Source organism: Urocampus carinirostris, chromosome 3 (genome assembly GCF_059441175.1).
Source record: "Urocampus carinirostris isolate Australia breed hairy pipefish chromosome 3, RoL_Ucar_1.0, whole genome shotgun sequence".
In the NCBI taxonomy this organism is placed as follows: Eukaryota; Metazoa; Chordata; class Actinopteri; order Syngnathiformes; family Syngnathidae; genus Urocampus; species Urocampus carinirostris.
The window spans coordinates 2,099,829-2,171,087 of record NC_142351.1 but is presented as its reverse complement, the minus strand read 5'-3'; the positions used below and the strand labels follow the sequence as shown (position 1 = coordinate 2,171,087).

The 71,259-nt window shown below is 43.9% G+C and overlaps 2 protein-coding genes across 3 annotated transcripts; one reads left to right on the top strand and one right to left on the bottom strand.

The window, feature by feature from the left end:
• Nucleotides 1-15,043: 15,043 nt before the first annotated feature.
• LOC148368271 (complement C1q-like protein 4) lies at nucleotides 15,044-41,310 on the top strand. Its single transcript, XM_088330264.1, has 3 exons — nucleotides 15,044-15,168; nucleotides 19,692-20,626; nucleotides 39,505-41,310. Exons 2-3 carry the CDS (start codon nucleotides 19,880-19,882, stop codon nucleotides 39,682-39,684), a joined length of 927 nt encoding a protein of 308 aa, XP_088186390.1. The 5' UTR covers nucleotides 15,044-15,168; nucleotides 19,692-19,879; the 3' UTR covers nucleotides 39,685-41,310.
• A 10,390-nt stretch (nucleotides 41,311-51,700) lies between these two features.
• Nucleotides 51,701-66,054, bottom strand: LOC148368270 (myosin light polypeptide 6). Of its 2 annotated transcripts, XM_088330269.1 has the most exons (7): nucleotides 65,915-66,054; nucleotides 65,542-65,569; nucleotides 60,453-60,596; nucleotides 60,198-60,371; nucleotides 58,731-58,808; nucleotides 56,566-56,600; nucleotides 51,701-52,005 (listed from the first exon to the last, which is right to left on the bottom strand). In XM_088330269.1, the coding sequence occupies exons 1-6, from the start codon at nucleotides 65,915-65,917 to the stop codon at nucleotides 56,572-56,574; spliced, it is 456 nt and encodes a 151-aa protein (XP_088186395.1). In that variant the 5' UTR covers nucleotides 65,918-66,054; the 3' UTR covers nucleotides 51,701-52,005; nucleotides 56,566-56,571. The 2 variants fall into 2 exon arrangements, with proteins under 2 accessions (XP_088186395.1, XP_088186394.1); XM_088330268.1 differs by lacking the exon at nucleotides 56,566-56,600 and having other exon boundaries at nucleotides 65,915-66,052.
• Between the last annotated feature and the right edge of the window lie 5,205 nt (nucleotides 66,055-71,259).

The following is a 71,259-nucleotide window of genomic DNA, read 5'->3' as shown; positions in this document are numbered from 1 at the left end:
AGGATTAACAGAAGAAACTAGACGGGAACAAAAACTGGAGACAATAATAAACAGGACCAAAATAGACGGAAACAAAACTGGAAACCGAAATTAAACAGGACAAAACAAACAGGAACAATACCAGACAGGAAAATCCAAGAGGAAAACAGGACCGAGTCAGAACCCGCGCAGGGCAGAGGTTCCTTGAGGGACTGACAACAGGGAGACGGGAATGAAAACTAGAGAGAATAATATACAGGACGAAAATAGACAGAAACAAAACTGGAAACTGAAATGAAACAGGACAAGACAAATGGGAACAATACCGGACAGGAAAATACAACAGGAAAACAGGAACCCTCGTCTTGCAGGTCAGAGGTTTGTTGACAGACTGACAAATGGTGACTGAAAGACGTGGATTTAAATAGGGACAGGGAGCCAAACAGAGTCCGAGGCAGTTGGCGCCAATGCCGGACAGGAAGGGGCAGACAGGATAGATAACGAATCAGAATAGGAAAAATTAACGGGAGAAACGAGACGGGAACGAAAACTGGAGAAAATAATATACAGGACGAATATAGACAGAAACAAAACTGGAAACTGAAATGAAACAGGACAAGACAAATGGGAACAATACCGGACAGGAAAATACAACAGGAAAACAGGAACCCTCGTCTTGCAGGGCAGAGGTTTGTTGACAGACTGACAAATGGTGACTGAAAGACGTGGATTTAAATAGGGACAGGGAGCCAAACAGAGTCCGAGGCAGTTGGCGCCAATGCCGGACAGGAAGGGGCAGACAGGATAGATAACGAATCAGAATAGGAAAAATTAACGGGAGAAACGAGACGGGAACGAAAACTGGAGAAAATAATATACAGGACGAAAATAGACAGAAACAAAACTGAAAACTGAAATGAAACAGGACAAAATAAACGGGAACAGGAAAACAGGAACCCACGTCTTGCAGGGCAGAGGTTCGTTGACGGACTGACAACCGGTGACAGAAAGGGGTGGGTTTAAATTTTGACAGGGAGCCAATCAGAGTCCGAGGCAGTTGGCGCCAAAGGAGCGGGCACAGGTGCCTGGCATCGGTAATCATGAAAAAAAGTTTCGAAGCCATCCTTAGGGGGCGCTACAACGGCTTCGTTTGACTATGAGCCTGATATTTGTATTATTATTATTATTATGTGTTAAGATTTGTCAATTTCATTGCGCTCTTACTCGTGGTATTACGGTAAGCCTTTTTTTTTTTCTAGATTTTGTTTTGCGATCGTAAATTGCCGTTTTGGATTGAACGGGGTCTCGGTCGCTCCGGGAATAAATATGCTTAAAGGCTGGACCACAATGTCCCGCTTATCTTCTCGCGCACCGGGAAATTGAAGACTGGGACATATCCTGAACACGATGTTCCCCTCCAAACCTTCTCGACACACAAAAAAAACGATTATGCGCGTACGAATCAGGAGTCAAAATTGTGAAATGATTTTCCTGACCGATTCCCCCCGAACGAAAATGCGCGCAGGTAAAAACAACACAGGTTCCGTCTGCGGGGTTTAAAGCGCGGTATTTTGAAGTCCATGTCAGCGCGAGATTGAGTAAATCGAAGCAAGCGTGCAAGAGTGGGGCACCGGTGACAAAGGAGAAGTCCGCTTTGGTCATGGTTGCCATGGCGCCCAATCGGCCACCCCTTGTGTGTGTCACGGTTGCCATAGTGCCCGATTGGCCCCGCCCGTGTGGCGCCAGCTGCGGCTCGTTTCTGTCTATATTAAGCTCAGCGCTCTCTTGCTTCATTCGTCAGCCCGTCAAACGAATTTCTGCCCCGCAAGACGTGGTTTGTGACTCGGTCCTGTTTTCCTGTTGATATTTCCAGTCCGGTATTGTTCCTGTCTATTTTCGTCCTGTTTAATTTAAGGTTCCAGTTTTGTTTCCGTCTGTTTTTGTCCTGTTGCTATTTTCTCCAGTTTTTCCAGAGGTTCCTTGACGGACTGACAAAAGGAAGAGTGAGAGCGCTGAGCTTAAATAGAAGGAAAGCCAATCTGGCACCACACGGGCAGGACCAATTGGGCGCCCTGGCAACCGCGACTAAATGGTAATGAGTTGATTTTCCGATGTTTTTTCAGGCACGGACGCAAAAACTTGAATTAAAGGGACAGCGTGTCTCGGTCTTGGAACCCTTAACGACTCCCTTATCGATTTCCGAGAGCAGAAGTTTGAATTCCCGTGAGTGATACTTATCCGCCGGACGTCGTCTTCATCCATCACGGCCGATGATCGATAAGCTCCGCCCCTTTACGTGTCACGGCGAGACGGACGCCGTGTCCGACATACAAAGTGGTCACGTTTGGCTATATCAGGGGTGTTACCAGAAAGGTGGTGGGGGCAGGGCCCACCCACGGACACCCGCTGCCCCCCCAAAGAAAAGTGGATGTAATAATGAGGGCAGTCTGGGCAGCGCATAGGCGGATATCGAAATTCAACGGGACAAACTAGACGGGAACAAAACTGGAAACCGATATTAAGCAACGGGACAGACAGGATTGATATCAAACAGGATATCAAAATGAATCAGGACAAATTAGACAGGAACAAAACTGGACATTGATATTAAACAACAGGACGGACAGGATTGATATCAAAACAGGATATCGAAATTAAACAGGACAAACTAGACGGGAACGAAACCTGAAACTGATATTAAGCAACGAAACAGACAAGATTGATATCAAAACAGGGTATCGAAATTCAATGGGACAAACTAGACAGGAACAAAACTAGAAACCGATATTAAGCAACGGGACAGACAGGATTGATATCAAACACGATATCAAAATGAATCAGGACAAATTACACAGGAACAAAACTGGACATTGATATTAAACAACAGGACGGACAGGATTGATATCAAAACAGGATATCGAAATTAAACAGGACAAACTAGACGGGAACGAAACCTGAAACTGATATTAAGCAACGAAACAGACAAGATTGATATCAAAACAGGGTATCGAAATTCAATGGGACAAACTAGACAGGAACAAAACTAGAAACCGATATTAAGCAACGGGACAGACAGGATTGATATCAAACACGATATCAAAATTAATCGGGACAAATTAGACAGGAACAAAACTGGACATTGATATTAAACAACAGGACAGACAGGATTGATATCAAAACAGGATATCGAAATTAAACGGGACAAACTAGACGGGAACAAAACTGGAAACCTATTTAACAACGGGACGTACAGGTTTGATATCAAAACAGGGCATCGAAATTAAACAGGACAAAATAGACGTGAACAAAACTGGAAACCTATATTAAACAACGGGGCAGACAAGATTGATATCAAAACAGGGTGTCAAAATTAAACAGGACAAACAAAATGGGAACGAAACTGGTAACCGAAAATTAAACAGGACAAAATAAACAGGGACAATACCGGACAGGAAATACCAACAGGAACAGGAGCGTGTCGAAACCCACGTCTTGTGGGGTAGAGGTTTGTTGACGGGCAGACCAAGGAAGCGTGACAGCGCTGAGTTTAAAATAGACAGAAAGCCAATCTGTTAATGAACCGCAGGATGGGCGGGGCCAATTGGGCACCATGGCAACCGTGACAAACTCATGCGACAGTGACACATGCTAATCATCTATCAACAGGAGCGTGGGAACCTCCGCATGGGTCCTTTGACGCTCGGGTCATTGTCATTTCCTTTCCGCCAAATCGTCAGGTTCCTTTGCTACTTAGATCCTCCAATCTTTCATTTCCGGTTTCAGTCGTTGGTTCGAGATTATGTTTTTGTCTTTCAGAGCACACTTTCCTCCTGGTCCTGCCTCCCCCGCATGGGTCCATACAACTGCAAACTTCTTACATAGTATGTCAAATACATTTCAATTTCTCCACTTGTCTAGAAAATACACATTTTTATGTTATAAATCACGGGTGTCCAAGAGGCGGCCCGCGGGCCAGATCAGGCCCGCTAAGGGATTGAATCCGACCCGCGAGACAAGGCTCAGAGAAGCACAAGAGAAAAATGAGCTGCAGGTTGAAATCTTTCAACTTGATGTTGCCAAAGCCAGGTGCCTCCAACAAAGACACTGTACTGTATTTATTTCTCTCTCTCTCTCTCTCTCTCTCTCTCTCTCTCTCTCCCTTTCTTTTCCACCCCTTTTCTCCCACTCTGTCTCTTTCTCTCTCTGTGTCTTTTAACCTCTTTTTCTCTAACTTCCTTTTTTGCTTTTCTCTCTTTTCTCTTTCTCTCTTCCTACCCTTCGCACTTTCTTTTCTCTTTTCTCTCCTTCTGTCTTTCTATTTCTCTTTGGATTTCTTTCTTCCTCTCCCTTTCTTTTCCCCTTCTCTCACGACTTTTTATCTTTTGTTTCTCACGCTCTCTCCCTCTCTCTCTTTTTCTCTTTCTCTTTCTCTTTCTTTTTTTTCTTTTTCTCTCTCTCTGTGTCTTTTTAACTTCTTTTGCTCTATCTTACTTTTTGCCTTTTTTCTCTTTTCTCTTTCTCTTTTCCTACCCTTCGCGCTTCTTTTCTCTTTTCTCTCCTTCTGTCTTTCTATTTCTCTTTGGATTTCTTTCTTCCTCTCCCTTTCTTTTCCCCTTCTCTCACGACTTTTTATCTTTTGTTTCTCACGCTCTCTCCCTCTCTCTCTTTTTCTCTTTCTCTTTCTCTTTCTTTTTTTCTTTTTCTCTCTCTCTGTGTCTTTTTAACTTCTTTTGCTCTATCTTACTTTTTGCCTTTTTTCTCTTTTCTCTTTCTCTTTTCCTACCCTTCGCGCTTCTTTTCTCTTTTCTCTCCTTCTGTCTTTCTATTACTCTTTGGATTTTTTTCTTCGTCTCCCTTTCTTTTCCCCCTCTCTCACGACTTTTTATCTTTTGTTTCTCACGCTCTCTCTCTCTCTCTCTCTCTCTCTTTTTCTTTCTTTCTCCTGTCCTCTCTCCTTTTCCCTCCCTCTTTCTCTTATTTCTTTCTCTCTCTTTTTCTTTCTCTCTAATCTACTCGTCCGGCCCCCGACAGAATGTTTGTTCCATGGTGTGGCCCCCCAGTTCAAATGCCTTTGACACCCCCGTTATAGTTCATGTATTTTGGCTTAAGAATGAAGCGAATGATTTTTAACACTAGGGGGCAGTAAATAATACACACTGTCCCTTTAAGTTTAGCTCACGCGGATTAAGGATTCATTCATTCCTAATTGACTGATTGTCTCACTGATGCTCTTTCATTTTTTTATGATGAAATCTTAATCGTCCCGTTTTGTAAACACGGAAAGTGCTATTTTTTGTTGCCGCGGTGCGTGGATTCCAAGATTCAGTGCGGGAAAGATTGCGGCGGTGGCAAAAAAATCAAAAACGATGATGTTGTTTCTCCTTTAGATTTATTAACGCGGGTCATAAATCGCCAAAATGGCCGACGATTTGTATGTTTATGGAGACAAGGGAGCTTTCCTGCCCCCCGTCGGAAGAAGAAATCCTCCCGCTCCCCCCTGAGATTTACTCCATCACATAATATGAGCGGGGACAAAAATAAAACATGGCTAAAAAAGTCAAGAAAATAAAAGAAAATATGAAAAAAAAAAAAAAAATATCAAACAGGCGGCCCGCGGGCCGGATCAGGGCCGCTAAGGGATTGAATCCGGTCCATGAGACAACGCTGAGGAAAGCACAAGAGAAAAATGAGCTGCTGGTTGAAATATGTCACTTGATGTTGCCAAAGCCAGGCGCCTTTCACAAACGCTGTACTTGCATTTCTTTCTCTCTCTCTCTTTCTCTCTTTTTTTCTCTCTTCCTCCCCTTTTCTCTAACTTTCTATCCCTCTCTCTCTTTCACGCACTCTGTCTCTCTTTTTCTTTCTTTGTTCCTCTTTGTCTCTTTTTACCTTCTTTTGCTGTCTTTTCCTTTTTTCCTTTCTTTTGTATTTTCTCTTTCTCTCTCTTGTGTCCCCCTCCTCTTCCTCCCCTTCTCTCTTTCACTCCTTCTCTCTTTCTATTTCTGTTTGGAGTTAGTGTAGTATAGTTTAGTCTAACGCTGTACTTGTATTGCTTTCTTTCTCTCTTTCTCTCTCTCTCTCTCACCCTCTCTTCCTCCCCTTTTCTCTCACTTTCTAATTCTCTCTCTCTTTCACTCACTCTGTCTCTCTTTTTCTTTCTTTGATCCTCTTTTTCTCTATCTGTGTCTTTTTACCTTCTTTTGCTGTCTCTTCTTTTTTTCCTTTTTTTTGTATTTTCTCTCTCACTCTCTATCCCTCTTATTCTCTCTTCCTACCTTTTTCTCTCACTTTCTGTCTCTCTTTTTCTTTCTTTGTTCCTCTTTGTCTTTTTCTCTAGCTGTGTCTTTTTACCTTCTTTTGCTGTCTCTTCCTTTTTTCCTTTTTTTGTATTTTCTCTCTCTTGTGTCCCCCTCCTCTTTCTCCCTTTCTCTCTTTCTCTCCTTCTCTCTTTCTATTTCTGTTTGGATTTAGTCTAGTCTAGTTTAGTCTAACGCTGTACTTGTATTTCTTTCTTTCTCTCTCTTTCCCTCTCTCTCTCTCTCTCTCTCTCTCTTTCTTTCTCCCTCTCTCTCTATCCCTCTTACTCTCTCTTCCTACCTTTTTCTCTCACTTTCTATCTCTCTCTCTCTTTCACTCACTCTGTCTCTCTATTTCTTTCTTTGTTCCTCTTTGTCTTTTTCTCTATCTGTGTCTTTTTACCTTTTTTTGTTGTCTCTTCTTTTTTTCCTTTTTTTTTGTATTTTCTCTCTCTCTCTCTCTCTCTCTTGTGTCCCCCTCCTCTTTCTCCCCTTCTGGCTTTCTCTCCTTCTCTCTTTCTATTTCTGTTTGGATTTAGTCTAGTCTAGTTTTATCTAACGCTGTACTTTTATTTATTTCTTTCTCTATCTTTCTCTCTCCCTCTTTTCTCTCTCTCTCTCTCTCTCTCTCTCTCTCTCCCTCTCTCTCTACCGCCCTCACTCTCTCTTCCTCCATTTTCCTCTCACTCTCTTGGTCTCTTTTTCTCTTTTTTTCCTTTTTGTCTTTCTCTCTATGTCTTTTTACCTTCTTTTGCTCTCTCCTCATTTTTTTCTTTACTCTCTCTCTCTCTCTCTTGCTTTACCCTTCTGTCTTTACCATTTCTCTCTTTCTCTCCTTCTATCTTCTCTCCTCTTTTTCCCTCTTTCTATTTCTCTTTGGATTTCATTCTTTCTTTTTCTTTCCCCCTTTCTCACTATTTCTGTTTTTATCTCTTGTTTCTCACGCTTTCTCTCTCTCTCTTTCTCTCTTTCTCTTTTTTTGTCCCACCCTCTCTACCTTTCTCTCCCTATCTCTCTCTTATTTCTTTCTCTGCAGAGACGTCTTCTAATATGAATCATCTCAGTAATATTTCAACAAGCTCCGAAAAGACGATCGTGAGCAGATGACTGCGTAATGGATTTTCGTCCATTTCGATCCCGACCCCGACCCCGTTCCCGTCTTTTATGGTTTTTGCCCCACTTTATGACGTCAACAACCGAAAAATTTGGTCTTTAAAATGGCTCTTTGCTATTGGTCCACGTCGTATAAAGTTCTGATAAAAAGGCCGATTGGTCCAATCGCATGCGGTGATGCTAAAGGTATAAGTAAAAACAAGATCACCGTGGAAACAAAGAAGGCAACAGCGTTGTTACCCTACCAAAGTACCATTGCATTGTCTAGCTGTCACCTGTTGTCAGTCCGTCTGAGAACCTCAGTGTAATCTAGGCAAGCTTTTTCGACCCTGACTCCCACCTGTTTTTGCCCCCGTCTGTTTCCCGGCTTCGACCCGTTTTTTTTATCCTGACCACATCTACTCTCCTCGCCTGGCTTTCAACTCGTTTCTGATCCAGACCACGTTTTTGCTCTCCTCTCCCCGCGACTGACCTGTTTTTTTCCGTTCCTGACACCGCCATCGCTCGTCACGGAAGTCTTTCCTTTCTTCCCAATGATACCGAAAGAAACGTAACGCAAGTGGGTCCTGTCGCCATTGTGGTCCTGACACACTAAGCATCCAACTGCTACTCCACTCAACCGGCTTGTCGACATGTCGATCTGGTGATTGCAAGATGCGGGAAGCAGGTCGCTCTGAAGTGGATCTTCCGTGGCGAGCGATGGCGGTGTCGGGAACGGAAAACGGGTCAGTAGCCGGGACAGGAGAGCAAAAACGCGGTCGGGGTCGGAAGCGAGTCGTCAGCCAGGAATGGAGAGTAGAAGTGGTCGGAGAAGAGGTCGTAAGCCGAAACGGGAGAACAGACGTGTTCAGGAGCAAAACAGGTCGTAGTCGGAGACAGACGTGAGCAAAAACGGGACAGGTGGGAGTCTGGGTCAAAAAAGGCTTGCCTAGTGGATCTTCAGTGGCGAGCGATGGCAGTGTCGGGAAGGGAAAAACGGGTCAGTAGCCTGGGCAGGAGAGCAAAAACGTGCTCAGGGTCGTAAGCCAGGAAAGGAGAGCAGATGTGGTCAAGGACAAAAATGGGACGAGGCCGGGGAAAAAACAGGGGAGTCAGGGTCAAAAAGGGCTTGCCTAGCGTTAACTGAGGTTCGCAGACTGACCAAAGGGGACAGATAGGAGTGGGTTTAAATAGGGTCAGGGAGCCAATCAGAGTACGAGGATTGGTTGTTAAAAAAAATGAAAAAATACCTTGCTACAGTTAGTTGAGCTCAGTTCAGAAATTTTTAAAATCAAAAACATTTTCAAAGAACAACAAAACTTTGTTTGGAGCATCGAGTCATTCATTCACAGTTAAAACTCACCTTTGGTCAGTCCGTCAACGAACCTCTGCCCCGCAAGATGTGGGTTTTGCCTCTGTTTCCTGTCCGGTATTGTGCCCGTCTATTTTTGTCCTGTTTATGATTATCTCCAGTTTTCATTCCTCTCGAGTTTGTCCTGTTTAATTTCGATATCCTGTTTCAATATCAATCCTGTCTGTCTCGTTGGTTAATTTTGGTTTCCAGTTTCGTTCCCGTCTAGTTTGTCCCATTTAATTTTGATACCCTGTTTTGATATCAACCCTGTCTGTCCCGTTGTTTAATATTGGTGTCCAATTTCTTTCCCGTCTAGTTTGTCCTTTTTAGTTTCTATATCCTGTTTTGATATTAATCATGTCCGTCCTGTTGTGTAATATCGGTGTCCAGTTTCGTTCCCGTCTATTTTGTCCTGTTTATTTTCTATATCCTGTTTTGATATTAATTCTGTCTGTCTCGTTGTTTAATATCGGTTTCCAGTTTTGTTCCTGTCTGGTTTGTCCCGTTTGATTTCGATATCCTGTTTTGATATCAATCCTGTCTGTCCCGTTGTTTAATATCGGTTTCCAGTTTCGTTCCCGTCTACTTTGTCCTGCTTAATTTCAATACCCTGTTTTGATATCAACCCTGTCCGTCCCGTTGTTTGATATCAGTTTCCATTTTCGTTCCTGTCTAGTTTGTCCCGTATAATTTCAATATCCTGTTTAGATATCAACCCTGTCTGTCCCGCTGTTTAATTTCGGTTTCCAGTTTTGTTCATGTCTAGTTTGTCCTGTTTAATTTCGATATCCTGTCTTTCCCGTCCTGTCCGGTATCGACCCCATCTGTCTGATGTCAACTCGGGTAATTGGTATCGATCTTGTCGGTCTCTGACTTCCTGTCTTTCCACGTCAGACCGCTGTCCAACGTGCAGGACTCCCCATTTCCCGTCAAATAAAAAGCTTTTGTGAGAAACGTCACGCGTTTGGGTCCTGATCCTGTTCCGGTTTTTGACAACATGGTACTGTAAAAACTCAATACTAGCATCTTTCAATCAGTCAATGTTCAAGTGACTGTTTTTTTTTCACCGAGTAATTCTATTTTGACTTGTATGTACTTCAACTTGAGTCACTCTGTTTTGAAGTAAGAGTACTTTTACTCGAGTAAAAGGATTTTGGCTACTCTACCCGCCTCTGATTACAGTGTAGGACACAATGTGGCTTGTCGGATGGTGTTGCCATTGTTCCACCGGATCACAAAATGCCGAAGGAAGGTTTCGTGCCGTCGGCCGTTTGTACTAAATGGTAGGAAACGGTAGGAAACGGTCGGCGGGGCCCCAATACCCCGGCCAAATTCCTCATAATGAGGCGGACCGACAAAAGCTCACGCGGACGTTCAAACGTTGGCAACAGTAGCTTACTTGCAAAGGACCGGCGGCCATCTTTTACACTCGCCTCCGCACACAAAATGAAAAGCCTCTTTTTGGGGTTTTACGATTGCGTCGCACACTTTGCTAAGGTGGGGGGATTGCCCCTCCTGCCCACCCAAAAAGTTCTTTTCCCCGGTAAAAAAAAAGGGAAACGATTGAAAGTCAACTGCGCAGCTTAAAGCAGGTAACGGGAAGCTTTTTGACCCAAAAAGCCATAAAAGCAAAAATTTACATCCATTATCTGCACGGCTTATCGTCAGTAGGGTCACGGGAAAGCTGGAGCCCATCTCAGCTATCTTCAGGCAGTGGGCAGGGAACTGGTTGCCAGCCAGTAACAGATGAACCTGACATGCATGTTTTTGGAATATAGGAGGAAACCGGAGTGCCCGGAGGAAACCCACGCAAGCACGGGGAGAACATGCAAACTCCAGACAGGAAGGTTCGATCACATGACATCAGAACTGTGCTGCACACGCTCTGCCATGCTGCCCCAAGAAGACAAAATTCAACAGAACGGCTAAAGCCAATTTTTCAGCATATCCATCCATCCATCCATTATCTGCACCGCTTATCCTCAGTAGGGTCCCGGGGGTGCTGGAGCCCATCCTAGCTATCTCCGGGCAGTGGACAGGGGACACCCTCAACTGTTTGCCAGCCAGTCGCGGATGAACCTGACATGCATGTTTTTGGAATATGGGAGGAAACCGGAGTGCCCGGAGGAAACCCACGCAATCACGGGGAGAACATGCAAACTCCACACAGGAAGGTTCGATCTCATGACATCAGAACGGTGCTGCTAACCACTGCGCGGCTGTGCTGCCCCAAAAATTTACATTTGTAGACAAAATTCAACAAAATCGCTAATGCCAATTTTTCAGCATATCCATTCATCCATTATCTGCACCGCTTATCCTCAGTAGGGTCACGGGGGGGCTGGAGCCAATTTTCAGCGTATATATATTATGAAATGATAATAATACCAGATCCTGTGTCCCATAGCAATAAAAATATACCACTTAAAACGAGTCTCTTTCTCGCAGCTCCTCAAGAGTGTTAAGGCTTATTTCGTCCGTCATTTTTGTCAAAAGAAATGGTTTTGTCAGGACCAGAACAGGAAACAGAACCCACTCGCGTAACGTTACTCAGGGTTTTATTGGGAAGAAGGGAAAAGAGTGCACACACGATCCGGAGATCGCTGGTCGGGGGAGCAGGTTGCCCAGATGGGGAAGTGGGATTTCCCTGGCAAGCGATGGCGTTGTCAGGAACGGGGAAAAAAACGGGTCCGTAGATAGAAGAGCAAAAACGTGATCGGGAACGGAAAAGAGTCGAAAGCCAGGAGAGGAGAGCAGACGTGGTCGAGATCAAAAACGGGTCGTTATTCGGGACGGGAGAGCAGACGTGGTCGAGATCAAACGGATCGTAGCGGGAGACAAACTGGAGCAAAAACACGGGAAAGCGAAAAAGGGCCCGCCGTGTAAAAACAGAGATTCGCAGACGGGCCGACCAAAGGGGACTCACGGGAGTTTGAACACTGACAGGGAGCCAATTTGTCAACAAACTGCAACTGGCGCCACACAGGCGGGGCCAATAGGGCGCCATGTCAACCGTGATAGGTTTCAAAACAAGGTGCAAGCAAAGATTTTGTGTAAAAATGTCACAAAATACTGCAAACGAGATACCAACATATTTAATATCAGGGTAGTCAAGTAGAGTGTGTAGCTCCACCCATTCCTACCCAAATCAATATGATTTGAGGTGCTTTACTAAAACTTCTGGGTGTGTAAAGCTTGTTCTGTGTCTTTTCATCATAAAATGTCTCGACAGTGAACCTAAATTGTTGAATGTTCTTCCGAATTAAGGAGTATTTTGAAGAAAGAAGGCTGACATATTGGCCTGGATTAAAAAGAGAAGAGCAAAAGGAAGGAAAAGGGAGAGACACTTTGAAGGAGGGGTAAGGGGAGGGCAGGGTCCGGGCAGTATGAGCATGAAGGAGACAGAGAGAGACAAAGGGAGACTGGGAGAGAGATCTATAAAGGAGAGAGAGAAAGAGAGAGAGAGCAAAAGAGAAAGAAAGAGGGAGAAAAGGAGAGAAAGAGCAAAGATTAACATTAAGAAAGACAGATTGAACAAAAAATGATTTGAAGGAGAGAATAGAGAGAGAGAGAGAGAGAGAGAAGGAAGGGGGGGAGAAAGGGAGAGATGTAAGGAGAGATGAAGGGAGACTGGGAGTGAGTTGTACAGGAGAGAGAGAAAAAGAAAGAAAGAGGGAGAAAAGGAGAGAAAGAGAAAAGACATACATTAAGACAAACAGGTTAAAAAAAAGATCTGAAGGAGAGGAGGGAGAGAGAGGGAGAGAGAGGGAGAGAGAGAGAGAGAGAGATAGGTAGAGAGAGAGAGAGAGAGAGAGAGAGAGAGAGAGAGAGAGAGAGAGAGAGAGAGAGAGGGGGAAGGGGTGAGAAAAATAGAGCTGTAAAGAGAGACAAAGGGAGACTGGGAGAGAGAACTATAGAGGATAGAGAAAGCAAAAGAGAAAGGAAGGAGTAGAAAAAGAGAGAAAGAGCAAAGATATAAATTAAGAAAGACAGATTTAACAAAAAATGATCTGAAGGCGAGAAGAGAGAGAGAGAGAGAGAGAGAGGGGGGGGAGAAAAAAGAGATGTAAAGAAAGACAAAGGGAGACTGGGAGTGAGATCTATAAAGGCGAGAGAGAGAGAGAGAGAGAAGAGAGAGAGAGAGAGAGAGAGAGAGAGAGAGAGAGAGAGGGAGCAAAAGAGAAAGAAAGAGGGAGAAAAAGAGAGAAAGAGCAAAGATAAACATTAAGACAGGTTGAACAAAAATGATTTGAAGGAGAGAAGAGAGAGAGAGAGAGAGAGAGAGAGAGAGAGAGAGAGAGAGAGAGAGAGAGAGAGAGAGAGAGAGAAGAGAGAGAGAGAGAGAGAGAGAGAGAGAGAGAGAGGAGCAAAAGAGAAAGAAAGAGGGAGAAAAAGAGAGAAAGAGTAAAGATAAACATTAAGACAGGTTGAACAAAAATGATTTGAAGGAGAGAAGAGAGAGAGAGAGAGAAGGAAAGGGGGAGAAAAAAGAGATGTAAAGAGAGACAAAGGGAGACCAGGGGTGAGATCTATAAAGGAGAAAGAGAGAGCAAAAGAGAAAGAAAGAGGGAGAAAGGGAGAGAAAGAGCAAAGACATACAATAAGAAAGACAGATTGAAAAAAAATGATCTGAAGGAGAGAAGAGAGAGAGAGAGAGAGAGAGCAAGAGAAGGAAGGGGTGAGAAAAATAGAGATGTAAAGAGAGACAAAGGGAGGCTGGGAGAGAGAGCTATAAAGGAGAGAGAGAGAAAGCAAAAGAGAAAGGAAGGGGTAGAAAAAGAGAGAAAGAGCAAAAATATAAATTAAGAAAGACAGATTGAACAAAAAAAGATCTGAAGGCGAGAAGGGAGAGAGAGAGAGAGACAGAGAGAGAGAGAGACAGAGAGAGTGTGAGAGAGAGAGAAAGAGAGAAGGAAGGGGAGAGAAAAAGAGAGATGTAAAGAGAGACCAAGGGAGACTGGGAGTGAGAGCCATAAAGGAGAGGGAGAGAGCAAGAGCAAAAGAAAGATAGACATTGAGAAAGACAGATTGAACTAAAAATGATATAAAGAAGAGAAGTGAGAGAGAGAGAAAGAGAGAGAGAGAGAGAGAGAGAGAGAGAGAGGAAGAGAGAGGAAGAGAGAGAGAGAGAAATGTAAAGAGAGACGAAGGGAGACTGGGAGAGTGAGCTATAAAGGAGAGAGAGAATCAGAATGAAAAACATTAAGAAAGACAAATATAAAAGAAAAGAGAGAGAGAAAGAGAGGGGAGATATACGGAGGAAAGGGGGAAGAGAAAGGGAGATGAATAGAGACAACAGGAGGGAGGGAGAGAGAAAAAGAGAGAGAGAGGAAGAAATAAAGAGAATACATAAATAGCAAAAGAAATATAGACATAAAGAAAGATAAATACAAATGGAAGAAAGAGAAAGAGAAAGAGAGAGAGAGAGAGGCAAGAGGCAGGAAGAGAGGGGAGATCAAGAGGGAGGGTCAGATGGGGGAGGGAAAGAGATAGAGAGAAAGAAAAGTAGCAAAAGGAAATAGCTATTAAAAAGGAGGGAGAGAGACACAAAAATGCATATCAAAAGATAGAGAGAGGGGAAAGAAAGAGAGAAGGTACAAGAGAAACATGGAGACATGGAAAGAAAGAGAAATTGGGAGAGAGAAAGTAGGGGTATGGAGCTAAAGAAACAAGGAAATACAAAAATTCTGCGAAGAAGGAGATAAAGGGAAAAGAGAGAGTCAAAAAGAGAGAGAGAGAGAGTGAGCTAAAGAAAGAAAAGGAGAAATAGAGAGAGAGTAAGGGAGTAAAAAGAGAGAAAGTACAAGAGAAAGATATAAATAGGTAAGGAGAAAGATAGAGGGATAGAGAAACATGGAGACATGGAAAGAAAGAGAAATTGGGAGAGAGAAAGTGGGGTTATGGAGCCAAAGAGAGAGAGAGAGAGAGAGAGAGAGAGAGAGAGAGAGAGAGAAGTAGCTAAAGAAGCTATTATGAAGGAGGGAGAGAGACAGAAATATACATATCAAAAGATAGAGAGAGATAGGGGGCAGGGTGATACAAGAGAGAGAGAGGGAGGAAGAAAGAGAGAAAGTGTGAAGAGGAAAGGAGAAAGATAGAAGGATAGAGAAACATGGAGACATGGAAAGAAAGAGAAATTGGGACAGAGAAAGTGGGGGTATGGAGCTAAAGATGAGAGAGAGAGAGAGAGAGAGAGAGAGAGAGAGAGAGAGAGCGAGGGATCTAAAGAGAGAAAGGGAGTCTAGGAGAGAGAGTGAGCGAGGGGGCGAGCGAGCTGTAACAGGTGTGTCTCCCTCCAGATTTTTCCATTTCTTGAGTGGAGATTTGCGGACGCCACTTTACCATTTTGGAGCCGTTGAAAAAAAACACAAAATATATCTCTCTAGATCATTGGAGGGACGAAACCCTAATTGGCGTTTTGGGACACTCTCTCTCTGGATTTTCTGGGTGAGTAACTTTTCACTTCTCCTCCGATCGGTCTTTTTTTCAGGGTCCGTCCCAATCCAAGCACTCTTTAAACCCATTTTTCCATTACCTTTAAACGAAGAAATCCAGTGGCGATCAAACAAAGGGGAGCCTGAACCTTCGTTTCCAAACCCCTAACACTATCCCCTAAGTCGATTGAAAACCCTACCTCGCAGCCCAAACCCTAGCTCCTGTCCCTAACTTCCGACCTAGCTCTGAACCCTACGCTTTGGAAGCTTACACTGAGTTTAAAACCCTAATATGGATCTCAAACCCTAGTTCCTAACCCTAAACCTACAGTATACCCTATCTGTAACCCTATCCCCTACCCTCTCAGGACCCTAAAATTCCGTTTAATACTCTAATACAGCGCCTAAATCTTAGTACCACTACCCCTAGTCCCAATCCTATTCTAGTAACAATAAACCCCCTTTTTAAAGCAAAACCCTGGCCCCTTACCCTAAACCTTCTTTTCGAACCCCTAACTCTATCCCCTAGTCAACTAAAAACCCTACCTCACAAACCAATCCCTAGCTCCTATCCCTAACACTGTTTCAGACCGCCGACTTAGCTCTGAACCCTACGCTTTGGAACCTTACACTCAGTTTAGAGTCCTAATGTGGATCTCAACCCCTAGTTCCTAACCCTAAACCTGTAACCCTATCCCCTACCCTGTCAGGACCCTGAAATTCCTTTAAATACTCTAATACAGAGCCTAAATCTTAGTACCCCTACCCCCAATACTATTCTAGACCATAAAGAAGTTTAAAACCCCTATTTAAAGCAAAACCCTGGCCCCCTACCCTAAACCTTCTTTTCGAACCCCTAACTCTATCCCCTAGTCAATTGAAAACCCTAGCTCGCAGCCCAAACCCTAGCTCCTGTCCCTAACTGCCGACCTAGCTCTGAACCCTACGCTTTGGAAGCTTACACTGAGTTCAAAACCCTAATATGGATCTCAAACCCTAGTTCCTACCCCTAAACCTACAGTTGACCCTAAAACAGACCCTAAACCATTGTACCTAGCCCCAATCCTATTCTCGTACCATAAAGAAGTTATTTTTATGGTACTATTTAAAGCAAAACCATAGCCCCTTACCCTAACCCTTCGTTTCAAACCCCTAATCTATCCCCTAGTCGATTGAAAACCCTGCTTCGCAGCCCAAACTCTAGCTCCTATCCCTAACACTGTTTCAGACCACCAACCTAGCTCTGAACCCTACGCGTTGGAACCTTACACTCAGTTTAGAACCCTCACATGGATCTCAGTTCACCCAATCAATAACCCTATCCCCTACCCTCTCAGGACCCTAAAATTTAGTTTAATACCCTAATACATAGCCTAAATCTTAGTACCCCTACTCTAGCCCCAATCCTATTCTAGTACCCCTATTTTAAGCAAAACCCTGGCCCCTTACCTTAACCCTTCATATAACCCTAGCCCTAACCCTGTTTTTAACCGTCACACTAGCTCTAAAACTAGTTTGGGACTTATTCTTTGAAAACCCACCTTCAGTTTTGAACGCTGATAAGGAACTCAAACCCTGGTTCATAGCACTAAACGTACTCCAAAGTCTAGCCCCGACCCTAGCTCCAAACCTACATTAGAACGCTAATACGGATCTCAAACCCTATTTCCTAACCCTAAACCTACAGTTCACCCTATCTGTAACCCTTACCCTCTCAGGGCCCTAAAATTCAGTTTAATACTTTAATACAGGGCCTAAATCTTAGTACCCCTACCCCCAATCCTATTCTAGAACCATACATAAGTTTAAAACCCCTATTTAAAGCAAAACCCTGGCCCCTTACCCTAACCCTTCATCTAACCCTAGCCCCAGTCCTATTTCAGACCCCTAAATTCAGTTTAATACCCTAAAAAGGAGCCTAAATCTTAGTACCCCTACCCCCAATCCTATTCTAGGACCATAAAGAAGTTTAAAACCCCTATCTAAAGCAAAACCCTGGCCCCTTACCCTAACCCTTCATCTAACCCTAGCCCCAGTCCTATTTCAGACCCCTAAATCTGAATCTGAATCCAAACCATAGTACCCCTACCCCTAGCCCCAATCCTATTCCGGAAGTTTAAAACCCTTAAAGCCCAAACCCTGGCTCCTAGCCCAGCGCCTCACCTCAGAAACATGGCAACCATTTCAAGCATTTACAAGCGCTTGACCCAAACTTCAAGCACTTTTCAAACCTGGAAAACACAAATGGTGCCCCCAGAGGACAGTTGAGGGGCCGGCTTACCTGATCTGAAAATAGCTTAGCGGTGCTGGGTCATTGTGATTTTCTAGTCGAATGAGTCTATGTTACTGTATTTTGAATCATTAACTTGGTCATGACATAGTAACAACATAGTAATAACCGTATATAAAAGTGGATGGCCTTTTGTGCTTATGAGAGACGAAAACCAGCTTTTATTTTGAAATAGGTTCGAGACTTTTATGGAGGAAAAAAAAGTTCAAATAATGAAATTTCTTTTCATTGATATGACTATTATTTTGTTTTTAATTGAATGAAAATAGTTCATTTTGAGGAAAAGAACTTTTTATAAAAATGAACTTGTCAGGACCAGAACAGGAAACAGAACCCACTCGCGTAACGCTACTCACAGTTTTATTGGGAAGAAGGGAAAGGTGTCGAGAGCGGGAAAAAAACAGGTCGGTAGCCGGGACGAAGGAGCAAAAATCGTGGTTGGGATCAGAAAATGGATCGTTATTCGGGACGGGAGAACAGACTTTGTCGAGATCATACAGATCGTAGCGGGAGGAAAACAGGAGCAAAAACACAGGATAGGTGAAAAAGGGCTTGCCGTGTGAAAACAGAGATTCGCGGACGGACCGACAAAAGGGGACTGACAGGACAGAGTTTGAATACTGACAGGGATCCAATCTGTCAACAAGCTGCAGCTGGCGCCACCCAGGTGGGGCCAATTGGGCACCCTGGCAACCATGACAGAACTTTATACATTTTTTCTCATTACTCATCTCATTAGCTGCACCGCTTATCCTCAATAGGGGGTACTGGAGCCCATGCCAGCAATCATCAGGCAGTGGGCAGGGGACACCCTGAACTGGTTGCCAGCCAATCGCAGGGCAACATTTTTTCTTATTTTTGGAAAATACATTTGTTCAAAAGATACAATAAAAATGCACCGGGCAGCACGGCGGAACAGTGGTTAGCGCGTGTGCGGCACAGTTCCGAGGTCATGTGATCGAACCCCCTGTGTGAAGTTTGCATGTTCTCCCCGTGCTTGCGTGAGTTTCCTCCAGGGACTCCGGTTTCCTCCCAGATTCCAAAAACACGCATGTCAGGTTTATCTGCGACTGGCAACCGGTTCGGGGTGTCCCCTGCCCCAAGATAGCTGGGATGGGCTCCAGCACCCCCGCGACCCTACTGAGGATAAGCGGTGCAGCTGATGAGATGAGAGATGAGACATTTGTTCAAAAGATACAGTAAAAAATGCACCAGGCAGCACGGCGGCGCAGCGGTTAGCGCGTGTGCGGCACGGTTCTGAGGTCATGTGATCGAACCCCCTGTGTGGAGTTTGCATGTTCTCCCCGTGCTTGCGTGAGTTTCCTCCAGGGACTCCGGTTTCCTCCCAGATTCCAAAAACACGCATGTCGGGTTTATCTGCGACTGGCAACCGCTTCGGGGTGTCCCGTGCCCCAAGATAGCTGGGATGGGCTCCATCACCCCCGGGACCCTACTGAGTATAAGCCGTGCAGCTGATGAGATGAGAGATGAGACATTTGTTCAAAAGATACAATATAAAATGCAATGGGCAGCACGGCGGCATAGTGGTTAGCGCGTGTGCGGCAGAGTTATGAGGTCATGTGATCGAACCCCCTGTGTGGAGTTTGCATGTTCTCCCTGTGCTTGCGTGAGTTTCCTCCAGGGACTCCGGTTTCCTCCCAGATACCAAAAACATGCATGTCAGGTTTATCTGCGACTGACGGGCGACCAGTTCGGGGTGTCCCCTGCCCACTGCCCGAAGATAGCTGGGATGGGCTCCAGCTTTCCCGTGACCCTACTGAGGATAATAGATGTCAATTTTGGCTTTTATGGCTTTTTGGGTCAAAAAGCTTCCCCTTCCTTGCTTTAAGCCGCGCAGTTGACTTTCGATCGTTTCATTTTTTTTTACCGGGGAAAATAACTTTTTGGGGGGGGGGGCAGGAGGGGCAATCCCCCCACCTTAGCAAAGTGTGCGACGCAATCGTAAAACCCCAAAAAGAGGCTTTTCATTTTCGGTGCGGGGGCGAGTGTAAAAGATGGCCGCCGGTCCTTTGCAAGTAAGCTACTGTTGGGCCAATGTTTGAACGTCTGAACGGTTCGGGTGTCCCCTGCCCCAAGATAGCTGGGATGGGCTCCAGCACCCCCGGGACCCTACTGAGGATAAGCAGTGCGGATAATGGATGTTGACTGTGTGAAAATGAAAACTGTTCTCAAATAGAATGAGATTCTATGTAAAAATGGTGTATTGTCCCATTTTCTCCTTTCAGCCATCGCAAAGAGAAGGGAGGAGTGCACCGAAGCTTCGTGGATGAGGATAAAGAAGATGTGGAGAAGGAGATGATGGTTTTGTGACAATCAAGAGAAATCAAAGCCCCGCCCCTCCAAGGGAATTCCACTCCAGTTCGTCTTTGATGCAAGAACTCCATCGACGTTCTTTGGACTATTTTTTTGGTTTATGATCCCAAAATATCTTCGTAATCGCAGATATTTCTTAGTTTTTCTTCTGGAACTCTTTATCTCCTGGTGGTCTTGGACTTTCCTCATTTTTCGGTCCAGTTTACATCTCGGTTCCCTTAGAATTTCGACCCTGGCGGGCCCGGTCAAAGGTGGGGAGGACTTCCGGACGGTCGGCCGCAGGAAGAGGGTGGCGGGCGCGGCTGTGGGCGTGGCCATGGTTTTGCTCCTCCTGGTGGCCATTCCCTTATTGGTCCACACCACCAAAGGAGGAAGCGTCGGGGGCCAATACCAGATGCTGGAAAGCTGCCGGATGGTCTGCGATCCCTTCGCCACCTCCCGACCCGGCCGGGAACCGGTCACCCCGGAACCCCGGGACTACTCCGGGAAGAAGATCCGGTCGGGGGTCCGAGGACCTCCGGGGATCCCGGGTCCCCCGGGAGCGCGAGGGCCTCCCGGGGAGCCGGGTAAACCCGGACCGCAGGGACTACCGGGTCCCGGTCCGGGGGGCTACACGCCCTCCCTGTACGGTCCGAAAATCGCCTTTTACGCGGGTCTCCGGAAGCAGCACGAAGGGAGCCAGGTGCTGAAGTTCGACGACGTGGTGACCAACCTGGGCAACTACTACGAGCCCGGGACCGGGAAGTTCACCTGCCCGCTACCCGGCGTCTACTTTTTCAGCTACCACGTTCTCATGAGGGGGGGCGACGGAACCAGTATGTGGGCCGACCTCAAAAAGAACGGACTGGTGAGTTCCACGGGCGCTCGGTTCCTCGGTCCACCGCCGCTCCGTCTATGATGATGACCGGCTTTCGGGTTGCTCGAGTATTTGGTTCGATACATCTCATCTCATGAGCCGTACCGCTTATCCTCATTAGGGTCGCGGGGGGGGCTGGAGCCCATCCCAGCCATCTCCAGGCAGTGGGCAGGGGACACCCTGAACCGGTTGCCAGCCAATCGCAGGGCACACAGGGACAGACAACTCATTCGCTCATTCACACCTAGGGACAATTTGGACCGGCCAATTCACCTGAAATGCATAAGCGAATCAAATAATTGGAGGTCAGATGGTAGGACCTGAAGAAGACCCAGTAGATCACACTCAAAAAGTCTTACTTCACTGCGTTTGGGTCCACTGCAGTTCACCAGAGATCCTTAAGTCAAAAAGGCAAACCAAAACCACGTAAAACCAGCCTTCATCGGTCAGTTTGGGTCGTTTGGTTGGCAGAAGCCAGCTTGCCCCTGGCTTTCCAACATGGCGACTGTACAAAAAAAAAAGGAAAGTTGACTGTGGGGGTCCGCCGCTTCTAGGATAAGTGAAAATCGGAGTATTTTTTTTCAAGTCCAAACGGCAAAGCGCTGCTTTTTCACAAGATCTTGCGAGTCAAATGAAAAGGCTACAAAGGCGAGCTACAAAGGCTACAACATGGCGACTGTACAAAAAAAAAGGAAAGTTGACTGCGGGGGTCCGCCGCATCTAGGATAAGTGAAAATATGTCAACTTGACAAAGACACTGTACTTGTATTTCTTTTTTTCTCTCTCTGTCTTCTATTTGTATTCATCTTTCTTTATGTCCATTTTTCTTTTGCTATTTATGTGTTCCTCTCTTTATTTCTCTCTCTCTCTCTCTCTCTCTCTCTCTCTCTCTCTCTTCCATTGGTATTCATCTTTCTTTATGTCCATTTTTCTTTTGCTATTTATGTGTTCCTCTCTTTATTTCTCTCTCTCTCTCTCTCTCTCTCTCTCTCTCTCTTCCATTGGTATTCATCTTTCTTTATGTCCATTTTTCTTTTGCTATTTATGTGTTCCCCTCTTTATTTCTCTCTCTCTCTCCCTCTCTCTCTCTCTTCCATTTGTATTAATCTTTATTTATGTCCATTTTTCTTTTGCTATTTATGTGTTCCCCTCTTTATTTCTCTCCCTCTCGCTAGTCCATCCATCCATCCATTAGCTCAGGGGTGTCCAAGTCATTTGAACTCGTGGGCCACACCATAGAACAAACATTCTGTCGGGGGCCGGACTAGTAGATTCGAGAGAAAAAAAAAGAGAGATAAAGAAAAAGAGAAAGAGGGAGGGAGCGTGAGAAACAAAAGACATAAAGAGAAGTCGTGAGAGAGGGGAAAAGAAAGGGAGAGGAGTAAAGAAATCCAAAGAGAAATAGAAAGACAGAAGGAGAGAAAAGAGAAAAGAAAGCACGGGGAAGAGAGAAAGAGAAAAGAGAGAAAAGGAAAAGAGGAAGTTCGAGCAAAAGAAGTTAAAAAGACACAGAGATAGAAAGAGACAAAAAGCAACAAAGGAAGAGAAAAAGAGAGACACAGAGAGTGAAAGAGACAGAGACTGAGAGTGGGAGAAAAGGGCCTGAAAAGAAAGAGAGAGAGAGAGAGAGAGAGAGAGAGAGAAATAAATACATGTTCAGTATCTTTGTTCAACCTGCAGCTTGTTTTTCTCTTGCGCTTCTTTGAGTGTTGTCTCGCGGGCCGGATTCAATCCCTTAGCGGGCCTGCATCGCTTATCTTCAGTAGGGTCGCAGGGGTGCCGGAGCCCATCCCAGCCATCTTTGGGCAGTGGGCAGGGGACACCCTCACCCGGTTGACAGCCAATCACAGGGCCAATCACAGGGACAGACAAATCGCTCGCTCATCCACACCTCGGGAGATTTCGGTTAAGCAACCTGACACGCATGTTTTTGGAATGTGGGAGGAAACCCCCGCAAGCACGGGGGAGAACATGCAAACTCCGCACAGGAAGTCCGGTAGCTGGATTTGAACCCACGACCTCAGAACTGTGCCGCACACGCGGTAACCACTGCTCCACCGTGCTGAAGCCAGTTTGGTGTAAAATTCTTCCTTCTTGGCTTTTGTCACTGTCGGATCGCCGAAACGCTGTAAAAAAGAAAAGAAAATGGCAGCAGTGTGTTTGAGAGATGAAGACTCCCTCTGAGAAGAAGCTAAAGGTGAGACGGCGTTCCTGCGAGCGTTCAGTGACGAGCTTGAAGTCTCCACATTCCGAGCGCGCCGGACTCGACGGGTGGCCGCAAAAACGCGAGACGTGAAACGAAAGAGCGCTATTTTCTTCCCGGATCGAACGTCTCGTTAGCGAAGATGGCGCGCGGGAGCTAGCCGGATGAGTCCGTCGGGAACGAGTGCAAAAGAGCGGCGTCGGGAACGCGGGGAACGTCCATCACTCCTTCGACACTTCCTGCGACAGAAATGCTAAATAGACGCTTCCGACTTCCCCGGAGGCTAATTCCAGAGGAGGAAAGGGAATGCCGGACGACATCTTGTTAGAACCGGGCTGTCGAGCGTGCGGCCGGCGGGCCGGATCAGGTCCGGGGAGGGATTCGGGCCGGCTCGCGCGATGTTACGCCGGGAAAAGCGCAGGAGAAAAATGAGTTGCACTTTGAGATATGTCAAAGCCACTCTCAAAGTAACTGGAGATGAATTTCTCTCTATCTATCTATCTATCTATCTCTTTATGTCTTTTATCTCTCTTCTCACTGTATGTCTCCCTATCATCCCTTTTGAATTTTTTTTTCAACTCTCTCTCTCTCTCTCTCTCTCTCTCTCTCTCTCTCTCTCTCTCTCTCTCTCTCTCTCTCTTCTCTCTTTCTCTCTCTCTCTTTCTCTCTCTATCTCTTTGTCGCTCTATTCATCTATCTCTTTATCTCTTTATCTCTATCTATCTCTTTATCCCTCTATTCATCTATCTCTTTATCTCTTTATCTGTATTTATCTCTTTATCTCTCTATTCATCTATCTCTTTATTCTATCGATCTCTTTATTGCTCTAATAATCCATCTCTTTATCTTTCTCTTTCTCTCTCTCTTTCTCTCTCTATCTCTTTGTCTCTCTATTCATCTATCTCTTTATCTCTCTATTCATCTATTTATTTATCAATTTATCTATCTCTTTATCTCTCTATTCATCTATCTCTTTAACTCTTTATCTCTCTCTCTCTCCCTATTTCTTTATCTCTTTATCTCTATCTATCTCTTTATCTCTCTATTCATCTATCTCTTTATCTTTTTATTTCTCTATTCATCTATCTCTTTATCTCTATCTATCTATCTCTCGCTCTCGCTTTCACTCTCTCGCTGTCTCCCTCTTGCTCTCTCTCTCTCTCGCTCTCTCGCACTTGCTCTCACTCTCTCGCTCTCTCCCTCTTGCTCTCTCTCTCTCGCGCTCTCTCGTGCTTGCTCTCGCTCTCGCTCTTGCTCTTGCTCTCGCTCTCTCTCGCTCTCTCTTGCTCTCTCTCGCTCTCTTGCTCTCTCGCTCTCTCTCGCTCTTTTCCACCCCTGTTCTCCCTTTCTGTCTCTTTCACTCTCTGTGTCTCTCATTTTCTCTTCCTTTGTTGCTCTTTGTCTCTCTTCTCTTTCTCTCTTCTTACCCTTTGCGCTTTCTTTTCTCTTTTCTCTCCTTCTGTCTTTCTATTTCTCTTTGGGTTTCTTTCTTCCTCTCCCTTTCTTTCCCCCTCTCTCACGACTTCTCTATTTATCTCTTTTGTTTCTCACGCTCTCTCCCTCTCTCTCTTTTTCTATCTTTGTCCCGCCCTCTCTCCTTTTCCCTCCTTTATTTCTTTATCTTCTCAAGGTTTCTTCATTTCCCTCATGTTGAGGTTTTGAGTTTTTCCTTGCCCTCATGTTGGTTCCAGATCAGGGGATGCTGTCATAATAGTCTGAAATAATAGTTTGTGCAATAACCTTTGAGACTCTTTGCAATCGGGGCCCGATCGGGCCCCGTGACTGATGGACACGACCTTGGCGCGTCAGCTCGACGAATTTTCAAGGTCGGACGCGGGAAGACAGACAACTCCATTTTTCACCCTCGGATAAATCATCGTTTCTCTCTCCTGATATCGTGCGACCTCCATCTTGAATGAACACAACCTGAAAGGTAGACGAGTCACGATATGCTGGAATACCAACTTGGTTCTAAGAAGAAAAAGAAGAAAAAGAAGAAAAAGAAGAAGAAAAAGAAGAAAAAGAAGAAAAAGAAAAAGAAAAAGAAGAAAAAGAAGAAATCTATCTTTATCTCTTTGATTTTTTTTATCAACTTTCTCTCTCTCTCTCTCTCTCTCTCTCTCTCTCTCTCTCTCTCTCTCTCTTTATCTCTCTATTCATCTCTCTCTCTCTCTCTCTCTCTCTCACTCTCTTTATCTCTCTCTATCTCTTTCTCTCTCTCTCTCTCTCTCTCTCTCTCTCTCTCGCTGTCTCTCTTTATCTCTCTATTCATCCATCTCTTTCTCTCTCTCTCTCTCTCGCTCTCTTTATCTCTCTCTATCTCTTTCTTTCTCTCTCTCTCTCTCTCTCTCTCTCTCTCTTTATCTCTCTCTCTCCTTCTCTATCTATCTATCTATCTATCTATCTATCTCTTTATGTCTTTTGTCTCTCTTCTCACTGTATGTCTCCCTATCATCCTCTTTGATGTTTTTTTATCTTCTTTCTCTCTCTCTCTCTCTCTCTCTCTCTCTCTCTCTCTCTCTCTCTCTCTCTCTCTCTCTCTCTCTCTCTCTCTCTCTCTCTCTCTCTCTCTTATCTCTCTCTCTCCTTCTCTATCTATCTATCTATCTATCTATCTCTTTATGTCTTTTGTCTCTCTTCTCACTGTATGTCTCCCTATCATCCTCTTTGATGTTTTTTTATCTTCTTTCTCTCTCTCTCTCTCTCTCTCTCTCTCTCTCCCTCTTTATCTCTCTATTCATCTATCTCTTTATGTCTTTTATCTCTTCTTTCTGTATGTCTCCATATATCCTCTTTGATTTTTTTCCAACTCTCTCTCTCTCTCTCTCTCTCTCTCTCTCTCTTTCTCTCTCTCTCTCTCTCTCCCCCTCTCTCTCTCTTTATCTCTCTATTCATCTATCTCTTTATGTCTTTTATCTCTTCTTTCTGTATGTCTCCATATATCCTCTTTGATTTTTTTTTTCAACTCTCTCTCTCTCTCTCTCTCTCTCTCTCTCTCTTTCTCTCTCTCTCTCTCTCTCCCCCTCTCTCTCTCTCTCTCTCTCTCTCTCTCTTTCATCCAAGACGGGTGTAGCAAATAAACATGACCTGACCAACTAAAGGGGGTCAACATGCTCTTGTTCAAAAATATATGATTCCGTACTTTTGCAGGGCTTAGAACAGATTAGCGTATTAACGCTCAAAAGGCGTCTCTACTTACAAATGTTTCGGGTTACAAAGTTACTCAGGGATCCAGTTCAATTCATAAGTAGGGGCACAAATCCAAAATCAAAGCGGCGTCGATCTTCTCCTCGTCCACTCCGAGTCGCACAATTTGGTCGGATATCGGTAAAGGAACCGTGCGGCGAATCCTGCGACCGATTGTGGCCACTTGAAGCAATTTCACCATGACGACGGCTACAATCCCCTGCAGACACAAACCGGCTTTATCGTTTTTCTCTTCAAGGGCGGAAAGACTTTCTTTGTCATCCCTGGGATCATTTCCATTTCCGTGAATGCCAGCTATAAATCCAAAAACTTGTAGGGGGCAGACCTTCTGTCACAAGCCAGGAACGGAGACAGGACCCAATAGGTCGATGGCCGGGACGGAGGAGCAAAACAGAAACGGATCCAGAAAAGAGATCGGCAACAGGTATCAGGCAGGAAACCGGGCAAAAACAGGTCGATGGCCGAAACGGAGGAGCAAAAACCAAAACGGTTCCGGAAAAAAGGTCGGCAACAGGTATCAGGCAGGAAACAGGGCAAGGAAAGGTCTATGGCTGGGACGGAGGAGCAAAACAGAAACTAGTCCAGAAAAGAGGTCGGCTACAGGTATCAGGCTGGAAACAGGGCAAAAACTGGTCAATGGCTGGGACGAAGGAGCAAAACAGAAACAGATACAGAAACAGGTCGGCAACAGGTATCAGGCAGGAAACAGGGCAAAAACAGGTTGATGGATGGGGTGGAGGAGCAGAAGCAGAAACGTGTCCAGAAAAAGGTCGGCAAAAGGTATCAGGCAGAAAACGGGGCAAAAACAGGTCGATGGCTGGGACGGAGGAGCAAAAACCAAAACGGGTCCGGAAAAAAGGTCGGCAACAGGTATTAGGCAGGAAATGGGGCAAAACGCGTCGATGGCCGGGACGGAGGAGCAAAAGCAGAAACGGGTCCAGAAACGGGTCCAGAAACGGGTCCAGAAACAGGTCGGCATCAGGTATCAGGCAGGAAACAGGGCAAAACAGGTCGATGGCTGGGACGGAGGAGCAAAACAGAAACAGGTCCAGAAACAGGTCGGCAACATGTATCAGGCAGTAAAACAGGGCGCGATAATGTCGGAGAGTACAAAAGCTTGCCTAGCTGAGAACATAGGTTCGCAGACGGTCTGACGGCTTCCTTTTGGAAGACAGGAGTATAAAAAGAGTCCAACAGCCAATCGGGTCTCGTTGCTGTTGGCGCCAACGGGACAGTCGCAGGTGCCCCAAACTAGCAATCATGACACCTTCCCCGCCTCAAAGTTGAAACGGCGGTCAGAATCTCGGTGGCCCTACTGACAATTAGAAACCTTCAGTGTAGATCTATGGTGAGCAGACCTTTCTGTACCACGGAACGGTTCCTTGTCAGCCAAGAACAGCATTAAACAATATTTATCCATCCATTCATTGTTGTGGATTAATGATGTCAGAGCTTATCGACATAATGAGGACACATTTGTTTAGACAGGAAATTCCAGGCTTGTTTCTCCCGAGTTTCAAATGTCTGGAACAGCCTGCAAGCTGACAGGAATTTGGCTGGGTCAGGCGGACTCCAACCATTTTCATGGAAATCGGTGTAATTTCGGAGAATCGCTGACCAAACACAGTATAAATGCCACTGTCACCCGGACAACTCTGGGAACAGGACTGAATGTTTGGATGAAATAAACAACCTGTCCCCTCTCATTTCAACTCTCTCTGCTCTGTTGTCTATGTTTTGGGGCAGGGCCGATAGACGTCCTGCTCCGAAACGACTTAGCCCATGTGATAAACCAAGTGGTGCGCAACCCTATCAGAGGGCATATTGGACCCTCCCAAGACCTGTTGAGGGAACTTTGAGTGGTAGGGTCACGTCACAAGATCATTCTCCAGGGCACAGTCCAATGGGGCAGAAGAGAAACAACATGAAGTCATGGACCGGTACCAAGGACAGGCCAGGGTCCGTCAACAGTGAAGAAAGCTGTCCAGAGTTGCGTCCTCATTGGTGCCCCGACGAGCCAGGCCCTTAAGGGATCGGTCAACCATTACCCGTGATTGAGGTGGTGACAAAAGGTCTACTTGTGGTAATGGAGTGTAAGGTTGGGTAAGAGATAACAAATTTTAGTTATCAGGTTGCTAAACTGCAAATGTGTCAGGGCAGACTATTCAGCCTGGCATTCTTTCAATGGGGCGCCCGCCCCGAGACTGGGATGTTTCTGGTTCAAGCCTCGGCCGAGTCATACCTAAGACTTAGAACATTGGTACCCGTTGCCTCCCTGCTTGGCGCTCGGCATTAGGGGTTGGTATTGGGGGGTTCGCTCACCTAATGACTGCCAACACAGCAGTTGGGTTGGGCGAGGGGGCTGGGAACCCCTTCCTCTAAATCAATCTCCCAGAAAGAGTCAGGGCAGGGGTGTCAAACTCATTTGAAGTCGGGGGCCACACGATAGAACAAACATTCTGTCGGGGACCAAACTAGTAGATGAAAGAGAAAGAAAAAGAGAGATCAAGAAATAAGAGAAAGAGGGAGGGAAAAGGAGAGAGGGCGGGACAAAGAAAGAAACAAGGGAGACAGGGAGAGAGCGTGAGAAACAAAAGATAAAAAGTCGCGAGAGAGTGGGAAAAGAAAGGGAGAGGAAGAAAGAAATCCAAAGAGAAATAGAAAGACAGAAGGAGAGAAAAGAGAAAAGAAAGTGCCAAGGATAGGAAGAGAGAAAGAGAAAAGGTAAAAAGGAAGTTAGAGCAAAATAAGGTAAAAAGACACAGAGAGAGAAAGAGACAAAGAGCAACAAAGGAAGAGAAAAAGAGAGACACAGAGAGTGAAAGAGACAGATAGTGGGAGAAAACGGGTGGAAAAGAGAGAGAGAGAGAGAGAGAGAGTGGGAGAAAAGGGTGGAAAAGAGAGAGAGATAGTGGGAGAAAAGGGTGGAAAAGAGAGAGAGAGAGAGAGAGGGACAGAGTGGAAGAAAAAGGGTGGAAAATAGAGAGAGAGAGACAGAGACAAAGTGGGAGAAAAGGGGTGGATCAGAGAGTGGAAGAAAACGGGTGGAAAAGAGAGAGAGAGAGAGGGAGAAAAAGGGTGGAAAAGAGAGAGAGAGAGAGATAGAGAGAGTGGGAGAAAAAGGGTGGAAAAGTGGGAGAAAAGGGGTGGATAAGAAAGAGAGAGAAATAAATAAATACAAGTACAGTGTCTTTGTGAGAGGAACCTGGCTTCGGCAACATCAAGTTGACATATTTCAACCTGCAGCTCGTTTTTCTCTTGAGCTTCTCTGAGTGTTGTCTCACGGGCCGGATTCAATCCCTTAGCGGGCCTGATCTGACCCGCGGGCCGCCTGTTTGACACCTGTGCACCAGGAGGATATGGCTCCGGTATATACAATTCTTTCAACTCTCTTTCGTAAATTGACCCTAATACAAAGGTTTTCTTGGCCATCTGCGTTGCGACTTTGTAGCTCGCCTTTGTAGCCTTTTCATTTTCACTTATCCTAGAAGCGGCGGGCCCCCACAGTCAACTTTCCTTTTTTTGTACAGTCGCCATGTTGGAAAGCCAGGGGCAAGCTGGCTTCTGCCAACCAAACCTCACGGTGACACAAACTGACCGATGAAGGCTGGTTTCACGTGGTTTTGGTTTGCCTTTTTGACTTAAAGACCTCTCGTGATTTGCAGTGGACCCAAACGCAGGGAAGCTTTTGAGTGATAAACGAAATTTCGATTTCTTGTGTTTTAATTACATCTGAGGAAATTGACAAATAAAATTGACTTCAACTTTGAGGAAAAACAATAGTTTTTAATCACAAAATCAAGTCAAATTTATTCGTAAAGCCCTTCATCATAAATCGTCTCAAAGGGCTGCAAAGACCATTTTATGAAAAATTCATCCGTGTTTTCAGCTTTGATGCTACTTTATTCACTATTTTCATTTACTTATTTTGTAAATATTGGCCTATGTATTTTCACAAAAAATCCCACAAAAATGACAAGAAACAAATAGTCAAAAACAACAATACAACCGTCAGAATCTTTAGTAGACGAGCCACAAAAGGGACAGGCGTTTTTATCACTTTACATTCCCTGAGAAATTTTAGAACAGGGCACACTAACTTTCTGAGAGAGGAGGGTCTGTTGGCATCATTTCACCTCCGAATAAAATCTCCTTCCGTGCCACTTGAGCTGAGTCAGGGAATACTTCTTTCATCTCCGGCCAACAATTTTTTTTTTTCTTTCCAATTGGCCTCCTTCCGATTTTTTTCATGGGAAATAAATACAGTTGATGCTCGGGCACTCTTGATCCTTTTCAAGATTTTCTTTTGTAAATCATTGGTTGTTGGGATCAGCAATTTCAGTTCAATATATCAAATAGCAGACAAACACAGTGACGTCTGAAAAGTGAAATGAAGTTCAAAGGATTTACAGAAAGTATGCAATCATTACTGAAACAAAAGTAGGCAGGTGCATACATTTGGGCACCCTTGTTGTTTTATGGATTTGAATGCCTTTAGCACTCGTTATTGGAACACAAAATTTGTTTGATAAGCTCAGTTGCAAGTTATTCTCCTCTTTGTAACATGGGAGCCTCGGAACAACTGTCAAATGACCCGATAACAAAGATTGTTCAACGTCATGGTTTAGGGGAAGAATACAAAAAGCTAGCTGAGAGATTTCACCTGTGAGTTTCCACTGTGAAGAACATAGTAGGGAAATGGAAAAGCACAGGCACAGTTCTAGTTAAGGCCAAGAAAAATCTCAGATTTTTTTTGTTTTTTTTGGGGGGGTTTGAATAATTTTATTGACACTTTTAACAGCAAATAAACAATGTGAGGTTTGAACAATTTTTCTCGACACTTTTAACAGCAATTAAACACATTCACAATTTCACCATATCATATTCTAACAAGGTTTCTGGAGGTAAAGTGAAAGTTTTCTTATACCTAGCCACTCCTCTGCACATCTGTTCTCCTCTGCATCGTACTACAGTGTTATTGTTATTGTATAGTGACTTGTTTACCTGACTGCCCATTTTGCACATCTGGTGAGCTGCTCCTCTTGCACTCTTTGCACTACTGTATAATACTATCCATAGCTATCATTATTTAGTATATTATTAGTACTTCAATACTCCAACTCAATACAACATTTTATTTATATCTGTACATTCAAGGTGCGGGTCGGATGTATCGACATTTCGTTCTGTATACACGTGTACTAGAATGACAATAAAGTAGATCTGAATCCGAATCTGAAAGTACAACGTTCTGGAATGGCAATCTCTGTCACGCGACCGGACCAGATCGGAGGCAGGAGGCAGGAAGGGTGAACTCATTTGCGTTAACGATCAGTTACTTTTATTAAGGAAATAAAAGTCGTCCAACACTCAGGGACAAAAACAAAAACAGGCTTACAGGCAAACAGGAACTCAGACTAGGAATACTCACAAAACAGGCTTTTACTCAGAACGGGCAAGTACAGGTTTCCTCAAGTCAAACAGAACAGAATAATGCAAATTAATGCAATGAACCCGCAACCGGCAATCCCCAAAACCCGCCCTTAAGAAGCACACACGCAAATTAGGAAATCTGCTACAGCCACTGCCATGGGGGCGGGGCCAGCCTGTCGCCACAGCGACCATGCTGGACATGACAATCTCAGTCCCCAGACCTGAATATTATTGAAAATCTGTGGTGTGATTTAAAGAGGGCTGTCCATGCCCGGAGACCATCAAACCTGACTGAAATAAAGATGTTTTGTAAAGAAGAATGGTCCAAAATACCTTCAACCAGAATCCAGACCCTCATTGGAAGCTATAGAGGCGGTTATTTCTGCCAAAGGAGGATCTACTTAATATTGATGTCATTTTTCTGTTGGGGTGCCCAGATTTATGCAGTATGTGATACAGGAAGCAGTAGTTGGATTCAGTTTAGACTTTGAAAGAAATCCATTCTGACAAGCCGGCCTTTTTAAGAGGATGACAGTTGACGATAATTTCCATTATATCTCGAATCATCCAGACTCTTTGGTCATTGTCGGCCATTACTAGGTATGTTTCCATGCAGCAGTTATCCAATTGGAAGGGTACTATTCCCAGTATCCAGATGATGGAAATGCGCAATAAAATCAAATTAAAGTTTTAGTCCGATTGTCAGTGTTCTAATTTTCCAACTGGTATCCCACTCATTCCAGTGCTTGTTTTGCGTATCCGGGAAAATGTCGGGACAAGATTAAGGTTAAGTTAGGTTAAGTTAAGGTTGTAATCACGAATAATATTATCAACGAGTAGAGCTTTAGGAGCAAGCGATCTAATATTCAAAAAAGACTAAATTTTAGCTTTGCTAAATCTTTGAACTGAGCTGACGTTTTTGTAGAAATCGTCACAAGATGTCGCCGTTCGGGCGTGTTGAGTCTCAGGAGTCGGTTGACAGGCCAGATCCAAGAAGAAATATTGGTGGAATTAGGCTCAATTCCATTATCTTCGTGTCCTTCTCTGCCAATGTAGCTCCCTTAGCTTAGCACCGTTGCCTGAGCGACAGCCCCGCTTTTGTTTACGATCCCTACGACGTCTCCGTTGGCTACCCACGGAGATTCCGCATCTCTTTGTAACTCTTGCAGGATATCAAAGGTGGTAGAAAAAGTGCCCAAAAAGTCCAAATTTAGACGCAGACCCAATTGTATACGTTCCTCCCGACTATAGGTATTATTGGCCACGCATGTGTCCAGAAAAAAAAGCAAAAAAGACAAGAGGACGGGAATAAATAGTAAATTAGCTGAGGAGCTGTGAGCCTCTGCGTCCATGCGCGCCACCATCCTCATCAAAAATCTAAAATAAAGTTCTCAGATTGGAGGATTAAGTGATAATAGGAGGAATTCCATTAGGACACGGAATAAGATCCTCCAGTATGGAACAGGACACATATGAGACTCATGATCATTTTGGGGTTTTAAATCTTTATACATGACTCCGATTTGAGCTAACCTGCATTGGCTCCCTGTTCGCTTAAGATGTGATTTGAAGGTTCTGTTAGTAGAATTGACTTGCTCCCTCATATCTTTCAGATTGAATTTCCCCCTATGATCCGGTCCGGAGCCTTTGCTCTGAAAACGCTGGTCTACTTGTGATCCCAAGAGCCAAGAAGAAATCCAAAAGGTTGAGAGTGTTCTGCATTTGCGTCCTGGTCCTATTGATTGGCTTTTGAGATTCAATCTACAACTTCAGTGGAAATGTTTAAATCTAAGCTTTAAACACACCTCTATTCTATAGCATATGGATAACCTTTTTTTGAGTTTTTCCTTGCCCACATGTCGGTTTTAGATCAGGGGATGGTGTCATCATAGTCTGTGGTTTGCAATAATCTGTGTTCTGTGTAGCCCTTTGACACTGTCCCTTCTCAAGGTTTCTTCATTTTGAGGTTTTTGAGTTTTTCCTTGCCCTCATGTTGGTTTTAGATAGGGGATGGTGTTATAATTGTCTATGGTCTGTGCAGCCCTTTGAGACTCTTTGTGATTAAGGGCCAAACAACTAAACAAGACTTGACTTGATTTGAGGTTTTTGAGTATTCCCTCGCCCTCATGTAGGTTTTAGATCAGGAGATGGTGTCATAATTGTCTGTGGTTTGCAATAGTCTTTGATCTGTGCAGCCCTTTGAGCCATTTTGTGATTAAGGGTGTCGCAAATAAACATCTCAAGGTTTTTGAGTTTTTCCTTGCCCTCATGTCGGTTTTAGATCAGGGGATGGTGTCATTATTGTCCGTGGTCTATGCAGCCCTTTGAGACACTTTGTGATTAAGGGTGTCACAAATAAACAGGACTTGACTTGACTTGCCCTCATGTAGGTTTTAGATCAGGGGATGGTGTACTAATAGTCTGTGGTTTGCGATAATCGGTTTTTGAGTTTTTTCTTGCCCTCATGTTGGTTTTAGATCAGGGGATGGTGTACTAATAGTCTGTGGTCTGCAGTAATCTATGGTCTGTGCAAACCTTTTAGACACCTTGTGATTAAGGGCGTCACAAATAAACAGGGCTTGACTTGAGGTTTTGAGTTTTCCCTTGCCCTCATGTCAGTTTTAGATGAGGGGATGGTGTCACAATAGTCTGTAGTTTGCAATAGTCTTTGATCTGTGCAGCCCTTTGAGACTCTTTGTGATTAAGGGCCAAACAAATAAACAGGGCTTGACTTGAGGTTTTGAGTTTTCCCTTGCCCTCATGTCGGTTTTAGAACAGGGGATGGTGTCATGATAGTCTGTAGTTTGCAATAGTCTTTGATCCGTGCAGCCCTTTGAGACTCTTTGTGATTAAGGGGCAAACAAATAAACAGGACTTGACTTGAGAGTCTGCGGGTCTGCAGGTGTTGGCAGGTTAGGAAAAATGGATCTGTGGCGGTGTCGTCCCTCGCCACTCCTTTATTTCATGTCAAAAGTGAAATCCGGAAACAAGGTCTATTTACGTCTCCGGCTTGCCAGGGGCCACGTCTACAGGCTTATCGGTTTATCTCCAGGCATGCGAAGGATGGATCGGGATTGCTCCAGAAATCCGATATTCCTTTCCGATCGGTTTATCGGCTGCACGTAAACATCGTCGCTGGCTCGAGATTCAATAGAATCGCGCTGGCTTTACTCGATGCGGTGTTTCCAATGAATGAAGACGAGAGAAATTGTTTTAGGAAGTCAGTCGTGCGATAGGCGCATCTGGCAATCGGGTGGGATTCCCCAAAATCCGACGGCTATTACCGACCCTAAATCCCCTCTCGCCAGGTTTTGCCACGATAACAAATGGTTGCGGCTTGACAGGGATTCCGAGGCCGGGGGGCCGGGGGGGATTTGTGATTGAAGAGAAGAGCCGGGCGCTTTGCCTCGGGCTGGTAATATCACACCGTGTGCCCTGGAAATTTCGATGTCTGGACTTTGTGGGCAGACAATGACAGCCATACATATAGAATCGTGTTAAGATCGGCCGAGTGCAAAGCAGCAGAGCCTCACAGGGAGTCATCAACACTGCCAAGGATATCATGAGCTACTCTCTGCATAAAAGTCGAATTAGAATGACAAAAAAACTCAATTCAACAATTAGAGATGAACCAAATGAAAGATTAACCCGAAACTCTGTTGCCATCCCTATCAGAGTGAATAAGCCCCTCACTGGTCGCTTTCCTCACATGGTTTAGCTGTGCCTTGCCATAAATCATACATTTATTCATTTATATTACTATTTACATTTTTTATTATATTTTAACCGTTGTATGTGTTTTTATATTAAGTGTTTTGTGTCGTGATAAAGGACATTGTCTTCTTGTCCGCTGAATGTTTTTACGAAGCAATCGATTGCATGAAATTGTCCAAAACCAGAACAAGAAACAGGAAGCAGAACCCAATCGCGTAACGTTACTCACAGTTCATTGGGGAGAAGAGGAATGAGCGCACACTCGATCCGGGGATCGTTGGTCGCGGAAGTAGATTGATCGGAACGAGGAAGTGGTCAAAATCAATCAGATCGGGGCGAGAACAAAACAGGAACAAAACACAGGCCAAAACAGGGATTCACAGGGCTTGGCAAAACAAGCGCAGAAACGCAGGCAAAAACAGGGATTCACAGGGCTTGGCAAAACACAATAGAGTTTAAGTAGTCAGGAAGCAATCTGTCAACGCATTTCAGATGATGTCCGTGGGGAGGGCAATTGGGCGCCATGGCAACCGTGACAGAAACTTGTTCTAAATTTTATTTGATTTCAACCTCGCAACGAATCATCAACACAGCCAGGAAATAACGGGCTGTTCCCTGCCCAATCTGGAGGTCATTGCCACAAAAAAAAACACATGCAACCGGCATCACGTATAGTCCTGGCTGCACAGCAGAAGAGTGGAAAACCTTGCACAGCCCAAGAAATCATCGGCTGCTTTCTGCCCGGTCTGAAGAAAAATGCCGTGATTCATCAACACGTCACAGAAAATCAAGGGCATCTCTCTGTCTGACCGTCAAATTACAGAGACAAAAGAAAACTCAATTCCAGGATAATAAATTGACTCATCAAATCAGATATTAACCCAAAAAACAAACCGAACAAAGAGTCATCAACACAGCCCTGAAGATCTTAAGCTGCCAGCTCTGCCAAGAATGGAGGACATTGCCGCAAACAAGTCAGAAAATCACGGTCTGCTCTCTACCCAACAGCCGAATGAAAATGACGCAAAACTCAATTCCAAGATTATAAATGAACCAAATTATAGATCATCCCAAAAGCATCAACATCAACATCAACAAGGCCTGGAAAATCATGGGCAGCCCTCTGCCTATTCCGGAAGACGTGACAATAATTCACCAACGCAGCTCAAGAAATCATGGGCCACTCTATGCCTGACAGCCACGATAGAATGACACAAAATTGAAACTCAATTCCCACCCAATTTTAGTCAATGCTAGGATTTCATAGTTCAAAATCGAGAAACAGTAGAAGAAGAAAAAATATATATATATTCTCGTTTAGATGTAATTTTGTCACTTGTGATCTTCATAACGTTTTTTTTTTAATTAAAAATTGATCTGATGTATTATTAGGCTCCAGAAATAGCTGTACACTTTGCAGACCAAATCAGAATGACCTTTATTATCATTGTATCGCTACAACAGGATTACGGTTGCACTCCAGTTGGCAAAAATCTACAAGATAAAATCTAATAATAAGAAAACTGGAACGTCTTCCCCTCTAAAATAAAGTATTCACATCTGAAATAAAAACTGTACACAACCAGGATATTGCCAGTGTTTGAAATAAGGTCTGCCCGGACGCCCGGGGCGTGCAATTTTTACGTCGGGCGTACAACTTATACAAGGTCTCCGCCCGGGTGGCCGACAACTTTTTCAAGAAAGAAAAACAAAAACAAAAAAAAGATTTTTTTTCAAATCTAACGTTTGCTTTATAGTGGTTAGAAATCAAGCCAAACCTCAGCCCCAGAGGAAATATTCAAAAGAAGCTCACAAAATGGATGACGCTCCAAAACGTAAACATACATTAAAAGCATCGCCGAAAGAGGAGTTCACGTGGCTTGTAGCAGACGCACCAAAAACACAAGAAAAATGGAGAAGTGGTGAGGAATCAGGCCAAAACCTCAGCCCCAGAAGAAAGATTCAAAAGAAGCTCTCAAAATAGATGACGCTCCAAAACGTAAACATACATTAAAAGCATTGCCGAAAGAGGAGTTCTTGTGGCTTGTAGCAGACGCACCGAAAACACAAGAAAATTTGAGAAGTGGTGAGGAATCAAGCCAAAACCTCAGCCCCAGAAGAAATATTCAAAAGAAGCTTACAAAATTAATGACGCTACTAAACGTAAACGTGCAGTTAAAGCATCGCGGAAAGAGGAGTTTGCTGTCTGTCCCTGTGTGCCCTGCGACTGGCTGGCAAGCAGTTGAGGGTGTCCCCTGCCCACTGCCCGGACATAGCTAGGATGGGCTCCAGCACCCCCGCGACCCTACTGAGGATAAGCGGTACAGATAATGGATGGATGGATAACATTGCTCACGGCTAATTAGCCGAAGAGGGGGGAGACAAAAAGTTGCTAGCGAAAGCAATACACCCCCTTCCTTGAAGACAGCCTGAGTTAAGGACGAAGCAAGATTCAAGCTCATTAAAGCCGTTAGCAAGCACGTCAAGATCCAGCGCTCGATAAAGGCCGGCGCGCTAGCACACTCAAATGGAAACGCGTCCCGCTCGGGTTAGCGAGCGCTCGATACGGACCGACGGACGTTCCAGGTTCGAGCACCCGATAGTATTTATGAAACTCGGAACACGAAAGGCTTAAAAAGGATGGAAAACGTTAGATACGTTTTTCTACTAGAGTAAACAAAAATATAGGGTGTGTCAGAACCAGAAGAGATACAGGACCCAATCGCGTGACGTTCTCACACAAGCCCTTTATTTTACGGCAAATGGGGAGTCATGCACATTAGGAAGTCGGTCTGGGGAGGAAGGACAGGACGCCAGAGACCGACGAGATCGATAAGGAATCGGGGTAACGAAAATAAACAGGAGAGACTAGACGGGAGACAAAACTGGAAAAACTTTCCAACAGGACAAGAATAGACGGAAAACTAAACACGAACCCAAAATTAAACTGTACAAAAATAAACAGGATCAATACCGGACTGCAGATATCACAGGAACACAGGACAGAACCCACGTCTTGTGGGGGAGAAGTTCGTTGACGGACTGACAAAGGATAAATGAGAGCAATGAGCTTAAATAGCAGGGAAGCCAATCTGTCAACGAGCCGCAGCTGGCACAACATGGGCGGGGCCGATTGGGCACCACGGCAACCGTGACACACACGGGCGCGGACAAGTGGGCGCCATGGCAACCGTGACAGGGTGTGTGTGTCTACTGCCTTGAAATGGTTCAGTCCATTTGATCCCTAGCATGGCTTTTTAGTTTGGTCGTATTACTGTAGCAATGGGACTCTTGCTGCATTTATTTTTTAATGTTTTTTTTAATGTTTTTTGTACCACTAGGAGGCACTTAATATTATACACTGTCCCTTTAACAATATATAAGGGGATATTTTTGATGAGTTCCATGTTATTTTTATTAAAAGAAACAAAAGGTGTTTTTCTCTAAAAAATAAGGACCTTTTCTAAGTGAATCTAGACTTTTAAAGGGTCGTGTATTCTGCCGGTAAAAAACTTCTCAAGAAGAAGTTCTCATCACCTTAAATTCAACAAATGTTATAGTTTTTGGTGGACCCAAACGCAGGAAGCAAGAAGAGGCTAGGGGCTGAAAAACAGGCATTTAATCATAAAATCATCAAGTGGGCTAAAATCGCAGAATCGAGCAATATCGATTTTCCATCTGTGAAGTAGGCTTAAACGTATTTGCTCAAGGTGTGTATTTCTAATCGGTTTGATGTCGTCTCTTCGTCTTTCAGTCAAAACAACCGGAGTCAAAAACCAAACCTCGTAAATCGGGACGGTACTGGAAACGATGACGGTGATCTCGAAAATAAGTGTGAAAAATGACTCGACAAAACGGGCACCAAAAGGTCCCTATTCAGGGTCAGACTAATCAGGGACATGTGTGGGGTGATTGTACACACAAATTAGGCGCCCCCTGGTGGACAGAGGCACACCAGACCCTAACAACAAATGTTATAATTTTTGGTGGACCCAAACGCAGGAAGCAAGAAGAGGCAAAGTGCTCAAAAACAGATGGCATTTAATCACAAAATCATCTAGTGAAAAACAGTCAAAACAACCCTAGACAAAAACCAAACCTCGTAAATCAGGGCGGTACTGGAAACGGTGACGGTGATCTCGAAAATAAGTGTGGAAAATGACTCGACAAAACGGGCACCAAAAGGTCCCTATGAAGGGACAGACTAATCAGGGACATGTGTGGGGTGATTGCACACACAAATTAGGCGCCCCCTGGTGGACAGAGGCACACCAGACCCTAACAAAAAAAAATGTCTTTGTGTGTTTTGCAGGTTCGGGCCAGCGCCATCGCTCAGGACGCGGATCAAAACTACGATTACGCGTCGAACAGCGCCATCTTGCATTTGGACGTCGGGGACGAGGTCTGCGTCCAATTGGACGGCGGCAAAGTCCACGGCGGAAACACAAACAAGTACAGCACCTTCTCCGGATTTCTCGTCTACCCCGATTGACACCGGCGGCCTGCAGTTCCTCCCCTTCGCCGAGAGATGGCAGCATCGCCCCATTTTCCAATCACCTTCTCAATGACCCTGTCAAGGTGCTTCCCTTTCCCTCTACCATAATCACTCCAGGCTCCCACCTCACGTCGCAGAGTCGTTTCGAATGTTGCTCAAGTTATTCACTCGCCGACACGACAAGCTTCTCCTCCCCGATCTTCTTTTTCAGTTCCTTCCTCGTCCTACTCCAGCCATCTTCCTTTCTAGATTTCAAGCTTTTCCTCTCAGACCTTCTTCTTCCTTTCACCCTCATCCAAAGATCTTCCACTCCAGCCATCTTTTTAAAGGTCCACCCAGAATCTCCCTTTTTTAGAATTCGAGCTTCTCCTCCCGGTCCTTCTTCTTCGGTTCCCTCCTCGTCTTAAGATCTTCCGCTCCAGCCATGTTTTTAAAGATACCTCCAAATCTCCATTTCAAGGGTTTCCCCCAGACTTCCACAGCAGTTCCGGTTTAACACTCCCTTATCTCTACTCGTGTTTTGTTGTTGTTAAAAAAAAAATCCCGTGTTAGTGTTTGATCACATTTACGTGTCCTGCATTTGGGTCCGACACCCGTGATATTCCCTGGATTTGTCGTGGACCCCAACCGACTCATTTCATCGTTTACAGGTATCCTTCATATCGCGGACATGCTTGCTAGGAAACCTATGCACATATTGCCACCATTAAAGGGACAGTGTATTTTATAGCGCCCACTGGTGGTCAAAGAAACTCTGTCTGAAAACAGTATTTTAAACAAAGTATTTAAATGATAATCGGAAATAACGGGCGTCCGAGAAATGATAACGCATCCACCTGAAGGGATCTTACACGATTGGTAACCGTCTTGCTGCCAACGCTACTCTCAAAACATGTTTTTTCCCGCTTTTGTTTTGAACGATTTCTTATTGAACAAAAACATTTTAGAATATAGATTATACTTTTATTGTCATTGTCATAAAATGGGTTGAACATATTGTGACAACGAAATCGGGCGTGGCACTCCAGTTTCACAATGACAGTGAGGATAAAAGAAAACAAAGAAGATAAAGGAACACTGTAAGATAATGTTTGCTTGTTTTACGTATTATTTTGGTTATTTTCCTTTTTTTCCTCTCTGATCTTTTTCTTTCTTTTATTTTTTCTTCCCCTTTTTCATTCGTTTCTCTTTCAGTTTTTCTTATTTCTCTTTGTTTCCCCTTTTTGTATTCATTTTTCGATTTTGATCTTTTTCTTTTTGCAAAAAGTGAGGGAAAACAATATGGTCACTCTCCGCAGTTTGTAATCTTCCTCGAGCTTTTTAGCACTCGTTTTCAGTCGCACAAGGCCATGCACGTGGAGCGGTCAAACATTACACACGGTACCTTTAAGGAGTCATCTATTATTGAAATCTATTATGCGAAATGAATATAATATTCACCATTTCTGGGATAGCGGGAGAATAATAATAATAATAATCTGAGCCATTAGCTAAAGCCTTCTGAACTCTAAATATGTACATTGAAATATCACAAAAGGTATATACCGCTAGTACTACTCATATATATCGTACATGCATATGATGAAATAACCTTTATAAATAAATATACGTGGAATTGAAAAACGGCACGACCCCTTGATTCATTATTTTATCAAAGGAAACGAATCCTTGTTTTTGTTTTTATTTGTACGTTACTACTTGCACTTGAATTTATTGTGGTTTGCTGAATGATGGTGTGGGGGTCTAAAAAAGTGTGGGAGAGCTAGAAACATTGGCTAACGATAGAAAATGCACCAGGCAAAGACTTAAACCAGTAGCAACCGGGTAGATGAGCTCTTTCCATACTCTCTTATTCAATCTCGGTCAAAGACAAAAGACCAAAGACCACCCTCCCTGGAAAAGTACCAACACATTTCAACAACGACAGTAAGACAAAGAGACGACATCAAACCGATTAGAAATACACACCTTGAGCAAATACGTTTAAGCCTACTTCACAGATGGAAAATCGATATTGCTCGATTCGACGATTTTAGCCCACTTGTACGTCAAAAAGCTACAGGTGATGCCTGAATAATACTTCTTTCATGGACAGCGGATTTTCATTATGGTCCACGAGAGGGCGCCCCAAATTCATCATCAGAACGGGTGTGTCCGTTGTAATAGAAATATTACAAAGAAACTACAGATCTACAAAGACAAAAAACTATGAAAATACTACAGTCATAATATAAAGAAATACTATCGAAGTACAAGAAAAAAACTACTGCAGGGAAAACACAAGATAAATACTACCAAAATAAAACTACAGAAATGCAAGAGAACTACAACAAAATCTGGCAGCAGAAATAAAAAAATAGAAAAATGAAGTGCTTAAAGCAGGGACCTGATATTATTTAGCTCGTTTTGTGATCTTTGTGAAACCAATCAGACGCGACTGATCGTTTTCAAAGGAAATACAACACGTGGATTCCCGCATGTCTATATAAATGGCCGAACGAGTCGCCCACCCCCGGATCGATAAATCGAGGCGGGAATGAAGTGCGCCTCTGAGTTATCGTGCGAGATGAGAAAAGAGTCAAAGAAACCATACGGTTGCTCACCATAAAATAGACTTTGTGCCCCCGAGGACTCCGAAAGACCATCTTACTAAAGCCTAGCATGGATTTCCAATATGTCCGCCGCGCAAACATGAACTCTACCTCATCCGTCACTTTTAATAAGAAGAACTGCAAATCGTACTGCCTCTGAAACCGAAGCTAAAGGAATTCCGGGTCGGCGTCATTATCCAAGACTTTCGCGGCGGCCGTTTTGTTTTCGAGAAGGGAGACGGAACCGACCCGGTTCGGTTCCCACTTCAGACCAGATGGGAGAGGAGTCGGCCGCCGACGTTGCGAAAACAAAAAACGGGAACGATCGATGGCGACGGACCGCTTCTATCGATCCGACGCGCGCCAGCACGCCTGCCGAGTCGTTAGCGAGCTCGCTGACCGCGCAGGGGTCCCGGGTGACCCAGGGTACCACCCATCGGTATTGATTTCGTCCTCACTCGCAGGTTTGCATGTGTTGGAATGAGGCGGTGTTCCCGTTACGCTAACATTCTCCATAGACGAGTCGCGTTTCCCTTTCCATGAGTGATCATATGAAATAGAATAGAATAGTCCCCTGCCCACTGCCCGATGATTGCTGGGATGGGCTCCGGCACCCCCGCGACCCTACTGAGGATAAGCGGTGCAGCTAATGAGATGAGATGAGAATAGAATATACCTTTATTATCATTGTTACAAAATGGAATGAACATATTGTGACAACAAAATTGGACGTGGCACTCCAGTTTCACATTTTACCGTGAGGATAAACAACAATTCAAAAAAGATAGAAAGATAATTGACACAACATTTACACAAGAAAGTGTGGGCAAGTAGGGTGTTGACATCCAGTTTTGGGATGGTATTAGTGCAAAAATCGGCGACATCGTGCAAAATAAGCATAGGCATAATTCAAATGTATACATCAGTATGAGGTGGTGTGTTTGAAAGACTTTCAGTTTTTTGTGCAGTGTGTGTTAAGGGTGGTGATGGTTCCGGGGAAGAAACTCTCTCTGAGTCTGTTTGTTTTTGTTTTGTGTGACCTGTAGCGTCTGCCGGAAGGCAGCGGGTCAAAGAGGTGGTGGCAGGGGTAAGGAGAGTCCTCGATGATGTTTTCTGCTCTGCTGAGGTAGCGAAAGCAGGCAATGTCCTCCAGACTGGGCAGAAAGCAACCAACCATTCTCTGGGCTGTGTTGATGACCCTCTGAAGTGTTTTCCTGTCTGCTGCTGTGCACCCAGTATGTCAGAACGTTCTCCACTGTGGCTCTGTAGAAGGACACCAGCAGCTGCTGTTTCAGATGATTTTTCCTGAGCACTCTCAGGAAATTGAGTCGCTGGTGTTTGCAGACCAGGAGAGGTCATCGCAGATGTGCACATCCAGGAATTTGAAAGAGTGGACTCTCTCTACATAGTCTCCTTTTATGATGAGTGGTGTTGGGTTCCTGCCTTTCCTCTTGAAGTCCAGTATGAGTTCTTTTGTTTTATAGTTTGTTTTCTATCGTTCCTTTTGATCCCGTTACAGCTAATAACCAAAAGTACACACTCATCCATAATCATTATTTCAACTCTCAACTTCCATGAATAAAAGGACTCACTCTATTTTAAAGTATAAATGACAATATTGCTCAAAGACACCCGTAGGAATGAAGTCCAGCTGGACTGGCTATTTAAACCCGTCAAGGTATTTTAAACCTCTTCAAATTCATACAACATCATAGGCGCCGCCGCGAGCGGCAGCCTTTCCAGCAGCTCCCTGTTATTTCGCTCTTTTGGTGATTTATTGTTTTTATTGTGTGCTTCTATCTTTGACGTTTTTTGTCCTGTTTGGATGACTTTCTATCCTATGGTTATGGGTTTTAACGTACAAAAATGCGTTTATTCGAGGAATCAACTCCTTGCCCTGAAGAATTCTGGTGCTGGCGTGATGAGGGGGCCCTATCGTGGCTGCAGAGCCCGGGCTAAAGCTAAGCGGCTAGTGGTGTTATAAGCCTTCGGTACCGTTCGTAATCATGGTACCAAACAAGACCGAGGAACTGGCTGTGCTGGTGAAAAACATCAAAGCGTACAGGGAGTGCAGTTTGCTGCGTTTTACGGAAACCTGGCTCACACCTAGCATCCCGGATGCTAACGTGTAGCTACCTGGAGCTACCTGGCTTCAGCGCTGTTAGGGCAGAGACACGAAAGCCTGCGGGAAGCGGAGAGGGGGCGGACTCTCTAGCTACGTGAACACGAGGCGGTGTAACCCTGGGCACAAAGATTTCAATCTGCCGCAGGGACGTCCAACTTTCGGCCTAGCGTGTGACGTCCTCCACTCCGCTGTTGCTAAACTACAACACAGCACCCCGAGGCCATCCTGTTCATCTGTCAATAATCAACACAAGGATACTGCTGGAAGTGTTAATTTCCCTATGGGGATGAATAAAGTAGCTATCTATCTATCTAAACTCAAACTAAAGCACTCAATCTGGACTTTTAAATGGTCTTCGAAAGCGCTACATACACTTTTAAGTGTTAGAAACAAAGAAAGGAACCTGTCAATCAAATTGTGTGTTGGAACGAGGCAGTGGGAAGCACTCTTCTTGAATCCATACGCTGATTTGATTCGGGCGGAAGTGCGTCACGCTGTCAAGCGCACCGGTGAACAGAGACCTCACAATGGTTCCTACCCACCGTGACAACACAATGAAGCGGTACTGATCGTTCTCTGTGATTTCCGACCATAAAAGAGAAAACGATAGAAATGGTGTTCCATACTTTTCAAAATAAAGTGCTGACTTTCCTCAAAATAAAATCGGGATGAGGTTATCCTCTCGATCAATTGGCAGTTTGCATGTGACGTCACATTCCCGGGAAGTCCGAGCGCCGTGACGGATGTCAGTTAATTAAGTATTTGGGTTAAAACTGAAGGATTTTATACATTTGACTATAAAGGATTTTATACGATTGAATACAAATTACATTTAATGCAAAAGATATTCTCTGACTAGGCTGTGGTGCGAAATCGGGGCACCGAGCGAGAACAGGACGTACAGCTGATAAGATAATCAGCGCATCCAGACGCTGGTGACGCAGAAAGGCCCCGATGACATAGAAACGCTCTGTGTCGTTTTGAGCACCACTAACATCGGGACGCTCGTCTACGAGATGGTGAAGCCCAGGTGGCTTCCTTGGCGCGCCCATGGGAGGAGTCGGCACGCCATTATGCGGGGAAAAGATGGCCAATAGGAAATAGTTAAAGGAATTGAGAAAAAGGCTTCCCAGAGACTCCAACGTCACTAATTTGGCTGTTTTCGATGGAGTTCACTTCATTAAACACTTTAAGAAATTAAATCTGCCCCCGTGTGGAAATGTCGGCTTCCTGTTCATCTTTTCCCTCAAGAAACGAGCGTGCATCAATTGTTGGGTGAATGTAGGTTGTGTTTTGTTAATGGACTCAGATAACTAGTTCGAACAATTTGGTAAACGGCACATTTTGATAGTTAAATTCCAACAAAACTCATCGCAAAAAAACACCACAGAAGAATAGAACCACTCGTTTTTACCATGGTGATTATTTGCTGCGCAGCCGGCAAGGTTCTAAGCACGTTTCGGCATTTTGATCAAGAAAGAAGAAATCAGGTGTTTGGTTTTGCGTTTTGGGGTCGATTTTGGAAGTGTGAAGAAAACAGGAACACGGATCGAAAGGAGGCCGAGACGTTCATCTTTGCACCAAAATCAATACTGGCACGAAAATGACGCCAACGGGCAGACGGAGGTAAAACAGTGGCTCTCGATGGGACCATCTAAAACCGCCTGATTCCATTGAACAGAACATGAAAACAATAGACGGGGAAAGCGCACCTCCTAGTGACGCTTTTCGGTAACTGCTCAGGTGTTTATTGGATAATATGGATGAACGTGATGGAACTGGGGCAGCACGGTGGGGCAGTGGTTAGCGCATGTGCGGCACAGTTCAAGTCATGCGTGGGTTCAAATCCAGCTCCAGACTTCCTGTGCGGAGTTTGTATGTTCTCCCTGTGCTTGCGTGGGCACTCCGGTTTCCTCCCACATTCCAAAAACATGCATTTCAGGTGAATTGGCCGGTCCAAATTGTCCCTAGGTGTGAATGAGCGAGTGAGTTGTCTGTCCCCGTGTGCCCTGCGATTGGCTGGCAACCGGTTCAGGGTGTTCCCTGCCCACTGCCCGGAGATAGCTGGGATGGGCTCCAGCACCCCCGCAACCCTAATGAGGATAAGCGGTACGGCTAATGAGATGAGATGAGATGAGGTGATGGAACTGTGGGAATTTCAAAGACACACCTCAAAGACCCCCATATGTTAGCTAAGATGCACATTGATAAACACTTTGAGCAACTTTGGCTTACAATTGTTTTGAGATTTGATGGCGGCCTGGATAAAAACCTGGCGGCATACACGGCTAACGTCGGTGGTTTAGCTTAAGACACCTGTGTCAGGCAGGCGGCCCGCGGGCCGGGACGGGCCTGCCGAATGTTTTGATCTGGCACGCGAGACAAGAGAAGCGCAAGGGGAAAAAAACAGATGCAGTTTTAGATGTGTCCACTTGGTGTCACCCAAGCCAGGCACCACTTGCATGGCAACTGGAGTAGTATTTCTCCTATTTTTCCTTGCTCTCTCTCTCTCTCTCTCTCTCTTTCTCTCTCTCTCTCTCTCTCTCACACACATTCTTTTTCTATGTCAGTGTCTCTCTTGTTTCTCTCTGTTTCTCACATTCTTTTCTCTGTCTCTCTTGTCTCTGTCTCTCTCTCTGTTTCTCACTCTCTCTCTCTCTCTCTCTGTGTTTCTGTTTCGCTCTCTCTCTCTCACACATTCTTTTTCTCTGTCAGTGTCTCTCTTGTTTCTCTCTGTTTCTCACATTCTTTTATCTGTCTCTCTTGTCTCTGTCTCTCTCTCTGTTTCTCACTCTCTTTCTCTCTCTCTCTCTCTCTGTTTCTCATATTCTTTTTCTCTGTCTCTCTTGTCTCTCTTTCTGCCTCTCTCTCTCTCTGTTTCTCGTATTCTTTTTCTCTGTCTCTGTCTCTTTTCCTGTCTCTCTGCCTCTCTCTCTCTCTCTCTCTTTCTCACTCCCTTTTTCTCTGCCTCTCTCTCCCTCTCTCTGTTTCTCTTTTTCTCGCTCTTTTTTATTTTCTCTCTCTCTCTCTCTGTTTCTCGCTCTTTTTCTCTGTCTCTCTGCCTCTCTCTTTTCCTCTCTCTCTCCCTCTCTGTTTCTTTTTCTCCCTCTTTTTTGTTCTCTTTCTCTATCTGCCTGTCTCTCTCCCTCTCTCTCGGTTTCTCTTTTTCTTGCTCTTCTTTGTTCTCTCTCTCTCTCTCTGTTTCTCGCTCTCTTTTTCTCTGTCCCTCTCTTTTCTTCTCTCTCCCTCTCTGTATCTCTTTTTCTTGCTCTTTTTTGTTCTCTCTCTTTCTTTCTGCCTGTCTCTCACTCTGTTTCTCTATTTCTCACTCTTTTTTGTTCTCTCGCTCTCTCTCTGTTTCTCTCTTTTCCTCTCTCTCTCCCTCTCTGTTTCTTTTTCTGGCTCTCTTTTTTGTTTTCTCTCTTTCTGTCTATCTGCCTCTCTCTCTCTATGTTTCTCTTTCTCTTACTAGCCCGGCTCCTGTGAGATCTTTTTGTTCCTCTGGCACCCAGCTCAAATGACACTTGTGCCTCAAGAGGTGACTCCCCATCAGCGCAGCAGCGTGTAGAACCGGTAAGCATTTAGACCAGGGGTCTCCAACGTGGTGCCCGCGGGCCGAAGGGATATTCTTGTAGGAACGCTCCCTCCGGGGCAACTGACGTGCACAGTGCGTGCTGTAGGGGGCAGGAGATTCCACGCTCACATCCGACGAACTTTTAGGAGATAGCGAATACGCTGCCCAGAGTGCCGTCGGTGCTACATCCACTTTTCTTTTATAGAGCCTTTTAATGACATGATTTTTCTATTAATTTATTACATTGTCTATTTTTATAAAAAAGTTGTTTTTTCCCTATGTTTCCTTATTCTATTTTATCTACAGTCATTGTTATGTACATTTTGTTTTATAGATAGACAGTAGTTCTATTTTTTTGGGAGTATTTTTGTAGTATTTCTGTAATTTTGTAGTTTTTCTGTCGTCATATTTATGTGACAGTATTACAGTGTCACTGTGGTACTTTTCTGCAGTATTTCTGAAGAAATATTCCCATACTAGTATTTTAGCAGTATTTCTCAATACTACTGTAGTTATGGTTTTGTAGTATTTGCGTCGTAACATTTATGTAGCAGTATTTTTGTACCATAGTATGGCTGGTGTGTTTTTCTGTAGTATTTTTTAATAATACTTTTGTGTTTATGTAGTATTTCTGTTGTAATATGTATGCCATAGGACAGCGCGGCAGGGCAGTGGTTAGCGTGTGTGCGGCACAGTTCAGAGGTCATGAGATCGAACCTTCCTGTGTGGAGTTTGCAAGTTCTCCCTGTGCTTGCGTGGGTTTCTTCCGGTTTACTCCCACCTTCCAAAAACATGCATGTTAGGTTAATTGCCCGGTCCAAATCGTCCCTGTCTGTCCCTGTGTGCCCTGGACGGGCTGGCAAGCAGTTCAGGGTGTCCCCTACCCATTGCCCACTGGAATGGGCTCCAGCTCCCCCGTGACCCTACTGAGGATAAGTGGTGCAGATAATGGATGGATGGATGCATGTATGCCATAGTATTACTGTACTCGTATATTTTATTTTCTTATCCTAATGAAGATGAAATAATAGATCAGGTCCCTGATTATAAGCAGTAAAATGTATATCTAGTCAAGTCAAGTATCTAGTATCTAGTATTTTGATCAGTGCAGCCCTTTGAGACTCTTTGTGATTAAGGGCGTCACAAATAAACAGGACTTGACTTGAGGTTTTTGCGCTTTTCCTTGCCCTCATGTAGGTTTTAGAGCAGGGGATGCTGTAACAACAGTCTGCAAGTCTTTGATCTGTGCAGCCCTTTGAGACTCTTTGTGATTAAGGGCCAAACAAATAAACAGGACTTGACTTGGCATGTTGAGGTTTTGAGTTTTTCCTTGCCCTCATGTAGGTTTTAGATCAGGGAATGGTGTCATAACAATCTGTGGTCTGTGCAGCCCTTTGAGACTCTTTGTGATAAAGAGCGTCACAAATAAACATGACTTGACTTCTCTTGACTCATACTGAGGTTTTTGAGTTTTTCCTTGATCTCATGTCGGTTTTAAATCAGGGGATGGTGCCAGCTCGGTAGCCTAGATGGTAGGGCGCCCGCTTTGAGACTGGGAGGTCGCTGGTTCGAGCCTCGGCCGAGTCATACCTAAGACTTACAACATTGGTACTCATTGCCTCCCTGCTTGGCGCTCAGCATTAAGGGGTGGAATGGGGGGTTTGCTCACCTAATGACTAAAATGGCTGCGCCCTGTTTGGCTGCGGCTGCATCGGCTCGCTACAGTTTAACTGTACGGGTCAGGTGCATCGACATTTCGTTCTGTGTGCATTGTTACAAAGAATGACAATACAAGTAAATTATTATTATTATAATAGCCTGTGGTTTGCAATAGTCTTTGATTTGTGCAGCCCTTGAGACTCTGTGATGAAGGGCCAAACAAATAAACAGGACTTGACATGGGGTTTTTGATTTTTCCCTTGCCCTCATGTAGGTTTTAGAACAGGTGATGGTGTCATAATAGTCTGCGGTTTGCAATAGTCTTTGATCTGTGCAGCCCTTTGAGACCCTTTGTGATCGAGGGCGTCATAGATAAATAGAACTTCTCATTTTGTCGTGGTATTTTGGGACAGTGGGGAGAAAGTTGGCACCAAAAACATGTTTTTATTCGTAATACTGTACCAAGGTGGTGCCCACGAGCACCAGGACGCTCCCTAAGAGCACTTGAGTTTAATTGAATTAAACATTCTTTGATTGTCACTGATTCTTAAACAGTGTATGCAAAGAGATTAGACATGGCACTCCAGGGTAAACATGTCATAACGTTTTTGAAGAGAAAAAAACAAATCAAGGAACCGAAGGATTAAGGATCAATCAGTATGTTTTTATTAGGACTGCTACCAATTTTTAGTATTAAAAGGAAGCTGATAACAGATATTTGGAGCATACATTATTTTGCAGTAAAGCTTAAAAATCATCGTAAGATTTTTTAAATGATGTGAAAAGAAACAAAGAATATTTGTTATGAGTTCGAATCAAACTTTTACAGTAAATAAATCAGAATTTTACACGGCTAATCTTTCACCTAAACGAAAGACTATCAGTGCGGGAAAAATAAATTAGGCTAGGCAGGAACTTCTATTCTATAGCATATGAATAACCTATATTTTATGTTTACAATATCTGTGTATTATTTGCCCTCATGTGGGTTTAGATCAGGGGATGGTGTCATCATAGTCTGTAGTTTACAATCATCTGTGGTCTGTGAAGCTCTTTGAGACTCTTTTTGATCAAGGCCGTCACAAATAAACCTGACTTGACTACAGGTGATTGAGTTTTTCCTTGCCCTCATGTAGGTTTTAGATCAGGGGATGGTGTCATAATAGTCTGTAGTTTGCAATAGTCTGTGCAGCAGTTTCAGACCAACCCTTCTCAAGGTTTCTTCATTTTCCTCATGTTGAGGTTTTTGAGTTTCTCTTTGCCGCCATGTAGGTTTTAGATCAGGGGATGGTGTCATCATAGTCTTGTGGTTTGCAATAATCTGTGCAGCCCTTTGAGACTCTTTGTGATTAAGGGCCAAACAAATAAACAGGACTTGACTTCCCCCCCCACCCCCAATTAGGGTATCTTTTGACCGATTCAAGACCCTCATTTGAATATTTCATGGAAGCGTTTTTCCTCGAAGGCGAAAAGAATGTGTAGGCTTTCCATTAAAGGCTTTGTATTGATAACATTTCTATTTCAACATCTACTCTATGTTTAATTACAGCTGTATAGGTTTTATTTGTGTAAGTCTATTTGTTTTATGGACATTTCTTTTGGAGGCATCTGCAAAGTGAAATAAGTAGGTTTTTGTACACCATTATCTGCAGTGCTTATCCACAGTAGGATCGCGGGGGGTGCTGGAGCCCATCCCAGCCATCCTCAGGCAGTGGGCAAGGGGACACCCTGAACTGGTTGGCAGCCAGTACACATTTATTTATATTCTCCGGAATCCTGTTTTATGGTTGTATCTACATTTATATGGTTTCTTATTTCAATTTGCTTGCGCAGTAAATTCTCAAGTATATTTCAGGGACGGCATTTTTGATCTTCGGTTCACCGTAGAAGTCCATCCAAGTGGCTTTTTTTTAGTTTAGTAACAATAAATTGATCGTATGATACATTGAGCTGGCAGCCCATAAAAAAAAGCCATTTCATGCCGCCATAACGCTAATAGAGCAACGACGCCCCCTGGCGTCAAGAGATCATCACTAAATGCAATTGTCCAGAAATCCAGTCAAATTCCAAGCGTATTTGAGGATCATTTTATTCGAATGCAAAAAGAGATTGTGAAATTAAAAGCGCGCATCGCTACTATTGCTTTGAGAAAGAGAAATAGATATCAGGCGGAATGTGCCAAAGCAAGTTTGAAGACTCGTTCCCGTCGATCGCGTGGAAAACGCGAGCGGGAAAAGCCAAAGTGGCGCTTTTAGGGAAACCACGGCGAGGAAGTTGCGGGATGAAAAGGGCCGACTGCAGGAAGCCGGACCCGGCCGGGTCGGCCAAAAACGGGATCCTTCAGCCGTTCATGACCATCCGGACCAGTTCTGAAGAAAGACAGGAAAATAGGTCAGACATTTTGGACAAAACAGGAAGTGATGTGACCAATGGACAGATGGCTAAGCCCCGCCCTTAAACGCGACGGGCGTAGTAAACCCAAAAGACTCGGACATCCCGAGTTCCCTCTTCCGTTTTGCCCTTTGAAATGGTCAACTGGGGTACATGCAAACTGATATGGTGTATCCCGAGAGAATGGGTGATGGGGTGTATTTTTACAATTTCCCAAGCCACAACGAGGTGCTTTGTATATACCGTATTTTCCTCACTATAAGGTGCACCTAAAAGTCTTCATTTTTTTCAAAAGCTGACCATGCGCCTTATAAAACAGTGCGCCTTATATATGGCTCAATAATAAGTCGCAAGGTCTCGCAACTTACGCAACAGCCGCCGACTCGATTTTCCCCCGAACGTGGAGTCGTCCGCGGTGTATGCTGGGATTTATATACCGGCGTTTCATTTCCTAACCGATGTGTCAATCATCATTTGAATCGATCGGTATTGGCTGAAGTTATTCGGAGCCTCGGATAGGCTAGAGGGCCAAAACAAACCCTGCAATTGGCCGAAAAAGATGTGTCAATCATCAGTCAAATCGATCGCTATTGGCTGAAGTTATTCGGAGCCTCGGATAGGCTAGAGGGCCGAAACAAACCCTGCAATTGGCCGAAAAAGATGTGTCAATCATCCGTTAAATCGATCGCTATTGGCTGAAGTTATTCGGAGCCTCGGATAGGCTAGAGGCCCAAAACAAACCCTGCAATTGGCCGAAAAAGATGACTGAATAGCAAGCTTGCTAAAGTACGCCATAAAGAAACATATTTCATTAGTCTGTATTTGTAAATAATTTACTCTCCTGGATTTACTTCACTTATGGTTGTAAGAAGACCATGATTGCGTATGATTATTGAACGTGAGAACTTAGGTGAGCTATGCGGCTTTCTACTTTCCCGGTATCTTGTTTTAGAACGATCTTGATGTTGCTGTGATGAGTTGAGTGAATTCAAGTCAATTCCAAGTGTTTGTCATATGCACAGTAAAGTTGCGAGCGAAAAAGAAAATAGAAACTAAGGAACGGTTGGCATTTCTTGAATCCCAAGACTTTAACCTTCCGAATGATATTCGAAACGATGCATTTGAGTGACATGGTACGGACACCGCATCCGCAAGTGTCTACGACACGTGTTTGCTTCTTTGCAAGCTTTGGGAATGTTAAGAGGGTAAGAAGTTGGACTGAATTATCAGACTGTTTAGTCCACGTTCCCATTGTAGCGCCTTATAATCCGGTGCGCCTTATCTATGGAAGATATAGGACCAAAAACTATTTTTTGGGGGTGCGCCCTATAACCCGGTGCGCCCTATAGTGTGGAAAATACAGTAGTTACATGGTCGACCGCAGCACCAACTCAACGTGGATAACAAGGAGGTCCGCCTCAGGTCTAAAGTAAGTCAACTCTGTATTTAAGGCAAGACATTGTCACGTGACCGTCTCTTGGCACTTGTTTGTTCAGTGGCCTCATTTGTGCTGGTTCTTATACTTCTGTGATCAATAACTGTTGTCCAAAGGGTTCTAGTCATAACTTTGGGAGATCGCTTTGCTTCCCCTGAAGCTAACCTGGTTCCCTATGAAATCAATCTATTGTGGGGCACAGAGCCGCACAGCCTGACAACTGTAGCCGAGAGACGGGCACTGAACAAGCTGCGGTCAATCGTGGATAATTCATCACATCCACTATACAGCATCATCTCCAAACGGAAGAGCAGCTTCACCGACAGACTGCTGTCACAGTCTTGTTCCACGGACAGACTGAGGATCATTTCTTCCTCATGCCATGAGGCTCTTGAACTCCACCCGGGGGAGTCAAAGCCCACATGAAACCACCCCACCCCCACATTTGCATACGACCCTATTTTTATTACTAGCACTATGTCTTCATTGACTTGAAAAGCGCTATAGAAATGCAGACCATTTACCATTTTGAATGAAGCAGACATACTTTTAGGCGGATTTTTTTTAATCTGTTGGCATTATCGTGTGTTTAGGGAGTAAATATTCTACACGGTTGGATTCAATGGACAGTCCTGGATGTAACCAGTCCATCTTGCAGACAATCATCTCATGAGCTGACTGTTCAAGGAACGTATTGGTGAGCTATGCCAGGTTAACTATTTTTCATAACAGAAAACTGAAAAAATGCCGGACGAGGCCAGGACAGCGTAGAGGAAAATGGGGCATAATATAAGCCAGGGGTGTCAAACTCAATTATACAAAGGGCCAGAACTCAAACCACACCTTTGGTCGCGGGCCGAACAGGATCAATATTTATTGAATACACTTTCCTTTTTAAAATAAATAAATATGAATTTAAAACAGTCAGGAATATCATTCCAGAATAAACAAACTTAAACATTAAATGAATTAAAAATGGTTGCTCTTCATAAAAGTATCTCAGGTCAAAACTATACAAATTGAAAGTATGAAAAAACGGAAATATAGATCAAATTTGTGCTTTTCACTTTGGTAATTTGCTTTAGTGAAAATCATCTTCCTATTATTTTTTAACTCTTCAACTTTCCGTAGCTTTTCTCTGGATTCAAGGTTTTTCAGCTTACTCTGAAGTTTTGTCTTGTAGTGCCGTTTTACATTAAATTCCTTAACTACGGCCACAAAATCTCCACGAATAAGACCGGCAATGTCAGTTAACATAACTTTCTCGGCCATTGTGGTTTTTAGTATCCGAGTATAATTTCGGTGACTTTGAGACGATATGTGATCTTTCTGAAATGAATGGCCTCCTGCCAAACGTCTCCCACTGTGACACTTGCCAAAGCGCTCTTCACGCAATCTACAATCTTTGTTCGCGTGCGTAAAAGGGGCGGGGCTTAGCCATAGGTCTGGGATAGAGCTAAAGCGATTGGCCGCCTCTATCCTTTGCCAGGAAACGGTTAGAGAAGCTTCCTCCAGCCCGAATGCGAAGGAGAAGAGGCCGTCTATTCGCTTAGTTTTGCGTCTGACCGGTTAGTAGAGAGCAAATAGGCGCCGACTGCTTCATTCTCACCAAGAAATACAGTGATATCTCCGTTGTGGACCGCAAGCAAGAAGAAAAAAAGTCGGAGGGCCACCATAGTAGATTTAGGTGAGAGACAGAGAGAAAGAAAGAGTGAGAAAGCAAGAGAAAAAGAAGAGAGAAGGAAAGAGATAAAAAAAAGAGAACAAGGGCCAGAGTAGGGCAGCACGGCGGCGCAGTGGTTAGCGCGTGTGCGGCACAGTTCTGAGGTCGTGGGAACCTCCTGCGCGGGTTCAGATCCAGCTACCGGCCTTACTGTGCGGAGTTTGTACGTTCTCCCCGTGCTTGCGTGGGTTTCCTCCGGGCACTCCGGTTTCCTCCCACATTCAAAACACATGCATTTCAGGTGGATTGGCCGCTCCAAATTGTCCCTAGGTGTGACTGAGCGAGCGAGCTGTCTGTCCCTGTGTGCCCTGCGATTGGCTGGCAACCAGTTCAAGGTGTCCCCTGCCCACTGCCCGGAGATGGCTGGGATGGGCTCCAGCCCCCCCCCCGCGACCCTAATAAGGATAAGCGGTACAGCTAACGAGATGAGAATGGACAGAGTAAGCGAGACAGAGAGCAGGAGAGACAGAAGAAAAAGGGAGGACGATAGAAGGCACAACTGAGACAGTGGAAAAATGAGAAGAAAGAAAGAAGACATGAGAAAATGAGAGAAACAAAGCGAGAAAGGCTGCAAAGGTTTGTATTTTTTTTTGTCCCTGTTAAATAGTCTGTTGGAAATTTCAAATACAAGCATCAATGCTTGATATTGTGGTTTGCTTTACAAAATAGAAATGCCGACTCGTTTTTTCCTCCCCAAAAATATCTTTATTTACAAATTTAAATGTGTTATTAATGGATATTTTAGTTACGCTGATAACAATTGTTTTTTTATTGTTTATTTTATTTTTTCATTAAGATACAACGAAACATGTACAATATAACATGTTTAACTACCTAAATAAACACGTTTGAAAAAAAAAGTATGGCGAAAGATTATTTTGTATTTTGTAAGGGCACGGAGCCCTGAAGCGCGACCGGCATGCGATTCTCGCCGAGTAGCCGAGACGACCGCACCTTCCGTTTCCCGCATTTTTCTTTTAATACGGCGGCAAAGAATCGCCAGAGTAGCGAGGTATCACTGTACTCGCAAAGATTGTCCGGTCGCGCCGCGTTCAAGCCCTACAAGAGGAAACGAAGAGCCGTTCGGGAGCGCCGCCGGCATGCAAAAGAGAAGCCGCCGCGTCCGTAAATGGCAAGGTAGCACCCTCACCCTGAAGGGAGGGGGCCCGTGCAAGCAGGGGCCCTAGTGGGGCTTCAACCTCATAACCGACAGAGAAGGACCAGAGTGTTCCCCCCCACACAGCGACAGCTCCCTTCTACTTTCCAGCTACAGTGTGTAATGAGGAGGGGCGGAAGGGGGGGCTACTTGTGAGTATTATTCAGCTCAAAGCTAAAAAGCAGCAAAGCCCAGTGGCGCCACCTGGTGGTATATACCCGTACCGGGCCTCAGCCTGACATGATGTGGCGCACAAATGCTGCGAAAGGAAGAACAGTTAAGACATTTTCAGTGCTTCCACAGTTGCCTCAATTCTTATGGGGGACCCATTTACTTACAAATATATGCCATAGGAAGAAATGAAGACATGAATTTATGAGATCATTCGTGTCTTTTGTTGTCTATGTTGTCGTGTATTTTGTCACTTATTCTAGCCACCTACTCTCTTATTCTTTCCCCATTCATTTTTCTGTACATTTCTAAATGTGAGAGGATGTGGAAGTAAAGCAACTGAGTGGAGCACGGCCGCGCAGTGGTTAGCGCTTGTGCGGCACAGTTCATGTCATGGGAACCTGTCGTGGGTTCATATCCAGCTCCAGACTTCCTGTGCCGAGTTTGTATGTTCTCCCCGTGCTTGCGTGGGTTTCCTCCGGGCACTCCGGTTTCCTCCCACATTCCAAAGACATGCATTTCAGGTGAATTGGCCGGTCCAAATTGTCACTAGGTGTGAATGAGCGAATAAGTTGTCTGTCCCTGCGATTGGCTGGCAACCAGTTCAGGGTGTCCCCAGCCCACTGCCCTGAGATGGCTGGGATGGGCTCCAGCCCCCCCGTGACCCTAATGAGGATAAGCGGTACGGCTAATGAGATGAGATGAGAAAGGATGATGACTAAAAGGAAGGTTGATGTGTTAGCCTTCTGTATATTTAGCCGTGTATATTGTCATTTTGTATTTCATTTATTTTGCTGTGGATTTCGTCATTTATTTCCAGATTTATTTTTTCTGTTTATTTGTCGTGTATGTATTTGTTGGTGATAGGAATGAGTGGAGAGGTGTCGTAAAAGGATAGTGGGATGTTTAGACGCATTCTAAGGGATGGGCGGGGAATTTGTATGATGCGGCAGGGGTAAACCAGCGAAAGCTGTCAGGCCCTGCACACAGAAGAGTGTGTTGTGTCACCCTGAGTGACACGGCCGGTTTATAGTGGCCCGTTTCATCTGGATGGACGAAAGCATGACCAACTTAGGTGCCGAGGTGCCTAACTTGTTTGGGTGTTTGGGCATTTGGGTTGGCCATGGTCCAAAAATGTTTGTGTGTGTTTTTTGCTACTTTTTTTCCCTTTTTTATTTCCTTTGTTATTGTATGTGTTTGTCTTGCTGTCTGTCACCCCTCTTGAGGGATATGACCATGGTAGGTAGATAGATAGAATTTCCAGATTTATTTTTCCATTTATTTATGTACATGTTGTGTATTTTGTCACGGCAAAATTGAACCCACTTTATTGTCAATAACGACATAGTATACCCGAAGTAGTCTGAGCTTTTCACCTATTCATGTTGATGAGTGAGGAACCAATCGTCTAAAGGTAAAAAACTCAGTTTGACCCGCCCCCTCATTCGTTGAGACAAAATACACATTAAACTATGAGACCCAATCTATCTATCTTGGTCATATCCCTCAAGAGCAACAGCAGGGCCAGACTCCATTCACTGGTTTACCCCAGCCGCATCATGCAGGTGCCCTGCCCATCCCTTAGAACGCATCCAAACATCCCACTATCCCTTTACAATACGTCTCCACTCATTCCTATCACCAACAAAAGCTCTAGCTTTCACTAGATTTCGACCTCTTTCCTGCAGTGCACTCATAACACCATCCATCCAAGTCAATCGCGGCCTTCCTCTTGGTCTCCTTCCATTGACTTCTGCTCTGTAGATCCTCTTTCACATTAATCCATCCTCTCCATGTGTCCAAACCAACCGATTACTCTCTTATCAACACGCTTGCTCCGTTCCACTACTACTCCGGTTCTGTCTCTCACTATTTCAATCCTCAATCTATCCAACCTTGTCACTCCTAACCTACTCCTCAAAAACTTCATCTCAAAAACATTTCATTTCCTTCTCAAATCTGCGTTCAGGCTCCAAGTGTCTGCACCATACAATAAAGTCGGCACATTTTTAAGTATTACGCGTTCATTCGTTCCTATGGCATATTTAAGGTTTTTTTTTCCATTTATACTGTTATTTGTTCATATCGCAGGATTACTCCTCTATCATTTCTATCATTCTGTGACAAAAAAGGGGGGCAACAAGTAGACTGTATTGAAGCTTCATTTGATGGCATTGAGCAAGTTGGCCTCTTTAAACTGTCGCCTATTCCCCCTCACCTTCGTAGTTGATGCAGCCGTTGGCGTCTTCGTGTCCTGCCAGGAGAGTCTCCACTTCTTCCTCAGTCATTTTCTCACCTGAAAGGCAACAAAAAAATGGGTTTTACAAAATGGTCTGCACTTATATAGCGCTTTTCAAGTCAATGAAGACCTCCCAAAGCGCTTTACAATGTGCTTCACCATTTTACACACTAACTGACCAATAGCAGCGTCAGCCATGCAAGGCAACTACCTGCTATTGGGGGCATTAAGGATTCAGTGTCTTGCCTTCGACATATAACTCGGAGGAGCCGGGAATCGATCCTGTGAACTCTCGATCCCAAGACAACCCCTGCATTTACCGGCTGGCAGAGACGGGAGGCAGCGTCGTGGCCGTCATAGACTTTCTGGACTGGTTTGCAGGCTGGGGGCGTCGTTGATGTCATGCACTTTCCGGACATTTTCAACATCTTACCTTATGTTTACTATTATGTGTACAGTAATGCTAATTGTAATTCACCCTGGTCAATCCTGGAAGGGGGATTACCACATGTGAGGTCCTTTCTCAAGGTTTCTCTTTTCTCCTCACACTGAGGTTTTTGAGTTTTCCTTGCCCGCATGCTGGTTTAAGATCAGGTAATTGTGTCATTTTGTAACTGTAATCCTGTGCAGTCCTTTGAGACATTTTTGTGATTAAGGGCTATATAAATAAATTTGACTTGACTTGACGAGCGCTTTACCTCCCCTTGGCCAATGCCGCCCCTAGTATTCTTTTGTTTATTTTCTTTTGTCCAATCGTTCGCTTCAACACACGTATTTTCCTTGCCTCCGCGATCTTCCGAAGAATTTCTCCGCCGTTTTTTCGTGCAGGAATTATTGCCGTTCTTATCACTTTCTGCATTATGTTTCGACTTATTACTGACACTGAAGAAATCACCAATTTTGTGTTGATCTTCACCTAGTACTGTTTTTTCTGAGGAATATTTAACCTTCACCTTCCCTCGACGACAAGCACCACAACAATGACGTCATCTCGAAGCAACAAGATCTCGTTTGCCGAAATGGGTGTGCGGACGAAAACTCGAACCGCGAGACCAAAACAACAATGGCGGATCTGCCTGAAGAAAAGTTTCGACTGCGGTAATTCTTTGGTTAAAAAATGTAATCTGGTAATGACAATTTTTGTGTCAAAAAAGTTGCGTCCCGTGGACGCACGTTGATTTGACACGATGCGTCCCCAGCAAGAATGATGAGTCTAGGACGCAGGGACGCGGGCAAACCAGAACACTGATCTATGTCATATCACAGTGTGTGTTTTGAAGAAATATTTTTAACACAATAAATCGCTTTTAGGGTCAAGCCAAAGAACAACCTTTTCATTTATTTCAAAAGGGAATGTAGGGTGATTCTCATGTGAGAGAAAAAGATGGAAACTCTTATTTGAATGTAGTATTGCACGGAACAGTAACAACACAAGGCGAGTCTTACCTAACGTGGTGAGTACATGACGCAGTTCAGCGCCCATGACTGTCCCGTTGCCCTCCTTGTCAAAGACGCGAAGCCCCTCCACAAAATCTTCCATGGAGCCCTGATCTTTATTCTTAGCGATGGTCTGGAGCATGGGCAAGAACTTCTCAAAGTCCAGCATCTTGGTGTTCATTTCTAAATCGGAGCGGAGTCCGTTTCAATTTGGGGAAAACGGACCGGCGGAGAAGAAAACGTGCGGTGTCGAGAGGGCCTCACCCTCAGCTTTGGGGTTTCCCAGGACCTTGAGGACGTCGGCGGTGACTGGGTTCTGTCCCAGGGAGCGCATGACGTCCCCGCACTGGCTGTAGCAGATCATTCCTTCCCCGGTTCTGTCAAATAGCAGAAAAGCCTCCTTGAACTCTGCAAAACAAAAACAAAAAACATTGATCCGGAGAACGGAGAAACCTTTTTTAATAATGTTAGATCAAAGAATGGTTAGTAAAAGGACAGCGCTAGCATGCAGAAGAAAAAAACATTTACAAGAGAACAAAAGTGATAAACACCAATTAGGGCTGCAACTAACGATTATTTTAACCATCCATGAATCGATCATTTTTTTTTTTTAAACGATTATTAAAGAAAAGTTTTCATTTCCTCCTATATTCAAAGATCATATTACATTTGCACATCATACAAAATAATAACGGAGAAAGCGATTCCATTTTTTGTATAGCAAAATTTTAATTTCAAGAAACAGCAAAAATACCAAACATTATGTTGAAATATACAAATAATTAAATTTTAAAAAAAGAAACATTTCCTTAATAATGAAACGTAACTCAATCAACTTTAATGATCCACTCACTCATGTTTAGAATACATTACTCTTCCTTCATTGATGACTTTGTGTGCATCGTTTATAATGAGATTAGACGTGGCACTCAACGGTAAACATGTCAGATAACTTAAAAAGAGGCAAATAGCAACAGTGGTGAGTGCCCTTTATCACATAGTCTCAAAGGGCTGCACAGATCAAAGACTATTGCAAACTACAGACTATTACGACACCATCCCTTGATGTAAAATCTACATGAGGGCAAATAATACACATATTATAAACATACAATATAGGTTATTCATATGCTATAGAATAGATGCGTGTTTTAAGTTTGGATTGAATTCCCCCTTATGTTCCGGTCCGAAACCTGCTCTGAAAATGCTGGTCTAATCGTGATCCCAAGAGCCAAGAAGAGATCCGCACGTTCTCCATTCGTGACCCGGTGCTGTGGAATGCTCTTTCCCCTGAGATCGGATCTGCAACCTCAGTGGAAATGTTTAAATCTAAGCTTAAAACACACTTCTATTCTATAGCATATGAAAAACCTATATTTTATGTTAACAATATCCGTGTATTATTTGCTCCATTTAGGTTTTAGATAAGGGAATGGTGTCATAATAGTCTGTGATTTGCAATAATCTTTGATCTGTGCAGCCCTTTGAGACTCTTTGTGATTAAGGGCGTCACAAATAAACCTGACTTGACTTATCTGTGAAATTATCGACACATTATTACCGGGTATATCATTTCACATTTTCACACTAAACCACAAACTGAGACTACGTCTGCGTTAATCATTTCAACCTTGCCCTGTTGTGCCGACTTGTTTTCTTTTTACAATCCGGTGTGCTTCATTGTGCATAAAGTACGGTGATCACGTTTTTCTAAGAAAAGTTCAACTTTCAAGCAAAAGGGGATTCCATAATATTAAGCCACAAAGTGGTAACTCGGGGTAAACAAAAAGAAAGCCAGCCCAAGTCCCTCGTTTGGGTGTGTTGCATTTCTGTCTTCTCCCGTTGAAAGGAATGCGGCAGTTCCCTTCTGGCGGTAGGCGACTTTTCCCCAGCACCATAAATGGTCACAAAGGAAAGGAGGAGGAGAATAACAAGAAGGAACACGGCCGGTGATGTCGACTGTGTGCTAGCACCAAAAAAGGGGAAGCTCCCCAGTTGAGTGACTCGCTTGCCATTGACCAGTTTATGCTAACCTGACACAGAGCAGGAATTGAAGTACACATGCCTCTTTTGGGCATTGCAACACCGAGAGTATAAAAAGATGTGCTTTATGGAACTATTAAAACATCTCGGAAGCGTGCCATTCGGGTACGAACAAACACACGCGAAAGAAAGATTTTTATCTTGCCTATCTATAGCAAAATGTATTTTTATATTCATTTCTTAAATCTTACTTTGGAAATCCTTTGCGGTTAATGTCATTGCACTCTTGTTCTGATGCACTTATAACTACAAGACAGTCTACAAGAAATAATGTCTATCTTAATATTTTTTGGTAGACTTTGATATTATTTTACCACATATTTCTCCTGGAATGCCACTTTTGTCTTAACAGATTGTAAACCATGTTCACTTCAGTGTTATCAATGACAATAAAGACTAATGCTAATGAAATATTTTATATCAGCAATATTTTTTGCTATCTGCATAACGATGGTTGCAAATTGTTTATTCCCTTTTCAACTTCTATTTTTCTGATTTAACTAACTGGACTTTTTTTAGCCCTTTTGCCTCCAAAAATATTCTTAAAATAAGATACTAAAATTTATTTTTTTAAAACGAGCAACATTACCTGCCGACTGCATACCAGATCATTTTGCTTGTTTGTTAAAAGACAAATAATTATAAAATAGGTTGAAAATGATGTAATCTGAGAAAAATAATATTGAAAATGAAATAAAAGCAAATGTTTCTTTCCCCTTAACAAGCAAACAACACTGAAAAATATTAGATCCTGCCTATGCATAGAAAAATGTATATCTTATATATTTTTTCTTTAAATATGATGCTGCACTGCAATGTCTTAGCACTATTTTCTGGTGCTCCTACAACAACATTGGAATTATTGCCTATGTATCTAAGTAGTTTTTTTTCATCTTATTGGTTTCTTTTAAATCTTTTCTAACATGTTTCTCCTGGAGTGCCGTAACCTATATTTTATGTTGATAATATCTGTGTATTTTTTGCCCTCATGTAGGTTTTAGATGAGGGGATGGTGTCATAATAGTCTGTAGTTTGCAATAATCGGTAGTCTATGCATCCCTTTAAAACTCTGATTAAGCGTGTCACAAATAAACATGACAAGGTTTTTGAGATTTTCCTTTCCCTCATGTCGGTTTTAGATCAGGGGATGATGTCATAAAAGTCTGTAGTTTGCAATAGTCTTTGATCTGTGCAGCCCTTAGAGACTCTTTGTGATTAAGCGATCACTTTATTCGCAGGGGATTGGAACAACTGTTCCCTTAACAACTACTTTAGTCCTTCTCGGCTTACACTGAGCAAAGTACCAAAAGAACTCCTCATAGTCTGGTCTATATGGCCATGATAACATCATGCAGTTGCTTCACATCTGTGATGCCAATCTGTTGTTCCATCACATTTTGAAGGTGCTTGAATGGTGCTAAAATGCCTGGAGATCTGGTGACTCTAGGGTCCATTTAAGGAAAATCAACTCATTATCACCTTCTCGAAAAAATCCAGTTTTATGAGACATGAGGGGTTTTATCCTGCTAGAAGTAGCAATTGGAAGATTGGTACACTTTGGTCATTAAGAGACTGACATGGTCAGCAGCTATACTCGGGTAGGCTGAAGCATTTAAATGATGCTCAACTGTTCCAAGAGAATATTCACTCCACCACAAAACTACCTATAACCTTTGCCTAAAGCTTGAATCAGTTTGGCATTGACATTTGAATTGACAATTGAACTATGTTAGAATGAGAAAATGAACTTCTTTTGAAATGAACTGCATTTATATAGCGCTCCTCAAGTCACTGAAGACTTCCCAAAGCGCTTTACAATGTGCTTCACATTTACCCATTCACACACACTCACACTCCAATAGCGGCCGTGCAGCCATGCAAGGCGCCAACCTGCTTATTGGGGCATTAAGGGTTCAGTGTCTTACCCAAGGACACTTCGACATGTAACACAGAAGGAGCTGGGATTCGAACCTGCGATCTCTTGATCCCAAGACGAGCGCTCTACCTCCTGAGCTAATGCCGCCCTTAAAGTCTTTTCACTTAACAAAACAAGAAATCCTAAAAATATTTTCCAGTTCATTAAGATAATTGCTCGTGATGAGTGACAACTAAAAAAGTGTATCGACCGATGCTTCAAATAGAGAATGAAAGTATTTTTTCAGCTTTTTGTACATAAAAGTACATTTGTTTTAAAGACTTGCAAAGCTAACCAAAATAATTTTATGTAGGTTTTAGATGAGGGGATGGTGTCATTATAGTCTGTAGTTGGCAATAGTCTTTGATCTGTGCAGCTCTTAGAGACTCTTTGTGATTAAGGGCGTTACAAATAAACAAGATTTGAGGTTTTTGAGTTTTTCCTTACCCTCATGAGGCGGCATTGCCTCAGGAGGTAGAGCGCTCGTTTTGGGATCAAGAGATCGCAGTTCGAATACCGGCTCCTCCGTGTTACATGTCGAAGTGTCCTTGGGTAAGACACTGAACCCTAATACCCCCAATAAGTAGGTTAGCGCCTTACACGGCTGCTATTGGTAAATGTGAAGCACACTGTAAAGCGCTTTGGGAAGTCTTGACTTGAAAAGCGCTATAGAAATGCAGATCATTTCATTTCATGTAGGTTTTAGATGAGGGGATGGTGTCATAATAGTCTGTGATTTGCAATCATATGTGGTCTGTGCAGCCCTTTGAGACTCTTTGTGATGAGGGGCCAAACAAACAGGACTTGACTTGCCCTCATGTAAGTTTTAGATGAGGAGGTGGTGTCATAATAGTCTGTAGTTTGCAATAGTTTTTGATCTGTGCAGCCCTTTGAGACTCTTTGTGATTAAGGACCAAACAAACAAACATGACTTGACTTGAGGTTTTGAGTTTTTCCTTGCCCTCATGTCGGTTTTAGATGAGGGGATTGTGTCATAATAGACTGTAGTTTGCAATAGTCTTTGATCTGTGCAGCCCTTTGAGACTTTTTGTGATTAAGGGTGTTGCAAATAAACATGACAAGGTTTTTGAGCGACAAAAGACAAAAATGTTGTTCACTTCAGTCTTAATGGACCTAGCAAACAACTGAAAGCATGTCATTCAGATAGAAACATGCAAAATCCCACATGCCTATCCACCTACCATGGATCTCTTCCAGGGAAAATTCGATCTGTGAATAAATAAGCAGTTGCAAGTGGAAAAGGAAGGGAAAAACGCAATGAAATTAAAAGTAAAAAGGAGGACATTCAAAGAGGGTGAGAACGGAGACTGAAAAGATGGCAGCATGCACAAACAAGCAAAACTAAAAAAAGAAATGAAAAGGTTCTGTACTCACCTTGAATTTGATCGTCCGAGAAGTCAGACTGTGGAGAGATTTGCATTAGCCTCAAGAAAATGGCAGCGACGCTAGCAAGGTAAGCTAGCAAAGTTACTTCTATTTCAAACATATTTCTCGTCAAGTTAAGTGTATCGACTAACACCTCACAGACATATTTCGCTCGATATACATTTAATTGTATGATTTTATATTTTTCAAAAACAACAAAAAAAAGTGAAGTATTTCGATAACACGAAGAGCTAACGCTAGCATGAAAAAGTTGCACTTCCGCTAGCGAGAGCGAGCACTTTTTCGAATGAACTCGAAAGAATTAGAGTTAGTTTTAGTACTTCAATGTGTAAAAAGATATAAAAAGAGAGGAAAATCTCACCATGTTGGCGACTGAGTGGCGTCCGAGGAGGAATAAAAGAAAAGAATGGACACACGACGACGACGGATTCGGGTGTGACGGCTACTCGCGGTGGGCGGGGTCAAGTGAAGGGGAGGGGAAAAAAAAAATTGCTTAGCGCGATGACGTCCTCATTGTGACGTCACCAGAGAGCCATATGTGGGGAAAGAGCGAGACGGACTAAAAAGGGTCTTCTCTTCGATTGGCCCTTTGCACGTGACGTCACGTTGCCTTCCCATAATTGTTCAAACGTCATATTGTCAGATATAACGAAATTGTGAATATGCTTAATTGCTGCTAAAATTATCGAGAAAAATTGTTCAAACCTCACATTGTTTATTTGCTGTTAAAAGTGTCAATCAAATTGTTCAAAAAAAAAACAAAAACAAAAAAAAAACCGGCAGAATGACGTCCATGCCGGACGGCAGAAAGGCCCTAGTCGTCAGCACTTGAATGACGTCAAGACAAGTCATGTTTATTTGTTTGGCCCTTAATCACAAAGAGCCCCAAAGGGCTGCACAGACCTCAGACTATAGCAAAGTACAGACTATTATGCCACCATCCCCTCATCTAAAACCGACATGAGGACAAGGGAAAACTCAAAAACCTCATGCCAAGTCAAGTCCTGCTTATTTGTGACGCCCTTAATCACAGAGAGTCTCAAAGGGCTGCACAGTCCACAGATTATTGCAAACCACAGACTATTATGACACAGTCCCCTGATCTAAAACCTACATAAAAGCAAAGGAAAACTCAAAAACCTCAACATGAGGGACTTCAAGTCAAGTCATGATTATTTGTGACACCCTTAATCACAAGGAGTCTCAAAGGGATGCACGGACCACAGACTATTGCAAACCACGGACTATTATGACACCATCCCCTCATCTAAAACCTCAATGAGGGCAAGGGAAAACTCAAAAACCTCATGTCAAGTCAAGTCCTGTTTGTTTGTGACGCACTTAATCACAAAGAGTCTCAAAGAGCTGCACAGACCACAGACTATTGCAAACAACAGACTATTATGACACAATCCCCTGATCTAAAACCGACATGAGGGCAAGGGAAAACTCAAAAACCTCATGTCAAGTCAAGTCCTGTTTATTTGTATGGCCCTTAATCACAAAGAGTCTCAAAGGGCTGCATATACCACAGACTATTGCAAACTACAGACTATTGTGACACCATCCCCTCATCTAAAACCTACATGAGGGCAAGGGAAAACTCAAAAACCTCATGTCAAGTCAAGTCCTGTTGGTTTGTGACGCCCTTAATCACAAAGAGTCTCAAAAAGCTTCACAGACCACAGATGATTGCAAACTACAGACTATTATAACACCATCCCCTGATCTGAAACCTACATGAGGGCAAATAATACACGGATATTGTCAACATAAAATATGGGTTATTGATATGTTATAGAATAGAAGTGTGTTTTAAGCTTCGATTGAAACAGTTCCACTGAGGTTGCAGATCCAATCTCAGGGGGAAGAGCATTCCACAGCACAAATGGAGAACGGTCCTCAACCTGCGGATCTCTTCTTGGCTCCCGGGATCACGAGTAGACCAGCGTTTTCAGAGCGAAGGCTCCAGACCGGAACGAACATACATACATACATACATAAGTATATACATACATATGCCATATATATCGTATGTACATACATACGGAGATAGATAGATAGATGTCTAGATAGATAGATAGATACTTTATTTATCGCCGTAGGGAAATTCACACTTCCAGCAGTCTACCCTGTTGTTTATTAACAGATTAACATGATGCCCTAGGGGTGCTTTTAGCGGAGTGGATGACGTCACGCTAGTCCAAAAGTTCGACATCCCTGCGGCAGATAGAAAACTTTTCTTTGTGAAAATCCAGGGATACACCACCTCGTGTTAGCAAGTCCGCCTCCTCTCCGATTCCCCCCGGCTTTCGTGTCTCCGTATAGCGGCGTTGAAGCTCCGGGTGGCTACACGTTAGCGTCCGGAATGCTAAACGTGAGCCACGTTTCCGCAAAACACAGCAACTGCGCTCCCTGTGCGCTTCGATGTTTTCCACCAGCACTCGATGATCTTATTTGGTCGTGAGTTCGCATTTACCATGATTACGGATGTTACCGAAGACTTATAACGCCGCTAGCCGCTTCGCTAGCTCCGGCTCTTCTTCCACGATAGGCCCCTTCATCACGCCGGCACGAGAATTCTTCAGGGCAAGGAGTTGATTCCTTGAATAGGCGCATTTTTGTGCGCTAAAACCCATGTCCATAGGATAGAAGTAATCCATCGTGTAGTTGTCAAAACGGGAAGAAAAACACCGAAGATAGGAGCAGACAATAAAACAATTAATCACAAAAAGTGAGAGATAACAGGGCAGCTGCTGGAAAAGGCAGCCGCTCGTGGCAGCGCCGCTTTGATCTAAAGGGGGCAAATTAGGGGGAAATTAAATCTGAAAGATATGAGGGAGCAAGTCCATGCATGATTTGGTATACTACTAACAGAACCTTCAAATCACATCTTAAGCGAACAGGGAGCCAATGCAGGTTAGCTCAAATCGGGGTCATGTGGTCAAAGTTTTTTGTCTTTGTTAAAAACCTCGCTGCGGCATTTTGTACCAGATTTTTGATTTGATTTTGGACTTGGGGAGACCGGAGAGTAGTGCGTCGCAGTCACTGAGACGGGAGGTAACAAACGCGTGAATTATAATCTCCGCGTCCCACGGAGAGAGCATAGGACGAATTTTAGCAATGTTGCTGTCCTAGTAATATAGTAATATTCTTCACGTGTGTTTGAAAGAACAGCAAAATAAAAGTTGTCCAACACTCAGGGACAAAACCAAACAAAAACAGGCTTACAGGCAAACAGGAACTCAGACTAGGAATACTCACAAAACAGGCTTTTACTCAGAACGGGCAAACACAGGTTCCCTCAAGTCAAACAGAACCGAGTAATGCAGAACAGAAAACGCAATGAACCAGCAACCGGCAAACCCCAAAACCCGCCTTTAGGAAGCACACACGCAAATTAGACGATATGCTACAGCCGGTGCCCAGGGGGCGGGGCCAGCCGGTCGCCACGGTGACCATGCTGGACATGACAGCAGACCCCAATGTTTAATTCCCTCCCGACTATAGGTATTATTGGCCACGTATGTGTCCAGAATAGAAAGCGAAAAGACAAGAGAACGGTAATAAATAGGGAATTAGCTGAGGAGCTGTGAGCCGCTGCGTCCATGCGCGCCGCCATCATCATCAAAGTAGAACTTAGAATCTTTTTTGATGAAAACCGAAGACGGCGATGTTTATCTGCAAATAGACCAAAAGGACTCGAGTTGTGCCGAGGCGCAACACGAGCAGCCGTGAAGTTTCCGGGGCTTCATAGATGCCGTACAAAGTACATTTGATGTACCGTATTTTCCGCACTATAAGGCGCACCTAAAAGCCTTTATTTTTTTCAAAAGCTGACCATGCGCCTTATAATACAGTGCGCCTTATTTATGGATCAATATTAAATCGCAAAGTCTTCCAACTAACTTGCAGCCGCCGACTCGATTTTCCCCCGAATGCCAAGTAGTCCGCGGTGTATGCTGGGATTTATTTACCGGCGTTTTATTGGCTAACCAATGTGTCAATCATCATTTGAATCGATCGCTATTGGCTAAAGTTATTTGGAGGTCAAGGGGCGGATCCTTTTTATCATTTACAGGCTCGCATAGGCTTAAGCGGAAAAACAAAGCAGACAATGTTGTAGAAAACAAACTTGCATTTGTAGAATAGATTTGCATACATTCAGAAAGAAATGTAGAAAGACTTGCTTACAGTTGGGAGAAATGTTGCTTACATCTCGGGAAGGTCTCGGCGGACGAATTAGTATAAACAATCCTCCTTAAGGGAGGACAAGAGATAACGGCAAAGGGCAAGGTGACATAAACTGGCATAAACTTAAAAACACTCAAATAAGGGTGCCATGTGAAAAGGGACGGGGCCAAACCGGGTACACGTGCTATGTTGAAAAACAAAGGACCCACACATATCTGAGATTCGCCTAGTTTCTTGTTGAAATTGTGTATCAATAAAAAAGAACTCCCTCTTACGTCATTTGATTCATGCATTCTTTGAACACGTATGAGACGATTCAACAAATTGGTCTTATCTTCATCAAACACTCTTAAAAGTTGCCTGCCCCGCCAAAAAGTTGCCTGCCCCATTTTTCACAACTTGAATCACAATAAGACAACTCATCGCAAAAAAAAAACAAAAAACAATTGTTGCAAAGTATTAAGGATTGATAATCAGAATATATAACGGAACAACTCTTTTGTCTGCTACAAGCCAGGTGAACTCTTCTTTCCACCATGCTTTTAATGTACGTTTATGTTTTGTAGTGTCATCAATTTTGAAAGCTTCTTTTGAATCTTTCTTCTGGGGCTGAGGTTTTGGCCAGATTCCTAACCATCAGTATGCACCAGTATTGACTCAACTTCATTCACGCAATGTTTGCGTTGCGTCGTCCGCTACAAGCCAGGTGAACTCCACTTTCCACCATGCTTTTAATGTACGTTTACGTTTTGTAGCGTCATACATTTTGTTAGCTTCTTTTGAATCATTCTTTTGGAGCTGAGGTTTTGGCTTGACTCATAACCACTTTTCCATTTTTCTTGTGTTCTCTGTGCGCCTACTTTGGAAAATGATATGCAAATGTACAAACTTAGAACACTCGGGAAATTCCGAAAGCAGGAAGTTATTCGATGCAGGCTTCTGATTGGCTACCGAGTATTGAACCGAAATTTCCAAACCGAACGAAGATTTCTAAATCGGAATAAAGCAAACTTTTATTGCTATTCCTCCCACTTAGAAATCACGGAGGCGTTTGAAATGTTCATCGTAGGTGCATGTCCACTGTAAGAGAGATAAACTAAAAAGAAAAATCCTGAAACTACAATGCATGATGTTTGAACAATTTATTTGTGTAATATAGCTGAAAATAAGCATTTGAACACCGGAGAAAAAAAATGTTAATATTTGGTACGGTAGCCTGTGTTTGCTATGACAGAAGTCATACGTTTCCTGTAGTCTTTCACAAGGTTTGCACACACTGCAGGAGATTTCTTGGCCCACTCCTCCACACAGATTTTCTTGAGATCAGTGAGTTTTCTGATCTGTCGCTGAGAAACTCTGAGTTGGAGCTCCCTCAAAAGATTTTCGGTTCAGGTTTGGAGACTGTGACGGCCATGCCAGAACCTTGATATGCTTATTACAGAGCAACTCCTTGGTTTTCCCGGCTGCGTGCTTCGGGTGGTTGCGTTTTTGGAAGACCCGCAACGACCCGTC

What these genes read in the sequence shown, in the direction of transcription:
- LOC148368271 (XM_088330264.1), top strand. Translation starts at nt 19,880, where the DNA reads ATGATCCCAAAATATCTTCGTAATCGCAGATATTTCTTAGTTTTTCTT. An exon ending in ACCTCAAAAAGAACGGACTG is followed by an intron (nt 20,627 to 39,504) that starts GTGAGTTCCACG and finishes TGTGTTTTGCAG; the next exon opens with GTTCGGGCCAGCGCCATCGC.
- LOC148368270 (XM_088330269.1), bottom strand. An exon ending in CTCGGACGATCAAATTCAAG is followed by an intron (nt 60,597 to 65,541) that starts GTGAGTACAGAA and finishes TTTGTTTTGCAG; the next exon opens with AGTTCAAGGAGGCTTTTCTG. An exon ending in CGGCTGCATCAACTACGAAG is followed by an intron (nt 56,601 to 58,730) that starts GTGAGGGGGAAT and finishes TTCCTTTCGCAG; the next exon opens with CATTTGTGCGCCACATCATG.